The sequence below is a fragment of the Rosa rugosa genome, chromosome 6 (assembly GCF_958449725.1).
Source record: "Rosa rugosa chromosome 6, drRosRugo1.1, whole genome shotgun sequence".
Taxonomy (NCBI): Eukaryota; Viridiplantae; Streptophyta; class Magnoliopsida; order Rosales; family Rosaceae; genus Rosa; species Rosa rugosa.
This window is the reverse complement of record NC_084825.1, coordinates 9,780,946-9,851,573: the sequence shown is the minus strand read 5'-3', so window position 1 is coordinate 9,851,573 and position 70,628 is coordinate 9,780,946. Positions and strand designations below refer to the sequence as shown.

Sequence of the window (70,628 nt, the reverse complement as noted above, 5' to 3'; positions counted from 1 at the left end):
TGGTTTGGTCGAGGCCCGATCCGAAAAGTGACGAGGGGTGTGGTTTTACAGGTTTAGGTTTTTTGTGTTTCCCTGCCGGCAGAGGCGGTGGTAGATCCATGGAGGAGGCTTTCTGTGGTGGTGGCGGAGACTGGCATATCCCGGATTGTTTGGGTAGCTCTTCTGTCTCAGACGGGTGGCCATTTGGCTTCTAACTCGGTTGTTGCTACCGAGGGTGGAGTTGGTGGATCTGGGCTTGACGGCGGTGCGTTCACGCGTTGAAACTCTGTTCCCTCTGGTGGTGAAGGGGTGAATGGCGCTGGCCTGTGCTGGACGTGGTTTTCTGGTTCGACGGTGACCATGGCGGCTACCGGTGGACTTGCTAATGGTGGTGAGGTTGGGTCTCAATATGGGCTCAGTGGAGTTTGGTCCTTGGGGGCTGCTAGGGTTTCCATGTTTAGTTGGGGCCTTTGGGCTCGATCTTGAATGATGGTCTGCATGGGTATCTTATTACGCTGAGTTTGATTGGGGCTTCTCTATTTGGTGGTTCTGATGAATGAAGATGGAGTGGATGGTGACACATCATCCTCTACTCCAAATGATTTTTTATTTTTGATTTTGGTCACAAAGATCAGAAGCTCTGAGAGTCATTTTACTTTACTGCTTCGGAGTTTCTAAGTTTTTGTTGGGAATAATGGGACGTGGACTTTCTAAAAGTAGGTATACTGGGTTCTTGTTCTTATTTAGAATAGGAGTCTTAGAATGCTTTGAGGAACGATTCTTTCTGTCTACCTCATAGGGGTGTTTCGTTTTTGTACTGCTAGCTGAATTTAATGAATGGGCTGACCTCTTTTGATTTCAAAAAAAAAAAGAACAAATTGGCTCTCTATTTTTTTCTGTTACTCTCGCTTGAGAGGCTTGGGTGGAAGGCGGTGGGGGATTTCTCCTCACCTCCAATCAGGACTGCAAAGGCAGCTTGGGTGTGAGATCCTCCCTTTCTTAATCGTGAATGGTGTCAAGGGAGGATCTCACACCCTAGCCGCCTTTGCAGGCCTGATCGGAGGTGAGGAGAAATCCCCCATCGCTACTGACCCAAAGCGAGAGTAAATAAAAAAAAATAGAGAGCCATATGTGTTGCGCAATTTTAATCTCTCGTAGGTAGTGTAGGGTAATGTCTGGATGTGCTACATCAGTAGTTATAAAGGTTAAATTGGTTACGTAGCAACTCTTTCTGACAGCTCTAATGAGCGGGTCGTTATGTGTAATTTTGCTGAACTTCAATTTAGTTGATTATTATTCCTCTATAAAAAATGCAACCAAGGAACATAATGAAAACTTAAAAAAAGAAAAAGAAAAAAGAACATAATTATAAAATGGACTTTGTTGCCAAGAACTCCATTGGCAGAAGAAATGAGGATACATATTACTTGAAGATCGAGGCCAAAACGAAACAATTTATTAAATCGAGAGTCTCCTGCCTAAGATACATTAGCAGAGAAAATTAAAAGGGTATGTAGTGGCCCATTGTACAATTATTTGCCACTCTCATTCAGGACTTGTGTAATACACATTATATGTATTGAATAAACTAGGTAGGCGGCGAGTTCCTTATTTTGTCAGATGGTCGCAGCCTCTTAGTGGTAGAATGAAACTTAGTGTCACCGGATTATATCTCCGGTGGCAACATACTGGGAAAGCTGATAGTATTAGTAACTTATGACTCCGCGTGAGCATTGTCTTTCCAGTTTGTCACCAAAATTGTAAAGCGAATGGAGCCTATAGAGCACTCTTCACTAAATGGTTCATGTTAGAATGCATTTTATTAGGTGAGACACCTAATATTATCTCGGATGCTTCTCTTAATGCCTATTGTAATTTGGGGTTAAGACACTCTATCCCCCCATATAATAGAATATCATTAATGGACAAGACGTAAGGGCAGCCGCACCGGTCTTTTTTAGAAGAGGAAAAAAAAAAATACCCAAGTATACATAGCCGACGATGTACACCTCCCATTTTGAAGTACGTACAAGCCGTTGGCTATGCTAACCAAATCAACCCCTACATCCACATTATCAAAGTCGTGTGCGTTTTCGTGTGCTGTAAAAGGAAACCATGCATTAGATGAAATCATTGATTTAGTAAAAACACTTTGGTTTGAATCATCAATGTGCTGAAAGCATACCCATTTAAGTGGTTGTTGATAGCTGTAAGATCTTTTGAAGGGCTCTGATACGCATGAGTAGTCTCCCCATCACAAGCATATTTCTGTCATTCTCTGTTAATAGACTAGGTTTCATGAAAAACCCTAGAATAAAAATAAAAGTGAAATACAGATTAATAGGGAAAGGGAACTATGAAATAATGAATACTGTTACCATTGTTCAAAACAGTGCATACTTCATAAATATTACAAAGCAGTCATATTACAAAACAAGGAACCCTAAGCAACACGACGTACTGACAACCTCAGAGTAGTACTCGTGTTTTGGTCAGTATTCGTTTTCCTTATTATGTTTACTGTTCTCTTACAGAAACCACGATCATCTTTAGTACTGGTCTTAGCCTGAGGGCAAGCCCTTTTGCAAGTGTTCTTGACATAGGACGCCCTTTGAAATCGCGATGTACTTAACGACTTGTCGTTGGCCTTCTTTTTGGCAGGGTCAGAAAGAAAATCCCATGCCACTTTGACATGGTTGAAAGCGCCTTCGGCAGCAATAGAGCTGTTCTTGTCAGGGTGTACAAAGCGTGCCAACTCTTTGTATTGTTTCTTGATGGTCGCATACTCGGTAACCTCTTGGAAGCCAAGAACATGATACCAATCTTTCTTTTCCGACACGGCTTTATGAATCTGGTAGGCAAGGATGAAATGATCGATACCTCGCAAATCGGGGTCGAATTGTTTGGCTACCATGGCCTGCTTGATCGCCAACTCGTAGTTTTGAAGCTTGAAAAATTCTTCTGCAGTGTCTTTTGCCTTGACGGCAGCCATTATGGTGAGGTTGACGAGGGGATCATGAGGAAAGGAGTACTTGCTGGCCATGATATTATTTTCTTGAAATTTTGAGTTGTGGTCTTGTGGAGGATATGGCAAGGAAAATTAGTAACAGACTAGATAGTAAACAAAATTACAAAAGAATTGGGTCTCCCGAAAAGCAGGAAAGGAAGGAGTAATTCTCTCCAATGAACCAGGTAATCCTCTTGTACCTGAAACTAAAAAGGAGTAATTCCTCCCTTCAAAAAAAAAAGGAGTAATTCCTTTTCCTGCAAGGAATTTAACTCATACCAGATTTGATCTTATCCTTATTTACCGCTGAAGTAATCCATTTCCTAGTTCTTGTCGTACTTGTACTTTATTTCCCTCATTAGGTGCTATGGCCATCTCTATATAATTGAGCAGCATATTTTACGATTCAGTCTTACTAATACACACAAACCCAACCCTAGCTAACCTGTTTGCTAGCTTTTCCCAAAGAACACAGAGACAAGAATGCCAAAGACTGCAAACCCGGGGAGGAGACATGCCACCTTGCTCAAGAAGGCCAATGAGTTATCTATTCTATGTGATGCAGAGGTCGCCGTCATCGCTTTTTCACCTGATGGAGAACTCCATGAATACTCGAGCACAAGCATGGAACACACTCTTGAAAGATACAAGAACAGGACTGGCCTCGTCCTCCCAAGCAGGGTCGAGTCTCCGGCGCCAGAAGAGCACCGCCATGAACCTGCAAAGCAGGAACTGCAGGAAAGACATAAAGCACTACGATTGGAGAAATTGCGGAGAATGGGAAAGGAGTTGGATGGCCTGAGTTCGGAAGCGCTGTCTACGCTTTTGGAACAACAAACTAAAGGGTTATTAGCTGTTCAGAGCAAGAAAGTGGAACTGCTTGAGGAGAAGTTGCAGATATCTAGGTCGAGAGAAGAGCAGGCTATGCATGAGAATGAACTGCTTGAGGAGAAGTTGCTGAGATCTAGATCAAGAGAAGAGCAGACTATGCACGAGAATGAGAGTCTGCGCAGAAGGATCAGGGGGTTCATGATGAGGCAAAACTACAAGCGACACATCCTTCCATGCCATCCAGCCAATTATTTGGATAGAAATTATGGAAATAGGATGGGTTTCTGCACAAGCTCAAGAGCTGCTGTTTCTGTTTCCAACTATCCATCGGAGGGAACCGATGACCATTTAGACATGACCACTTTGCGGTTGTGGCCGTCATAGCAACTAATATGTATCATTGTTATGATGTAGTTTCTGTTACTTCAGTCAGATAAATTATACTATACTGATATCTTTTTTAGTAATGTGAGTAGCTGCATCGTCGTACACATGATCTGGCAAAGACATCCAAATCCACACAACCATATAACCACTAATAAGCTTTTGTTTTGGTGTTTTGCTTTTCCTTTCCAAAAAGTTTACAGCTCAAGGAAAAACCCCATGTTAAGTACAAGATAAAAATTGTGCTGCTTCTACAGTTCTACGCCGCGGTACAACCAATTGAATTTGCTACCCAGTGATGTCAGACCTACGGTATGGATGTATTGTGGTCTTTTGCAGCATTCTTCCTTCGCCTTTGCTCCAAGAGGCTTCAAGCCCTGCCAGATCCCTAATCACATGAAAAGATTGTATTAGTTTCCCAAGCTAAAGTGACCAAGTAGTAGTCCCTAAAAAAAAAATGTTTACTCGTGTTGTTTATACTTTTCAACAAGTTGTTTCTTTCAAGTCTCAGCGGCATCAGTTTTTATTGAATCTACTACTATTTTTTATCCACTGTGCTCACACACTTGGATAGTACTATACCACTAGCACGCTGCCATTACCCAACAACCATCACTTCGCAGTTTGCACTGCCATCAGGTGCAATGCAATCAAAGTCTGACTACTTTCGGAGTAGAATGGTGTTGTTGCAATAGCATTCCTGGGCAATAGGTGATACTGAGTCCAGATTCATCCAAATAGCAATGCTAAAGAACCAGCATTGGGATCCAAATAGTCACAGCTAATAGCTTCCAGTTGTTTTGCAAAGGGTCTACAGTTCCTCATAGATTCATAAACCCAACTCCAAAAAGCTGTTAAAACAAATAGTCAACCCGAAAATGACTTAGCAACATAGATAAATCCTTCTTCAACAGAGTCATGCTATCATGACCACGAACCAAAAGTACTGACCTTAGTTAGCTTTCATTCATCCAACATATCGAAGACATTGAGAAGCAGCTGCTCATACAGCGTAATACTAAAACAATAACCTCTGCCTACATACATTACCAATTAAGTCACCCCAAGCAGGCCTCTCAGTCCACTAAATCTCTCGAAGCGATCTCAAGCATTCTGTTCACTGGAGTTCACAGGTTCAAGGTGGAAGACTGCAATCAAAAGGCCAAATAAAGTGGGTTTATGAAAAACCAAAGTTAATATAGCAAGCAAGCAGAAAGAAACATGCCAAAAAATACAAAAAGAACCATGCTGGAGAGGTGACTAATATTAAGTAGAAGAAAATTGACTGAAATCACCCTTTATCTACCCTCACAACGTGTGAAAAAGAAAACCAACAGAGCATATTGTCTTAAAGTTACGCCCACTTGCCTTGTTTATTCCAGCATTATTGAGTCTCTACTTGCCAATCTATGATATTAGTTGATTGCGAAAATTCTATCACATCCAAGTATAATATATACTTCACATTTTTCTGTGGTTATATTCATTAACAAGTAGAATAGCAGTGGAAAAATGCAAAGTATCCAAAAGTGAGTTCAAATAGGAGAAACATGATACAAGAGTGTAAGATTACCAATAATCCATACAGGAGCAGATGCCATCTTTAAAGTGATGGAATCAAGCATGTTTACCATTGTAAACTCCACAGTAAACATCTTTGAGATCCATTTGGTCAATTTGTGGCGGTCACTGCATTAAGATTCTGGAAAGTACATGTGGAGCACAAAGGCAATGCCTAGTGTCTCGCTGTTTTCCATCACTCTTCTGATCAACCATGGGTGCCTGTGAATACTCAGGTGAGTACCCTATTTGAGTCTTTCCTTCATCGCATCCAAGACCTGATATATTTCTCTACTATGAGGATGAGACGTGTCCCCAGCAAAAAATTCATGCGTAATACCATCTATGTCTATTATACTACAGCCAGGCTCTTTTGCTATACCTTCCTCTGTCATCAATCTCCGAATTGATCCGACGTCGTTCCAGCGGCTAGCTGAAGCATAGACTCTTGACAATAGCACATAAACACCACTAGAAACATCATCTCCTCCAGACTCAAGGATCTGCCTGGCCACTTCTTCACTTAGCTCAATACTGGCATGCTGTTGCCTACTGCAAGCATCAAGAAGACTCCTCCATATTACGGCATCAGGCTTCACGGGCATTGTTGTCACCAAATTCAAAGCTTCGTCAATGAAACCAGCACGTGCAAGAAGATCAACTAGGCACCCATAGTGCTCTAATCGTGGTTCAATCTCGTACTCTTTTACCATCATATCAAAGAACTTACGGCCTTCGCTAACCATGCCTCTGTGATTGCATGCACTCAAAACACCAACGAATGTGATGGAATTCGGCTTACAACTCTCCATATTAACCATACGATCAAACCACTTTAAGGCTGCCTCAGCTTTTCCGTGCATGGCAAATCCCAGAATCATATAATTCCATGTAATCACATCACGTTTCGGCATTCCCTCGAACACTTGGAGAGCCATATCCAAGGACCCACATTTGCAATACATATCAACCAACGAAGAGTTCACCAAAACATTGCTGGCTACAGGATTACCACACTTCCTCAACACATAAGCATGAGCCCACATTCCCAAATCCAAAGCCCCCAAACCAGCACAAGCATTTATAACACTCTGCATTGTATACCCATCAGGCTCAAACAGCCTCTGCATCTGACCAAACACTTTAACCGAACTCTCAAACTCGCCAGCCCCAACCAAAGAATCAATCATAACATTCCACGACACAAGGCTTCTCTCACGCATTTTCTCAAACACCTTCTGTGCGTAATCCAAACACCCACAAGAAGCATACAGATGAATCAGACTATTGCCGATATAAACGTCTGAACCAAACCCAAGCTTGACAACATGAGCATGCGCTTGTTTTCCTTCCGATAGGGCAAACAGGAAAGCACAAGCTCTGAGAACAAAGGGGAAGGTATACTCATCCGGAATAGCAACACCTTGTGATAACATTTGACAGTAGACTAGTATAGCCTGATTTTCGAGCTCGAAGCTTCGAGCGCAACCCCTGATGAGGGTGTTCCACGTGAAAGAGTTGGGATTCTCAATCTGAGTGAAAACCCGAAAGGCGTAGCGGATATCGGTTAAGGATGAGAAGTGGAGGATTCGACTGTGGAGGAAGAGGGTGTGTGGGTTTGTGGTGGATGTGGTGCGGAGGGTGTGAGCGTGTATTTGTTTCAGCTGAGACATGGACGTACATTCATTCAACAAGTGGAGAAGACGGCTGTGGTGGCGGGGGGACAGAGAGTCTCCATTACTGGTGTTGAATGTAACAGGGAGATGACGATGACGATGAGGAGGAGGACGATGATTTGGTGGGATTGCCAGTACCATTTTTTCAGGCTGCCAAGTTCAACGTGAAATCGCATTCACAGGCATTGGATAAAGCCATAAAGGACTAATTTACAGTGAAGAAAGATACCGAGTTACTCGCTCTAGTTATTTGAAAATAATCGACACCGTAGGGTTTTAAAATTCTCTTCATTATATAAATTGTGCATGGGGGATAAAAATAAACGAAAAAGACACCCTAAAGAGTCATTGTTCACAGATATATCTAGGGAATCATTTGGATATGAGTTTCATTACTGGGTGTCAACACACCTTGTTGAGGCCCCAAAAATGGGTTAAAGAAACAAAACTAGCATCATAAGATAGAAATAAACTCACAAAACAAATAAAATTGCATTAGAAACTTTACCAATAAGGACCTTTAGCAAAGGTTTTCCTCATTGTATTTTCTCATATCCCACTACTGAATCCCCATCCTTCAACAACGCGGCTTCTCTCTAGCCGCCGCTCTCTTCTCGTGAAACCCTAGCCGGCTTTTGATTTTTCAATCGCTACTCGGCCGACATCAATACTGATCTTCGTCGCGTTGTTGCTGAGTTTGCTACTGCCGACGGGAGGTTTCCTATTGACTAGTGATAGACTCATAATTTTATACATTTTTATACCCTTAAATGTAGAATTCTAGGCTTAGTTCTTGTCATTTTTGAGTCATTTACTTTGTATTTGTGCTTTGTAGGTTAAATTGGAGAAAAGAAAGATTTGGAGCTTAAAGTCAAACGCAGGATTGAAAGGGTGCTTGCTATCCTGAGCGTCCAGAATTATCTCTAATATGTGTCAACTTTGAGGATTAAACTATACCTTCTTAGAAGGAATTAGCAGGCGAGCCTTACACCATTGGAAAGATACAGATGTTAGCTTTTTGAGGAATTTTACGGAAGTGGATTCACATTCTTCTGGAGAAAGTTATGATGATTTAAGTGAACTAAGTTCGAGAAGGCTGATTCTGACGAGCTTTGCATATCTTTCCGGAATCAAACTTGTGAGGCCCATGTCCGTTGATCTTAGCACTCAAATGGAACAAGACTGAACATGTCTGACACATTTGGAGTAATTTCTTGCATTGACTATAATAACCTTGCGTTTCTTTGGGGAGAAGAAATCTATTCCAAGTTGGACTAGAAGACCTAAGAAGCCCGAGTCAAGTAGAAATTAAAAAAAAGACATACAAGGCAGAAACCTAGGACGTCAAGAGACACAAGAGGCAGCAGATTTCGGAGAGAACAAGGAGAAGAGAAGCTCTCACCATCGTTGGACCCGAGTTCCTCAATTCTTCCATTGTTTGTTTCATGTTTTCTTTGATATATTCTAGTCATGCTTTTCATAGTTATGGATTGCTAAACTTCTAGCTAGAGCTGAGATTGAGCCCCTAGTATGACTATTCTATTTGTTTAGTTGGTTTGCTATTGAATTTCTGGATTTCTATGTTAAACTCTTAATCACCGTTTCAATATAACTTTTATTCAAAATATTTGCTCGGGATCAATAAGACTTAGGTTTTGATTATGAGTTATTTGGCTGGAGAACAGGAGGCTTGATCAAAGAGTAGATGTTTTCTAGGGTGCCAAATGATAATTCAATCTTGTGATTAAAGAGTTGTGAATCAAGAATACGAGTGCTTGATCATAGTCGATATTCATGTTTGCGTGATTTCCTAGTTCTTTTGTGCTTAATGAAGTTGAACATGTTTGCTTAAACCTGATCATTAAGTGGAGTAAATTATAGTTTGGCTACTTGAGTTCTATACAGGATCAATAAGTTGGAATTCATAGGTTACACTACAAGAAAATGACTCTTTTACCGCGCACATTTTACGACGTGCATTAATGCGTGCCGTAATAGACACACATTTACGGCGCATTTTCACGCAGGCCATTAATACCCTTTCTGATATGGTCTTTTATGGCATGCATCTAATGCGTGCCGTAGTAGGCACACATTTACGGCGCATTTTCACGCAAGCCGTTAATACCCTTTCTGATATGGTCTTTTACGGAATGCACGCCGTTAATGTCATTTTTCATTTGGTCTTTTATGGCATGCATAGATACTCGCCGTAATAGTATTATTTTTTACAACGTGCAAGAATAAACCACGTGGTGTGGTGTGTTGGTCGAGCTGCCTAGTCTGGAACCCCCAGGTCTAGAGTTCGAATCCCAGCTCCATCCCGTGGCCAGCAGATTTGAGGGACCTGGGTTAGTTAAAACACCCAATGGTTCGTGCGTCTGCGGTGCAGTGATTAGTCTGGCTATGCTGGGATACACTGCATGGGTGTGTGTGTTGGTTCTATTGACATCTTCCACTCAAAAAAAAAAAAAAAAAAAAAACGTGCAAGAATAGTGCGCCGTTAATGTCTTTTTTTAATATGATCTTTTATGGCATGCATTGATATGTGCCGTAAAAGTAAAAGGCGCAAAAAGTTTCACCAAAGTTTTTATTTCCCTCCATCTCTTTTTTTTTTTTTTTTTTTTTTTTTTTAAAACCCCACCCCACTCCCACCCTTGATGGGGCTCGAACTCCTGACCTCTTATTTCCCTCCATCTCTTCCCTCTACACATTTCATTTTTATTTTTTTCATTTCATAACACAAAAACTTTTCTCTCTCCTCGACACAGACCTCAATTTTCGCCATTTCTTCCTTCCACGTCTCTTCCCACCACCAAGTCGCCGTTCATTGGATTTGCTCCACCACCGAGTCGTCGGCCGCGTACCTCCCACCACCACCACGTTCTCTGCTCCTCTCATCGAGATGTCGTGGATCGATTGAGCTACGAATTAAAGAACATTGAAGTGGTTGCCGCTTTCGGAGATTGGGGCCACCGGTTTCAGGGTCTTGAAGTTTCTGAAACCCTTTTGGAGAAAGTTGAGAACTTTGGCCTTGTCTTGCTCATTGGTTTTTTTCTCTGGCCAAATCAAGGTACAATTTTTTTCACTTATTGTTTCAGTTTTCATCTTCTGCTTGATCTATTTAGGGTTTTTCAATTGTGGGAAGGTTTCTTGTCTGCTTGGTTTGCCTAGTTTGTTGGTTTGACTGCTTGTTTGACCGTATGTACCTACATTTGAGGTTTTATTTTGATCAATCTTGATTGTTCTTAGCTTTAGTGGGACTTCAGTTGGAGTGAGTTTCGATTCGGGGAATCAAATCCCATTCTGGGTCTATTGAGTTGTGTTCAAATTTTGAGTTTTCTGCATTTATGATCAAGCCCAGATAGATAGTTTAGAGAAAAAGTTGAAATTTTTTTGTTAAGTTTGAAGTTGAAAAATATGTGCTTGGGTTTGAATTTTGAAAGGTTGTTGTTTTTGTCTATGATGAAAAGAAATGTTTAAGATTAGAGAGTGAAAAGTTTGAAAACACACACACCGCTCTATTCCTCCTGTCCTGCATATCGAAGGAAATCAAATCCAAAGTCTGAGCAAAGTAAATTCGCTCAACACGAATCGGTAATCCTCCTCTCCTTTTCAATTTCAATTTGTAGGTAATGGGTAAACCTATTGAATTTGGCTTTAATTGAATAGGTGGACAAAAAAAGTTGATAAGCCCGTTGTGAAGGTGGCGTTGGCAAGAAACCTATGTTAATTAGGATATATATATGCATGCCTAGGTTAACTAGGGTATATATATATATATATGCTGTTGCCGCCGGTATTAGAAACAGAGAGAGTTAACTAGATTATTGGTGTATTGGGATTTTGGGTAGAGTTTATTCTCAAGCTCAAATTGTATTCTCTCAAATTGATTATAGTGGAATTTCTCGCCGGCTCCGAAAGTGGACGTAGCTCAATCACATTGATTGAGTGAACCACTATAAATTCTTGTGTTTGCTTTCTTTTTCGTTGTTCGGTTGCTCATCTAGTTCCATATCAATATTGTGTTTGTTACGCTTCCGCACAACAAACTGGCATTAGTGCTCTGGTTCTGAATTGGGAATTGATTCATTGATTGGAAACCATGGTTGACGAGAAAAAGAAAGGGACTGAGTCTTCAGGTTCTTCGCGTTGGTCGACTTCCAGGCTAGCAATTGGTAATGCCAAATTTGAAGTTGAAAAGTTTAATGGCACCAACAATTTTGGCATGTGGCAGTGTGAGATGATGGATGTCTTGTGTCAACAAGAATTGGATATAGCTCTGGAAGATAAACCTGTAGATATAGATGATGTGGAGTGGGCGAGAATTAACAAGTGGGCTTGTGGTTCTATCAAAATGTGCCTTGCTAAAGATCAGAAATTCTCTGTCATGAAAGAAACTTCTGCAAAAGAGTTGTGGAAGAAATTAGAAGACCAATATATGATCAAGAGTGCTGAAAATCGGTTTCACTTGAAGAGGCGGCTTTTCCGATTTAATTATCGACAGGGTGTTTCTGTTTCTGAACACATCAGTGATTTCAATAAGATACTTGCAGATTTGGCTAATTTGGATGTGCAAATTAGTGATGAGGATAAAGCTTTGTGTTTGCTAAATTCTCTTCCTGACGAGTATGAGAATTTGATTACAACTTTGTTGCATGGAAAGAATGTTGTGAAATTTGATGATGTGTGTAATTCATTGATAAATAATGAGTGCCGAAAGAAAGAGAAGCAACTTCAGAATGTGTCAGGTGAAGCACTTGTAGTAAGGGGCAGATCTGATGAGAGAAAACCTACTGGAAAAAGAGGTAAATCTCGTTCCAAGTCAAGAAGTAAATTTCCTGCAAAAGATGAGTGTGCTTTTTGTCGCAACAAAGGTCATTGGAAGAAAGATTGTCCTAAGTTGAAGAACAAAGACAAGAAGGGTTCTGAAGTGAATGTTGTAAGAGATGATGAAAATGATGACTTTGATTTTGCTTTGAGTTGTTCATCAGCTTTTGAAGATTTTGAAGAAGATGAGATTGAGTTTGCTTTGCCTAATTCATCTGCAGTTGGTTATTCTGACAAGTGGATTATGGATTCAGGTTGTTCACATCATATGTGTCCTAATAGGGAATGGTTCTCTACTTTCAAGGAGTTGAATGGTGGAGTAGTTTTGATGGGAGACAACAGTCCTTGCAGAACAAGAGGGATTGGTACAATTCATCTCAAGATGCATGATGGAGTAGTCAGAGGGTTAACTAATGTCAGGTATGTTCCAAATTTGAAGAAAAATCTTATCTCTTTAGGAACTTTAGAATCAAAAAGGCACATAATTACATTGAAAAGTGGAGTTGCTAAAGTTGTCTCTGGTTCACTTGTGATGATGAGAGGTGAAAGGTTCAGAAATTTATATTTTCTACAAGGGAGCACAGTGACAGGTGAAACAGCAATATCTGAGACTACAGATGAAGATGATGCAGACAATACGAAATTATGGCATATGCGTCTTGGACATGCTGGTGAGAAAGCAATGCAGGGATTAGTGAAGCAAGGTCTATTGAAAGGTGCAAAAACAGGAAAATTAAAATTTTGTGAAAATTGTGTCTTGGGAAAGCAGACTAGAGTTAAATTTGGCACCGCAGTTCATCAGACTAAAGGTACTCTAGATTATGTTCACACTGATGTATGGGGACCTACCAAAACTGCATCTTTGGGAGGTAAGCATTATTATGTCTCTTTTGTTGATGACTTCTCTAGAAGAGTATGGGTGTACACCATGAAGCATAAAGATGAAGTCTTAGATATATTTGTGAAGTGGAAGAAGATGATTGAGACTCAGACCGGTCGAAAAATTAAGAGGCTCAGGTCAGATAATGGTGGTGAATACAAATCTGATCCGTTCTTGAAACTATGTCAAGATGAGGGCATTGTGAGACACTTCACAGTTAGAGAGACACCACAACAGAATGGGGTAGCAGAGCGCATGAATCGGACTTTATTGGAAAAAAATTCGGTGTATGTTGTCTAATGCTAGATTGGGCAAAGAATTTTGGGCTGAGGCAGTTGTGTATGCAAGCCATCTCATTAATAGGTTACCTACTGCTGCACTTGAGGGAAAAACTCCCATGGAGATATGGTCTGGTAAACATGCTACTGATTATGATTATTTACATATTTTTGGTTGTCCTGCTTATTTTCATGTCAGGGAAAGCTATCTTGATCCAAGGGCCAAGAAAGCTATATTCTTGGGATTTAATGAGGGTGTTAAGGGATTTAGGCTTTGGTGTCCAGATGTGAAGAAAGTAGTTGTAAGCAGAGATGTGACTTTTGATGAGGCTATTACGGTTGATCAGAACAAGCAGAAAAATTCTGAAGAGCAGAGAATGACCGTAGAGAGTTTGCAGCAGGTGGAGTTAAAGAAAAAAATTGTTGAAACTCCAATTGATCCAATGAGTCCTATTGTTGATTCAGATGATTCAAATATTGAGGACATGAGTATTGAAGTAGAGGCTCCAACCCAAGAGCCTACACAGCAAGATGGACCAATTGCAACTACAAAGGGAAAAAGGAATGCTCAAAAGCCAGCTTGGCTTAATGATATGGTGACTTATGCACTTCCAGTTACTGAAGAAGAAATTCCTACTACTTATGAAGAAGCTGTCATACATGCAGATTGTGTAGAGTGGGAAAAAGCTATGGGTGAGGAGATGAAGTCTCTTCACAAGAATAAAACATGGGAGTTGGTTCAGTTACCGCATGGGAAGAGAGCAATTGGTTGCAAGTGGGTGTTTGCTAAAAAGGAAGGATCACGGTATAAGGCTAGATTGGTAGCTAAAGGCTACGCACAAAAAGAAGGAATTGACTACAATGAGGTATTTTCTCCTGTTGTTAAGCATTCTTCTATTCGTATTTTATTGGCCTTGGTTGCACAGTTTGATCTTGAGTTAGCATAGCTTGATGTAAAAACTGCTTTCTTACATGGTGAATTAAAAGAAGAGATATGTATGACTCAGCCAGAAGGATTTAAAATTGCTGGTAAAGAAAAATGGGTCTGCAAACTACATAAATCATTGTATGGTTTGAAACAATCTCCAAGGCAGTGGTACAAGCGGTTTGATAAATTTATGTTCGGTCAGAAGTACACTCGGAGTCTTTATGATCCATGTGTTTATTTTCGCAAGCTACAAGATGGGACCTTCATTTATTTGCTTTTATATGTTAATTGCATCTAAGAGCAAGGTGGAGATAAATAAATTAAAATCACAATTGAGTGTGAATTTGAGATGAAGGACTTGGGAGAAGCTAAAAAGATTTTGGGCATGGAAATTGAACGAGATAAATCAAGAGGCAAAGTTTGTTTGTCACAGAAGCAATATTTGAAGAAGGTACTGCATCGGTTTGGCATGAATGATAAATCTAAACCTGTAAGTACACCTCTTGCCTCTCACTTTAAGCTTAAATCTACTATGTCTCCTAGCACAGATGATGATATGAAGTATATGGCCAAAGTTCCTTATGCTAGTGCTGTTGGTAGCTTGATGTATTGTATGGTGTGTACCAGACCTGGATATTTCATAGGCCTTAAGTGTGGTGAGCAGATATATGCATAACCCAGGTAAAGGTCATTGGCAAGCAGTGAAGTGGATTCTACGGTATATTCTTAGTACTGTGGATGTTGGATTGGTTTTTCAACAGGATAAGACGAGTCAGTGTGTTGTTGGATATGTGGACTCTGATTTCGCAGGTGATTTGGATAAGTGCCGATCTACTACAGCTTATGTGTTTACTCTTGCTAGTGGACCGGTGAGTTGGAAGTCGAATTTGTAACCTAAAATTGCTTTGTCGACTACAGAAGCTGAATATATGGCGATAACAGAGGGTGCAAAAGAAGCAGTTTGGCTTCGTGCTTTGCTTGAGGACTTGGGAATTATTCAAGAATATGTGGATATTTTTTGTGACAGTCAAAGTGCTATTCATTTAGCAGAGAACCAAGTTACTCATGCTCGTACTAAACATATCAATGTCAAATTTCACAAGATTCGTCAGATGGTGGAGGATGGTGATGTTCAACTCCTCAAAATTGGAACTGCTGATATGTTGACAAAGTCGGTTCCATTGAGCAAGTTCAAGCATTGCTTGAACTTGATTGGTGTTTGTAGAATTTGAAATTCCCTACGGGGATGTCGGAGCGGCGATTGGTTTTGAAGTTCTATTTTAGAGATTTACATCAAGTAAAGCCAAGGTGGAGATTATTGAATTTGGCTTTAATTGAATAGGTGGACAAAAAAAGTTGATAAGCCCATTGTGAAGGTGACGTTGGCAAGAAACCTATGTTAATTAGGATATACATATCCATTCCTAGGTTAACTAGGGTATATATATGCTGTTGCCGCCGGTATTAGAAATAGAGAGAGTTAACTAGATTATTGGTGTATTGGGATTTTGGGTAGAGTTTATTCTCAAACTCAAATTGTATTCTCTCAAATTGATTATAGTGGAATTTCTTGCCGGCTCCGAAAGTGGACGTAGCTCAATCACATTGATTGAGTGAACCACTATAAATTCTTGTGTTTGCTTTCTTTTTCGTTGTTCGGTTGCTCATCTAGTTCCATATCAATATTGTGTTTGTTATGCTTCCGCACAACAAAACCAAATTAGGGTTTCTTTCTGAGCTTGAATTTGGGGTTTCATTTAGATCTGACAATGAACACAAGAGGCGAGCCCGTCAACAGCAGTCGTAGGAGTAGTCATCATAATCGACGGTGGTGGAGGTGTCGGAGTATCAATGAACCCCGACACATGAGAGACGCAGAGCAATAAAGAATGACTCATGAGGCTTGAATTTACAGCAGAAATTGAAGAGCAACTCCTATATCTTCAAGATACAGACGGAAGAACAGACTCAAGAACACAGCCACAAGATACAGAGCAATAAAGAATGACTCGTGAGTTTTTTTTTTTCTTCTGGATATATAGATGACAATGCTGCAAATTTTTCAGTTTCGTTTGTGTAACTGTAATTGACATTGAAAACCATAATTCTGTTGGCTTTCTGCATACAGGAATGTCTTAAGCGTTGCATATATCTTATCAAGAAGGGGTTCTCTGTCTTTTTCTTCCCTGAGGGAACATGCAGTAAAGATGGAAAATTAGGTGCTTTCAAGGTGAGATCTTTTGGGAGTCTTATTTTCCACGGTGGTGGCTGATGAACATATGAATGGAAATGAATGAACTTGGTTTCCTATTATTGTTTCGAAGGAAAGCTCATTTTAAAAGACTTAACTTCATATTGCCACAATTAAAGATGCTATTGATATCATCAGTGGTTTTTTTTTTTTTTTTGAATAAAGGGCTAGTGCGGCTGCCCTCAAGCCTTGATTAATGAAACCGACGAATACAAGGGGGGGACATTGAGCCTAAACCCCTGATTACAATAAGCACCTAGAGTACATCCTGAAATAATATCATGAGTCTCTAATAAACAATTGTATTCAAATACGCACCAACTAGCAAAGAACGCGCTCTAGACGATTCTATTTGCTTCCCAGCGGTGACACAACAGAAAGATAACTCGATCTGCAACTCGAATACAGCATAACATAATATCCATTCTCACAGCTTTCCCATCATGTTGCCACTGGAAAAAACATCCAGTGACACTAAGTTTCACACTGCCACTAGGAGGAAGCGACCATTTGACCAAGCAAAGAACTCGCTGCCTACCGAGGGCAGACAAGGCACTTTGAGTGTATACACAGGCACGTAGCCCGACTAGGCCTACACAACTATTGTAGGAACTTATTTCTCGCAAAAAGCGAAAACATACTAAATAGCATAAATAATAAACAACTTGAAAATAAATAAACCTTAATGGACCTAGGGTGCAGCCCCAGGCCCAAAAACCACTAGGCCTAAGGCAGGCCACAACCGAAGTAGGTCAACGAGGGCCCAGATAGTGGATCCAGTCCAAACACGTTCCTGCACAGGAAGCACCACCGCTGCCTTCCCACCTCCCAGATCGCCGCTCCGTGGTCGCTCTCGGACCTCGACCGCCGTCGAACAAACGCCGCCGACAGAGAGCCAGCAGCTGTCATCCTCCACCACTCCACCCCCAAAACTCGAGTGTCCAGATCCTTGATGACGAGAAGCACCAGAAAGTGGACACCCACTGTCTTCCTTCCTACACCGACTGTCTTCCTCCCCCATCCCTGCTGCAAGATCCGAAAGCCCGACCGACGCCACACAACCGGACACCGCCTTCTGCCACTCACCCCCTCCCAGTGCAGTCACCGCCATAAACCGAAATCCAAATAACTTGGACCCTCACCGCCCCATTCTCCGATCATCAGACCAGGTCCCAGACCCCACATCCCGCCCGACTGCACATGCCGCACGCCGGCGAGGCCAGAGGCCTACGCCAACGCCTCAATGCAGCCGGACGAGAGCTAGAGAAGACAGCGACAAACTTTGGCTGACCTAGCGCGTGGAGCGCGTACTAGTTTACTAACTATGGTCCACTATTCCACTCTCACTTTTGGATATCATCAGTGGTTATCTTGACTACATTTGGATAATTTATTTCCGTAGATAACTGTGATTTGTGAAGATACTGAAATGCATAGTTTTCTCTTGTTGAAATGCAGAAAGGTGCCTTCGTTCTTGCAGCAAAAACGAATGTGCCAGTTGTGCCTGTTACTCTTATAGGAACTGGGAAAATCATACCTGTGGGAAAGGAGGGTATCTTGAACACCGGACCTATTAAAGTTGTTATGCATAAGCCTATAGAAGGAACTGATACAAACTAAGATTGCTTCTGCCACTTGTCTGTTTGGTTCGTATGGTTGTAGACTCAATCCTTTGCTGTGAATGGAAGTAACATAATCCAAAAGGTATGAATCATTTGTCAAATTGCCTCTTTTCTTACTAATTGTTGCAGTGTGTGCTCATGCTATAGTTACAAAGTTCATTTCGGTTATGACTCCACTTTCATCTTTCATCGGTTTGATTGTTACCTGTTTATACTTCTAGACTTGTGACACAGATGTTCTGTTCTTTTTTTTTTTCACGTTGAAACAAATGAATTGCAGTCTATAAGTATTAAATCTATTCTACTTAGGACCTCATTCTTGCTGAAGTACTTAATAAAAGGGTAACCTGTCAAGTTGCTTGTGAGTTGTGAATAATCTTGATCGGAATCTTGGAAAGGCTAGTAGTTCCTATTGCAGCTCAAGTTTGGAGCCCAAAAATAACCATTAAATGAGCTTTGGTAAACCTTAAAAACAAAACAATATTTTGCTCTTGTTAGTATACTTGTGGCACATATTATCCTTGAAACTTAGGCCACACGAGGATGGTTACTCTCGTTCTAGTTTTGAAACCTAATCAACTTGGTTCTCATGTGCTCTACAATCCTAATGCAATGCAGTTTCTTATTTCGTCTCATGTTCTCAACATGCTTGGTCTCTTCTACAAATTTACTGCATTAATTAGGAATACAAATCATGTTGTGAACTTGTTTCTTTGTGTAGACATATTTTGTGCTACCAGTCTTTTCTCTCACATGTTAACATTTTTATTCTTGTTGTCATTTTCTTTATTCTAATGCATGTTTTCATTGCCGAATAGTAAGAGGGAAAAAAAAGGAAATTATTATGAAAGGGATAGTAGATATATATTAAAATGGTGGAATATAATGTGTCTTGTCATGTTTATAATGCATATGAATAATAACAGGTTCAGTGGAATTGATATTGGCAATTACTTTATGTACAATGTTCATGGCACACTTGGATTATATGAATTGATAAGTATTTCAGGTTTAAAGTATAGATATGCATTTTAGTTGGCTTTTAGCCTTTCTGGACATCTCTTGTTTCCTTCCTATTTCAGTCAAATTATTGCAGTTCATCTGATGAATCTTGCCACCTTGCATTGATCTCCATATTAGATACAGTTCTTTCCATAAATTTTTTTCATCATGTAGTTCCAATACTGTGTAGGATGGAGACAGGTTTTGGACGATGCGTGAGTGCTACATCCATGGAAATACTACTAAGTATCTGCGAGTTCCTGATGGGGTAGTTCCTAGTGTCGTTGCCCTTGTATATCAGGTGATTGAGCAGTAAAGAGAACTAGATGATTTGGTATATATTTTCAGATTATGTGGGTTTAAGTTGTAGAGTTGAAGTTTGATGTAATGTGATCTGCTACTTATACATTTTCAAAAATTGTCATGCATTTTGTAAAAGAAATTAATTATAATTTGATTAAATTGTTTCTCATACATTTAATTTGTCATGGATGCATGAGTGATCAGTGGTGATACTAATGTGAAATTGGTACACCTAAAATTTATAAAAAAAAAAATTTTGTTTTTGAAACCTTATTTACGGCGTGCAGAGTACGCCTTAAATAGGATCTCAATAGCTCTTTTATGGCACACATTATACGCCTTAAAAATAAAGTCTTTTACGGCGTGCAGCATGTGCAGTAAATAACGTGAGTGACATTTGTGATATTACTTTGACGGCGTTCTTGGATGCACTTTAACGGCGCATTTTAGTGTGCCGTAAGTGAGGTACGTCTTTTACGGCTCGGGCATTTACAACCTATTTTTTTACGCTGTAAATACCCTTTTACGGCGCACATTGTGCATGGGTCGTAAAAGACCATTTTTGGTGTAGTGTTAGAAGAACTTTGGCATATGTCTGGGATCAATAAGGCTTATGTACGAAAATCTTTAGCATGAAATCTAGGGGATTCAATTGTTATCAACTAGAGAACAGGATAGGAGTATTAGGTGGTGGATTCAATGCTTTAGTATCTTCATAATCTGTTCTTAAACTCTAAAGAATCTCATTGCGCATTCTTGTCTTTAATTTTAGTTTTTCTTTCTTTAATTAATTTTCTGTTTAAAACTCAATCACATCATAAAAATCTGTTTGTTTCACTTAAGTATAGCACATTTGTCATAACAAAACCCTTGAGGGAATGACCTCATGCTTGCACACTTATTCTTCAATTGATTCGTGCAGTTGCGAGTATTATATTAAAATTGACAACAACTGGTTCTCAGGATTGCTTAGTTTCATGGTTCTCTTGTTCGATGCTTCTAAAGCAAGGAAGTTATGTGCTTTGGGTTACTGTTTTGACATTCAGTGGGTAGGAGGGGATGCTCTAAATTCTTGTTTCGAGATTGAGCAACGGCCTGCGGCTCCAGTGGAGACGTCGAGATGGGGGGATGAAGTTTCTCTTCTATGCTGACCGCGGCAATAGTTCGAGTGTACTCTTGACGGATCTACACAAGGGTAGAGTGGGCTGGGCCAGGTTGCTGTTGGGCCTGAGGCTGACTTTCCTTTGGACCTTGGGGCTGCTATTTAGTTAGTTGTTTTTACTATCTAATAATTCCCTACTATATTTAGAGAGCTATGACTTTTGTGTTTTGGTGTGCCTTTACTATGTCATTGTGTTAACATAATTTATAGGCTCGTTTTTTTTTTTTTTTGAAAGGATAGGTTCGTTTTTTTAAGTAAGCATGGAGTGTTCAATTAGTGAACCTAATCGCTGTGATACCACCACAAACTTCTATCTGTCCATAGATGATAGAGGGATGGTATGTAATGGCTCATTTTAACTTGAGATTTATGACATCTCTATGACTTCACTAAAAAAAAAATTTGCTTTCCTCTTTGTTTTTCTAAATTTAATGTTTAATTTATTTTTTGAATAGCATTGTAAAACGAGTTACATTACTGAATGTTCACGAACTTTAATGAGCTCTCTGAACGAGCCATAGGTTACAAGTTAGTCTAATAACTGATTGAAATACTCACCTAAAGAAGTGTATAGAATCTCTCCCCAAGACTAGACATATATGATTCAGTTTCAATTTTTTGATAGCACTATTAGACGAATTTTATTCCTAAACGTTGGCAGATCCACCTGGGCTCCCTTAACAAGCTAGAAGAACAAAATTTGCATAGATAAATAACTCGCATAAGAAATTTGTATGATCTTTCCTAACTTGTCATTGGCAAAGGTGTTCCCCACATTTGTTTCATAGTGTAATTTTTTTGATGCCTTTGTTAAACGATTTATATGCCCAAACACTGGCAGATCCTCTCGAGCTTCCTAAACACGTGATAGCAACCAAAAAGTTAGCAAAAGTAAAAATGGAACTAAACTCACAAAAATAAAAATAGAAATTCTTGGTCACCGATGGCAAAGTGACCATTACCTGTGTGTGTGTCTATATATATACATCCGCGTTCAAAAGAAGATATCCATAAGATTGATATTTTGCGGATTGAATGACGTCAGCCATTGGATGGTGCAACCAAAATCCTATCATTCAGCTTTGGTTGATTCCAAAACAAGTGCAGGTCGATCAAGTGATTATTTACTCATTTTGTTCTTTTGCAAACAATAACTTTGTAAAACTAGATTACAAACAAGCTCACACAATTACATGTTCTTTATTGACTTTAAACATACCATTGACGTCATAAGTAGAAGCCATTGCTGCAGCTGCAAAAACAAGGATGAAGACGAGGTTGAAGTCTTCTGCTATTCACCAACTGTAGCTTCTGAATGGGCAGAACACAATGCTTGTAAAACGGTGGTGATAACAGGGACCCTAACCTCTTATTTATACAAGTACTAGTCCTAAGAATCCTCCCATAAAGGTTTTCCTCAAGGATCAAGTATTGTATCTAAGAATCCTAATGCATCACAGTTTAGGACTTTCTTGTAGTCCAAATAATGGATTCCTAATCCAATGATAAATACACTATCACATTAGATATCTAGGTTGATTCTTTTCCAAATCCATGTTGTATACGATTTAATGTATTTGATGGTTTCCTAGTTACTCTAGGATAACTTGTGATGAGTCCACTTTTGATCTTACAATCTCCCACTTGGACTATCACTGGTTATCAAGGACAACCAAAACTGAATAACACCAACTCGTTTACAACCAACTGAAGTGTGCACCAGAATAAGGAAAAGTCTCAAAATCCATTCAACATGGTCAAGATACAGCAGCTTATGCAGAGCAAGGAAAAGCATACATTTTAACAAAAATGCAGCACTTCCAGACCACTAACACAAGCTCCTGCATTCCACATATGCTATTTCAAACAAAATGATGCAGTATATGAACATCGTGTATTACCAGAAGATCATATACCTAAATGGTCCAACTGAATGTTTCAAAATGAAACTCAAGCATAACTGAAAACACTGATGGTCTTAATGCTTGTACTTTAAACTGAAGGAACATGTTCACTGAAGTTACAAGACCATCTGACATTTAGGTAAATCAAGAACACAAAATAAGAGTTGCAGAGAATTTTAATAAAATTGCAGTAACACAACTTGAATGAAATACCTCGAGAATTTTTATTGATAATCAAAAGTTCAATAATACATAAAATTGTGATAATAACTGAACTGAAAATCACAACTATCAAAAATTACAAGAACTCAGAAAATTACAAACTTATAATTATTTGCTCTTAACTAAATTAGGCTCCCACTGAACTTAAGAACCTAAACTAGGTAAAATACCAATGTTCTCAATATGTTTCTTGAAGGCTGCAACTGACAATGCCTTAGTGAAGGGATCTGCAAGCTGAGAGTCTGTGCTTATACTCAATACTGAAATTTCACCATGCTTGACTCTCTCCCTCACACTGTAATACTTGAGGTCAATATGCTTTGAGTTATTTGATCTTTTACTGTTTTTACTGAAGAATACAGCTGCCTCATTGTCACAATAAATTACAAGAGCATCAGAAACTATATGACTTAAAATTCTAGTCTGCATCAAGAAATTTCTAATCCATAGCCCTTCACACATTCCTTCATATACTGCAATAAATTCTGCCTGCATTGTAGATGTTGTCACTAAGGTTTGTTTCATAGTTTTCCAAGCAACTGCCCCTCCTGCTAGCATAAAAACATATCCACAAGTCGATTTCTTGGAATCAGGATAATTTCCTGCAAAGTCTGAGTCTGTATATCCTACTAGCTTCAATTTTTCAGCTTGTCTATACACAAGCATGTGGTTTTTGGTCCTCTGCAAGTACCTAAGTACTTTCTTTCCAGCTACCCAGTGTTCATGTCCTGGATTAGACTGAAACCTGGAAAGAATACCAACTGCAAAAGACAAATCAGGTCTAGTGCAGACCTGAGCATACATTAGACTGCCAACAAGCCTTGCATAAGGCTTGGACTCCATATCCACCTTTTCTATTTCATTATTTGGACTTTGTTTCTTGGTGAGCTTATCTCCCTTAGACATTGGAACCTCCCCTGATGCACAAGTCTCCATGCCAAATCTTTTCAGAATTTTAGCAATATAGCTTTGCTGGGATAAACCTAGCAGACCCTGTGCTCTATCTCTCTTAATTTCTATTCCTAGTACATATGATGCCTCTCCCAAATCTTTCATGTCAAAATTCTTTGACAGAAAAGCTTTGGTTTCTTTAAGTAGCTTTAAATTGCTACTGGCTAACAAAATGTCATCAACATAAAGTACTAGAAATATAAATTGGTTTCCAGATGTTTTGAGATAAACACACTCATCAACTAAATTTTCAGTGAATCCAAAAGAAGAAATCACAGAGTCAAACTTTTTATACCACTGTCTAGAGGCCTGTTTTAAACCATAAATGGATTTTCTTAACTTGCAGACTAAATCTTCTGAACCTGGTTCTATAAATCCTTCAAGTTGCTTCATGTAAATAACCTCATCGAGTTCTCCATTCAAGAAGGCTGTCTTGACGTCCATCTGGTGTAGCTCCATGTCAAACTGAGCTACAAGTGCCATAATGATCCTAAAGGAATCTTTGGTTGAAACTGGGGAAAAGGTTTCAGTAAAATCAATACCCTCTTTCTGTGTGAAACCCTTGGCAACTAACCTAGCTTTATGTCTCTCAATATTTCCATTTGCATCTCTCTTGGTTTTAAATACCCATTTGCAGCCTATAGCCTTTTGTTTGGGGTCAGGTTTCACTAAATCCCAAACTGCATTGTGGTTCATGGACTCAATCTCAGCTTCCATAGCTTGTTTCCACTCACTTGATTGACTGCTTTCAATAGCTTGATTGAAAGTAACTGGATCATTGTCATCTGCAAGATCAAGTTCAACTTCATGTTCTTGCAAATAAACAATGTAGTCAGAATCTTCCCCCCCATAAGTTGGTTTCCTTGCTCTATTAGACCTTCTTAATTGGGGATTTTGATTTTGTTGTGGTTCTGCAGGCTGATCTTAAGGTTCTACAGGCTGTGGTTGATCAGGTAAGGGTGCAGTGTTAGCGTGATCATCTGCAAACTGCATTTCTTGATCAACAAGTTGATCTTGTGCATTTTGAGTTTCTGGAGCACTAATGGCTGCTAGTGTATCATGAATTATAGGCAATATACTTTCAGTATGCTCATTATCCACAATTTCTTCAAATTCTGAAGATAAATCCTCAAGACTTGTATTGTGAATTTTCTCGTCCAAGAATTTGACTTGATGTGTTTCAAAAATTCTTGGTGAGTGTTGAGCTGCATACAGCTTATAACCCTTAGATTTTTCAGGGTAGCCTATAAAATAGCAGCTTACAGTTTTAGGATCAAGCTTGTTAATGTTTGGATTGTAAATCCTAGCTTCTGCAGGGCATCCCCACACATGACAATGGTGGAGGCTAGGCTTTCTGCCACACCACAACTCAAAAGCAGTTTTCTCTATAGCTTTACTAGGTGTTCTATTGCAAACATAGTTTGCAGTCCTTAAGGCCTCACCCCATAAAAACCTAGGTAGGCCTGTGGTGCACATCATGCTCCTGATCATATTCAAAAGTGTCCTATTCTTTCTCTCAGCCACACCATTTTGCTGAGGATTATATGGTGTGGTGTATTGAGCCTTAATGCCTTGTTCTTGCAGAAACAAGGCAAAGGGACCCTTTTGTTGTCCATTCTCTGTGTATTTTCCATAAAATTCACCACCTCTATCTGATCTAACAGTTTTGATTTTCTTTTCTAGTTGTTTTTCTACTTCAGCCTTAAATATTTGAAAAGCTTTAAGTGCTTGAGATTTTTCTGAAAGTAGATAAACAAAACAATATCTAGAAAAGTCATCGATGAAGGTTATGAAATACACATTTCCACAGATTGTTTGAGTTCTAAATGGACCACAAATGTCAGTATGTATGAGCTCTAAAAGTGCTTGGCTTCTATATGCAGTCTTTTTCCTTAAGTTAGTTATCTTTCCCTTAAAACATTCAACACAATCTTGTAAATCAGAAAAGTCAAGTTCATTCAAGATATTGTTTTTAACCAAAATTTTCAATCTCTCTTTTGATATGTGGCCAAGTCTTCTATGCCACAAATATGCAGACTTTTCATTGCATTTAGTTCTTTTGACACCAGTTAAGGTGTTACTCGATGTGTTATTATTTTCAACAAGAGAAATTTCTTGTTGACTGTGTGAACAATTTAACTGTAGGTAATCATTCAATATAACACCAGAACCAATTTGAACTGAATCTTTAGAAATAATAATTCCATTATTGTCAATAAGAAGTCTACATCCAGATTTAACTAAAAGAGAAACTGAAACTAACTTCCTTCTCATGGAAGGTACATAATAAACATTATCCAAAACTAACAACTTTCCTAAACCAAGATCTAATTTTAAGGTTCCTATAGCTTTGACTGCCACTCTCATGCCATTGCCTACACACAGGTTCACTTCATCACTTCTTGGGACTCTCTTCCTTATGAATCCCTGCAGAGAATTAGTAATATGTAAGGGGCTTCCTGAATCAATCCACCAAGTTGTTGGTTCAACATTAACTAAATTAATTTCTAAAGAGAACAGTGAGTTAGAAAAATTACCCTTTTTGATCAACCAATTCTTAAAGCCTGTGCAGTCTTTCTTCATGTGCCCTATCTTCTTACAGAAATAGCACTTGAACCTAAATGGTTTGTTGGCTTTAGCTGCTCCCGAGGTAGACCCTTTGGTGATAGTTTTGGTAGGCTTGAGTTTAGACTGGTTCTGGTATTTCTTCTTAGGTTTTTCAACAAGGTTCACTGAGGTGTTCGGCTCCCTTTCCTTTCTAATCCTGTCCTCCTCATCTACACAAATGGCAATCAGCTCCTTAAGGCTCCACTTTTCTGTAATACCCGAAAAATTCAAGTTAATTTCCGATGACGTTTTGGAAATGATTTCGTGGTCGTGGACACGAGTACGAAGCTTAGAGGAGTGTGGAATTAGTTCGAACGATTTTATTTTGAAAACTGAACGTTTTAGGGGGGTCAAAGGAGTTGACTTTTTATACATTGGGAAATTGGGAAAACTTCCTTCATGAAAGTTGTAGAGCGCGTCGATACGAGTTCGTGGACATATGGAACGTAATATTCGGAGTTCGTATGAATAAGTTACGAATATTTGAAAATTGGGATTTTCTATAAATATGAAAAAAAAAATCCGAATATTGCAAATGAGGACAGAATTTCTGGAACTCCAGAAATTTCTCCCCATTTCTCTCCCGAGCCCAGCCGCGACCCCCTCCCTTCGTCACCTTCGTTCTTCCTCATCCGGCCACCGATTGATGTGAAACAAAGTGGGTTTTTCTAGTCTCGACCCCCTTTACGAGTTTGTAGAAGAAATCGAAGTGAAATACGAGCTGTATGAGGCTCTACAAGGTCGAGAAGAGAGCCTCGTCGGAGACGAAATCGCTCTTCCCCACTTTTTCTGGGCTCTACTTTGTCTGGCCATATCTTCCTCTACAGGCCTCCGATCGACCTGATTCCAAAAGCAATTTTTCTCACCGTGAAGTTTTCTACAACTTTCCAGAAGACATCGACTTGAGATAACCATCGTGGTGGCCGCTAGAAGACCGAGAAGCCGCACAGCCGAGCTGGAAATCGTCTTCCTTCGCCACCTTGGTTCTCCCAGCTCCGGCCACTATAGCTCGAGTTCTTTGAGGGCTTTTCTAGCCCAGAGGAAGTAGAAGCTATCCCCAAGAAGGCTTGCAGTGATTTGATCCGGGGTGATCGAATTTTGAAGATTGGGAAACTAGGGTTCTTCGGGTTTCAAAACTTGCGAGGTAAAATTCTACTTTTTGGCTTATAATCTGACTTTGGTGTAGTTATGAAAAGTGAAATTGGAGTTGAGTTGAAGGACTTTGATGTTGGGAGTTTTGTCTAATTTTGACTTTGGATGGGTGGCGGTGCCGCCACTGTGATGGTGGTTTCCGGCGACCTCCGGACACCCCAAGGACAGTTTCTGTCCATTTTTGTGTTCTACGTGTCGATACGATCGTTTGCATATATAATTCATAATTTTTGGATATCGTATGATGAAGTTATGAATTTTTTAAGTTTCGATCGATTTCGATCGTTAGATTTGTGATCTGTGAAGTTAGGACCGTCAGATGGACTTGTAGTTTTGATATGATGATCTTATGACTGTCCCAGTGGCTTTGTGTGGTCATGGGCGAAGATCCGACCGTTGGATCTTCGTATAAATGCAAAACAGTGATTAGGGAGGCGATTCGTGAGAATCCGTCCGTCGGATTTTCGTATAAATTTGTGAAGATGTTAGTAAGGACGATTCAGGAAGATCCGACCGTTGGATCTTCGTGATGATTTTTGGAGGGTGATCCTAAGGGCGATCCGTGAGGATCCGACCGTTGGATCATCATTTAATTTCGATCCGACCGTTGGATTGTCGTTTGAATATGTTTTTGAGTTATTGGCTAAGTTAAGGTCATGTGTGATTAGGTGATTAACGGTTTTCCTTGGGTGAGCGATTTCGGTGTGTATTGTGTTGAATTGAAGACGCAGCGGGAATATCGAGGTGAGTAAATCGCACATGGTTCATTCACGAACCGAAATTCGGTGATTTTATTTAATTGAGAAATTGTGGAAATTGTTTTACGAAAATAAATATTTGTTTTAAATTATATGGACTTGATCGACTACGGTCCATAGGTAAGTAAAATGTATTTAAACTATAAAAATGAATTTCTAGATTTTATTGCATGTGAACTATAGTTGGTATTAGTGGTCACTCTTGTGTGGGTGACTACGTATATATATATTTACGTGGAATATATATTGGATGGTGTGATTTACTGAGTTATATTTTGAGCATTACCCTTGGAATATGTGATTTATCTTAGATGTTGTGTTGTCTATGATAATGGGTAATTGAGTAAAGTGCGATAGTTGAGTCGTTGAGATGAATTAAATAAGGAGTCGAGTGAATTGAGAAAAGCAGTCATTCGTAAGGTGAACCTTGGCCCAGGTGACACTTTACGATACAGTTAGAGCTCTAGTCTGTCTGCCGTCATACTGCTTGGGGGATAAACGAGTTATCATATGCCCTTGGGTATGACATGACATACTGAATGGGGTGATTAATATAATTAATCATAAGCCTGTAAGTATGATATACTGAATGGGGTGATTAATATAATTAATCATAAGCCTGTAAGTATAATATACTGCATGGGATGATTTATATAAATAAATCATAAGCCTGTGAGTATATATTGAGTAAGAAGTTGTTTATTATTGAGTAGTTATGATGAGATGTGAGTTGATTGATGCTTGAAGTGATGTTGTACACTTCAATTCTTATGCAAAACAAAATTAAAATGTGCTTGAGTTGATTGTGTTACTTTAAATCGTGCAATCCTTTCATTTACTCATACGAGCTTTGCAAAAAGCTTACCGGGTTTGTATTGTTGCAATCCCGGTACACTATTCAAACGGTGTAGCGGGTAATCCTGCAGGTCAGGAGAATCAGGGCGGTGATCGAGCGGGTTAGAGTATTTGTTATAGTTTTACAGCATTTGTAATAGTGAGGTGAGTTAAGCTCATTGAGCCTTACAATTTGATTTGGTGAGAGTGTGTTGTAATAATTAACTTGAGGATTTGATTTATTGTAATATTGAGAGGTGTGAAGTGTGGTTGTTTGTGAGAAAAAAATTCAGGACGTTTATTCTATTAAGTTGTATAATTCATGTTTCGGATTTTAATTGTATTTAAAATTCGGGGCGTGACAGTTTGGTATCAGAGCGTAAGGTACATATTTGGTGATAATCAGTACTCCCCGAGTGATGGCCCGTCTGCAGCGGATCCCCATCGTATACTCTTCGGTACTGGTATAATCATTGGGTATGTCTTAGTATGGGGTCTAGACAGCGTGTATGTCAGTAGGACGGTAGAGTTGTCTTCTAAGTTCGTATTAGAATAAGTTTAGTTTCCGCAGGTTGTAATCTTCGAGGAATAGAGACCTCTAGATTTAACTCTGATGAGTCGGTGAGATTTGTTTTATGGAAGTGAGGTCCTTTTGGATGTTGAAGTGTTGGTTGAAGGCATAATGTTGACCCATGCACGTACCTAGTGTGGATACGAGTATGAATTGATATAAATTTTGCCTTCTTAAGTTGGACGTACAGATGTTTGGATGGGACGTACGTATCAGGGATTAGACTGGTATAATCATTGGGTATGTCTTAGTATGGGGTCTAGACAGCGTGTATGTCAGTAGGACGGTAGAGTTGTCTTCTAAGTTCGTATTAGAATAAGTTTAGTTTCCGCAGGTTGTAATCTTCGAGGAATAGAGACCTCTAGATTTAACTCTGATGAGTCGGTGAGATTTGTTTTATGGAAGTGAGGTCCTTTTGGATGTTGAAGTGTTGGTTGAAGGCATAATGTTGACCTATGCACGTACCTAGTGTGGATACGAGTATGAATTGATATAAATTTTGCCTTCTTAAGTTGGACGTACAGATGTTTGGATGGGACGTACGTATCAGGGATTAGATATCCTGTTTTGTAATGGGATGTGCTTGTGGAGTTTGTGAGTAAGGTTGAGGTTAGGGAAGAAATTATTGTGGTTAATTCTTCCTTGTGATTGTAAGTTGTTAAGCAGGGTTTAAGGTGCAAGACCAGAGTTTTATTTTGTACTCAATGGTTAGAGATGAACGACCATTGTTTTGGGTTGTCGTTGAGTACTATAATTCCTTCAGAATCAGGATTGTTGGTAGAATTGAAATTAGTAGTAGTTTTGGTGATTCTGAATTTGAATTGAGTTCGCGAGATGTGTCTTATATATGTGGTTGATGTTGCTAGCATCATTTTGGAACGATACTTTACGATTCACAAAAAAAACTGGATTTGAAATTTATTCATTTGAACATCATGGGTTGATGACCTGACCGTGACTTGTGAACCTAGTTTTGTTCAAGTGAAGGGAACTGAATTTTTGTGGCCTTTGTGTGGTGAACTAGTTTTCTTAAGTTTTGGATCGTAATATGGAGATGGACTGAAGTGAATTTGAAGTCGTGTGGTGTTTTAAGTTTACGTAGGCGGGACACTTAATGTTTTGCAATGGAGTTGATTTTGGTCAGTAAATAATTGGGAGAGTTAGAATCAACTCTTTGTAAAATGATATTGGACGATAGTGTGCGCCTTTGGTGGCTGATTTTAGATGAAGTGGTTAAACACAAATTTGAGTATTGATTTTAGTGACTTTGTTAGGTATCCATAGTGGTTCAAGTGAATTACTATGTGATATGGAGTGTGATTCGATTTCTGAATCGCTAAATGTTAAGGATTGAATTGTGGTGAGTTTTTGTTGAAGCAATTGATAGATGGAATTATCGAGATTCTATAAGAGTTGTAAGAGTAACTCTAAAGATGTGGGTTTTTCCTAGCTAACTCAGGATGTGTTTAGCTTTATAAATCCCTAATCCTATCGATGAAATTGTTGTGTTTGGTTTGACTCAGAGGTTACTAGCTAGACCTCGATGCGACTTAATTGATTGTTGGATTCTTTTTGAGTGATTGTTTTTATTGCATCATTATGAAAGATGTGTGCAGTAGAGTTGTTTATGGTTTTGAAAATAGTATTGGGTGACCAAGGTTCGATCCTTGGTGTTGTTGTTGGTTAAACAAAAAGAAAAAGAAAACATGCACACAATCTTATTGATTTTATATTACAAAAAAAAAAAAAAAAAAAAAAAAAAAAAAAAAAAACGAGGACTATGCTATACTAAGCCTAGTCAGCAGCTCCGGATGGATTTAGGCTGAGCTCAAGAGAAATGTTTGAGCCACTGTGGTAACCGCCTGAGCCACCAGAATAGTAACCAAAAGCGCTACCTTCCTCGGAAGTAGCCTTCAGGTTACCAAAGACGTCCTCGCCGTGCACGGGGAACAGAGGAAGAGTTTGAACCTCCTGGTGATCTCCTCCTCGTTGTTGCAGGGATGTTTGTCCTCCTGTTGTGCCAAAAGAGTTGTACTGGTATTAGTGTTGAAGTGTGAGGAAGAATATGAAACAAAATTTAAATCAAGAAATCCTTCATTACCAGTAGAATAGGTGGAACCAAAGTTGAGATCAATGGATCTACCATCATCAGTAGAACTAGTGGACCCAAAATTGATGTCAATGGATCCACCAGCTGGCCCAAAATTGATGTCGATGGATCCACCAGCACCAGTAGAACCAGTGGACCCAAAATTGAGATCAATGGATCTACCAGTACCAAGAGAACTAGTTCTCATGGGCACTGGAGCAGCCTGATTACACCTATTCATCTGCTTCTCTCGAGCCCTGACGTTCTGGAACCAAAAGTAAATGTTCTTACCCTCAACATACCCATACTGGTTCAGCTGGAGGCAGATCTCGTGAATGTGCTCTGAAGTTGGGCACTTAAATCCCTTGACGTAGTAAAGATCCTTGAGGATTCTTATTTGTTCTGGAGTAGGAATCCATCTGGTACGGCTTCGCCAGAAATCCATGTTGGCACTACTTCCAGCTGCTTGGGTGTTTCCTCCCTCCTCTGTTGGTTGCTGTTGTTGTGGTTCCATTTGTTGCGGGGTTTGGAGCTCCATTAGTTGCAGAGTTCGTGGCTCTTGGGTCATGGAGTGAGAGGATGTGAAAATCGAGGAATACATGGTTTAGTGTTTGAGGGAGATTTTGTTAGAAGGATTGGAGTTGTTGAACTGGTGATTGGAGATCTGAGATTCTCAGAGGAAAGATGAGATCGAATCTTCAAATGGAAGAAAAGATCTGAGAAAGAAGGATTGAAGATTTGGAGGAAAAGATTGAAGATCTGAGAGTGAAAAACTGGGGATTTGAGAAGAGAAAGGCTGAAGAGTTGAGAGAGAAAGGCTTGAGCTCGGAAGAAAATTTCTTTTCCTTTGGAGTGAACAGTCGCGTCTCCAGAATGCACCTATTTATAGAACAAGGTGAGCAGATCTCCACCGTTGGATGAACGATCTCAGAATTTGAATCCACGCGTTGGATTAAAGTCGCCCCGAAACCCGGAAAAGCTGTTGGCGCGTGGAGAGCGTGTAAGGGGACCGAGGGAATCTCGAGGCGCTGTGGCAGACAGCTGTAGCCGAAAGCAGATTTGACTGCCGTAAATCACGGAAGGGATAAGCCGTGACACAGGTGGGCTGTACTTGGGCCTGTCTCGGATCAAGGCATCACTGTAGCTGTGGGTGGAGGCCTGATGGGCCGAGTTTCAGAAACAGTTTTGGACATGATGGGCCGAGTTTCTGAAACAGTTTTGGATGAGTTGGGCCGGATTTCTGTAACAGTTTTGGATACGTTGGGCTGGGTTTCTGCAACAGTCTTGGATGTTTTGGGCCGAATTGTTGAAACAGTTGAAACAGTTGGTTTAAATAAAAGGATTGGTATGGATAATAACGTGAGCAGCCGTGCTCGAGTGGTTGAGTGTAAAGTTCGTGTACAAGAGGTCTGAGGTTCGAACCTCGCCTCTCGTTTATTTTTATTATGTTCGTTTATGACATAATAAGTATAAAATTTGTACACATTATATTAAGCACAGCTTGTGCTCCAGTGGTTGGGGACAAAGGTTTCGTGCAGCAGGTTGAGGTTTCGAACCTTACCTCTTACAAATATTTTTGGATCTCGTATATGCTTGATATACGGACGTATATACGGTATGTACGGTATACATAAGTATATACGGTCTGTACGGTATGCATAAGTATATACAGTTGTATGGTATGCATACGTATATACGGTCTGTACGGTATGTATACGTATATACGGTATGTACAATTTCATACCGTAGCCGAGCTAAAAAGTTGTGGGCCGAATAGTAGGCCCGAATAGTAAGCCCAAATTTGGTTGGGCCTATTCAAAATGCATTTGGTTCGGCCGATTGGTAGGCCCAAATAGTAAGCCCAATTGTTCGGCCGATTTGTAGGCCCAAATAGTAAGCCCAATTGTTCGGCCGATTGGTAGGCACAAATAGTAAGCCCAATTGTTCGGCCCGAATGGTAGGCCCAAATGTTAAGCCCAATTGTTCGGCCCAAATGGTAGGCCCAAATGTTAAACCCAAATTGGTTCGGGCCGGTTCGAAATGTGGATGGTTCGGTTTCTTCGGCCCAATTGGCCAGCCCTAATGCTTAGCCCAAGGATTGAGCAAGCCCAAGTCATCATCACTGGGTGTCAGATTTTATTGGCATGCTTTTGGGGATGATTTGTTTTGAGTGATGCATCTCTATTGTTGTGTAGAATAGTGCATGCTTAAGTTTTACTATAGAGATTTACCGTGATGCTAATTGAGTAGCGAAACGCTTTGTGAGAATGTTTACTGTGCTTGTATGCCAGTACAGGATGATGATCTATGTGAAGATCTATGTGATGATCTATGAGATGATCTATGTGAAGATCTATGTGAGGATCCATGTGGTGATTTTGTGTGAGTTTACTTTTGTGATGAAAGAATTTGTGGCCTTAGGAATGTATTTTTATACAAAGGGCTGTGGCTTTGTAGATTACTACAGCTTTGGAAAGGATGGAGATTCGATGGTTAGGTTAACCGTAATCGAGAGCAATTAACTTGCGCTTAAATTTCGGGACGAAATTTCTTTAAGGAGGGTGGATTGTAATACCCGAAAAATTCAAGTTAATTTCCGATGACGTTTTGGAAATGATTTCGTGGTCGTGGACACGAGTACGAAGCTTAGAGGAGTGTGGAATTAGTTCGAACGATTTTATTTTGAAAACTGAACGTTTTAGGGGGGTCAAAGGAGTTGACTTTTTATACATTGGGAAATTGGGAAAACTTCCTTCATGAAAGTTGTAGAGCGCGTCGATACGAGTTCGTGGACATATGGAACGTAATATTCGGAGTTCGTATGAATAAGTTACGAATATTTGAAAATTGGGATTTTCTATAAATATGAAAAAAAAAATCCGAATATTGCAAATGAGGACAGAATTTCTGGAACTCCAGAAATTTCTCCCCATTTCTCTCCCGAGCCCAGCCGCGACCCCCTCCCTTCGTCACCTTCGTTCTTCCTCATCCGGCCACCGATTGATGTGAAACAAAGTGGGTTTTTCTAGTCTCGACCCCCTTTACGAGTTTGTAGAAGAAATCGAAGTGAAATACGAGCTGTATGAGGCTCTACAAGGTCGAGAAGAGAGCCTCGTCGGAGACGAAATCGCTCTTCCCCACTTTTTCTGGGCTCTACTTTGTCTGGCCATATCTTCCTCTACAGGCCTCCGATCGACCTGATTCCAAAAGCAATTTTTCTCACCGTGAAGTTTTCTACAACTTTCCAGAAGACATCGACTTGAGATAACCATCGTGGTGGCCGCTAGAAGACCGAGAAGCCGCACAGCCGAGCTGGAAATCGTCTTCCTTCGCCACCTTGGTTCTCCCAGCTCCGGCCACTATAGCTCGAGTTCTTTGAGGGCTTTTCTAGCCCAGAGGAAGTAGAAGCTATCCCCAAGAAGGCTTGCAGTGATTTGATCCGGGGTGATCGAATTTTGAAGATTGGGAAACTAGGGTTCTTCGGGTTTCAAAACTTGCGAGGTAAAATTCTACTTTTTGGCTTATAATCTGACTTTGGTGTAGTTATGAAAAGTGAAATTGGAGTTGAGTTGAAGGACTTTGATGTTGGGAGTTTTGTCTAATTTTGACTTTGGATGGGTGGCGGTGCCGCCACTGTGATGGTGGTTTCCGGCGACCTCCGGACACCCCAAGGACAGTTTCTGTCCATTTTTGTGTTCTACGTGTCGATACGATCGTTTGCATATATAATTCATAATTTTTGGATATCGTATGATGAAGTTATGAATTTTTTAAGTTTCGATCGATTTCGATCGTTAGATTTGTGATCTGTGAAGTTAGGACCGTCAGATGGACTTGTAGTTTTGATATGATGATCTTATGACTGTCCCAGTGGCTTTGTGTGGTCATGGGCGAAGATCCGACCGTTGGATCTTCGTATAAATGCAAAACAGTGATTAGGGAGGCGATTCGTGAGAATCCGTCCGTCGGATTTTCGTATAAATTTGTGAAGATGTTAGTAAGGACGATTCAGGAAGATCCGACCGTTGGATCTTCGTGATGATTTTTGGAGGGTGATCCTAAGGGCGATCCGTGAGGATCCGACCGTTGGATCATCATTTAATTTCGATCCGACCGTTGGATTGTCGTTTGAATATGTTTTTGAGTTATTGGCTAAGTTAAGGTCATGTGTGATTAGGTGATTAACGGTCTTCCTTGGGTGAGCGATTTCGGTGTGTATTGTGTTGAATTGAAGACGCAGCGGGAATATCGAGGTGAGTAAATCGCACATGGTTCATTCACGAACCGAAATTCGGTGATTTTATTTAATTGAGAAATTGTGGAAATTGTTTTACAAAAATAAATATTTGTTTTAAATTATATGGACTTGATCGACTACGGTCCATAGGTAAGTAAAATGTATTTAAACTATAAAAATGAATTTCTAGATTTTATTGCATGTGAACTATAGTTGGTATTAGTGGTCACTCTTGTGTGGGTGACTACGTATATATATATTTACGTGGAATATATATTGGATGGTGTGATTTACTGAGTTATATTTTGAGCATTACCCTTGGAATATGTGATTTATCTTAGATGTTGTGTTGTCTATGATAATGGGTAATTGAGTAAAGTGCGATAGTTGAGTCGTTGAGATGAATTAAATAAGGAGTCGAGTGAATTGAGAAAAGCAGTCATTCGTAAGGTGAACCTTGGCCCAGGTGACACTTTACGATACAGTTAGAGCTCTAGTCTGTCTGCCGTCATACTGCTTGGGGGATAAACGAGTTATCATATGCCCTTGGGTATGACATGACATACTGAATGGGGTGATTAATATAATTAATCATAAGCCTGTAAGTATGATATACTGAATGGGGTGATTAATATAATTAATCATAAGCCTGTAAGTATAATATACTGCATGGGATGATTTATATAAATAAATCATAAGCCTGTGAGTATATATTGAGTAAGAAGTTGTTTATTATTGAGTAGTTATGATGAGATGTGAGTTGATTGATGCTTGAAGTGATGTTGTACACTTCAATTCTTATGCAAAACAAAATTAAAATGTGCTTGAGTTGATTGTGTTACTTTAAATCGTGCAATCCTTTCATTTACTCATACGAGCTTTGCAAAAAGCTTACCGGGTTTGTATTGTTGCAATCCCGGTACACTATTCAAACGGTGTAGCGGGTAATCCTGCAGGTCAGGAGAATCAGGGCGGTGATCGAGCGGGTTAGAGTATTTGTTATAGTTTTACAGCATTTGTAATAGTGAGGTGAGTTAAGCTCATTGAGCCTTACAATTTGATTTGGTGAGAGTGTGTTGTAATAATTAACTTGAGGATTTGATTTATTGTAATATTGAGAGGTGTGAAGTGTGGTTGTTTGTGAGAAAAAAATTCAGGACGTTTATTCTATTAAGTTGTATAATTCATGTTTCGGATTTTAATTGTATTTAAAATTCGGGGCGTGACATTTTCCTTCTGAGCATTGTAGCTGGTCCTGAGTTGGCTGAAACTATTAGGCAAGGAATGCAGTGCAGTATGCACTACATAATCATCAGTGACCCCCATGTTGAGGTCCCTTAGCTGAGCATTAATCTCAATAAGCTTCATGATATGCTCTCTCACTTTTCCAGTTCCAGTGTACTTAAGGTCATTAAACTCTTTTGCCAGCCTAGCTGCCTCGGCCTTGTCACTCTCCCTATACATGTCATGAATGGCATACAGAAAATCCTTGGCAAGATCAGGTTCCTCTATGCTACCTCTAACTGTGTCTGACATGGTAGTCCTTATAACATTCTTTGCCATCTTATTAGCCTTATGCCACTCCTTATAATGTTTCTTCTCTTCATCAGTGCTCTCACTAGTAAGTATCTCAGGTTCATCCTCGGTTAAGCAAAGGTCCATGTTCTGGTTCATGGCTAGGTAAAAATCTACTTGGTTTCTCCACTTTTTGTAGTTATAGCCAGTTAGGAGCTGAATGGTGTTCAAGGTCACAGTAGGGATTCCTAAAGAGCAAAAACAAAATAAAGTTTTGTGAGTTTTCCATCTGTAAAGTTCTTAAAAAATTATGTTTTATGTTTTCTGTAACTTCAAGCAATATCAAAACCAAAACAATGCAACCAGAAAACAAAAACACAAGCAATACCATATTTCAACCAATAGCCCTTTTATCTAAAATTAATATCATGCCACACTTTTAAGCAGAAGACATAATATTCTGAAGGTTCCAAATCAATAAGCCATATCTGTTGAAAACAAGTTATCCAAAGAAAACAAATCACATCTTTAGACAGAAATTTGTATTCTAAGTATCCATATTTGAAAACAACAGTTATGCATATTGCTATTTGCATTCTAAAATCATACTGTACTACTTCTTTGGAAGCAAAATTATATGCATAATTTTAAAACACAAGATACAATTTTCAGGTTTGTGAACTCAAGGCCTTCTGCAAGAATTAATGAAGAGTGCTTTATGCAATATGTTCATTCAAACCTACAGAAAACACAAACCAAAACGAGCTTGAAAACTTGTTTTCTATCCGGATCAATGATCTTTATAAGAACCTAAGCTCATTGTACCTGTAAAATTTTAACAATGCCAAAAAAGTTTGGGAGATTTCTGCATACATTGTTATACCAAAAATACAGATACAAAACACAAGAATTTATCTGAAACATGCATATCAATCACAAACACAAACAACACAGATATGCAAGCACAATGTCGATTTCATAGGAACACAAAAACATCCAAGAATTTAAATTTCATCCGGTCACCATTTACTCTAGCCTATGCGCACGCCGGGAATGCTTCTAGGGTTCTTGTGCTCATCAATTAACAAAACAAAAATTGAATCGAAACTGAATTTTTCTGTAAAAACCTGATCTTTGCAATTTTCCCAATTTTGCTGCAAAAACTTTCGCGGAAGCATGAATTCAGTAATCAGAAGGCAGCAAGGAATCCTCATTGGCATCTTAATCGAGCAACACAGGGGTCTTGAATCCCTACAAGATGAGTTCATCTTGTGCGTCTCCGTTTCTGAATACCCAGAACCATCCCCTGCTTCATGTGACCGTTGTAATAACGGTCACTTTCTTTTAGTTTCTGAAGAAAGTTTTGGGGTCGGGTCTGGGCCTCGGATCAGCATATGTTGCTTTTGAGCCAAAAAGGGTTTTCTGAAGATGGCCAAAACGTGGCCGTTTTATTGCAAAGCAAAATTTTTTTTTTTTTTTTTTTTGTTTGAAAACCTAAAACGTTTTTGTTTCAAAATATTTTGAAGAACAATGTGAGCCTAAGCTCTGATACCAATTGTGAAACTAATTTACAATCAAGCTCACACAATTACATGTTCTTTATTGACTTTAAACATACCATTGACGTCATAAGTAGAAGCCATTGCTGCAGCTGCAAAAACAAGGATGAAGACGAGGTTGAAGTCTTCTGCTATTCACCAACTGTAGCTTCTGAATGGGCAGAACACAATGCTTGTAAAACGGTGGTGATAACAGGGACCCTAACCTCTTATTTATACAAGTACTAGTCCTAAGAATCCTCCCATAAAGGTTTTCCTCAAGGATCAAGTATTGTATCTAAGAATCCTAATGCATCACAGTTTAGGACTTTCTTGTAGTCCAAATAATGGATTCCTAATCCAATGATAAATACACTATCACATTAGATATCTAGGTTGATTCTTTTCCAAATCCATGTTGTATACGATTTAATGTATTTGATGGTTTCCTAGTTACTCTAGGATAACTTGTGATGAGTCCACTTTTGATCTTACAAACTTCATCCACACGGCCACACTGAAGTCATCATCTTCGTTCTCACTCTGGAAGTATCGATCTTAGAGCCACGAGAAAGCCACCGATTCATCTCAAATGGGTGATCTTGCTAGCCATTTGAGGGGTCTTTTATTTTCCTCTTTTGTTTCTTTTTCTCTGAGTTAGTACTGATCTCCTCTAGATCTTTCCCACAACTTTTCCGATTATGGAAGCATTTGCTAGCTATAAGGATCCTCTATCATAGAGTTGTGATTTCCTATGTCACAATCTAGGAGTTTCATGGTAGGCATCAGATTATGAATTTTTCCTTTTTGCCTTAATTTCTTTATGCTCTACTCACTACAAGAAAAATGACCTTTTGCAAGGAATTTTTTCCTTGTAAAAAACTAGAAATTCCTTGCATTTGAGTCCTTCCAAAGAGACCCTTGCAAAAGAGCAAATACAACGACTTGAAAATTCCTTGCATTTTAATTCACAAATGCAAGGAATTGTTCATCTCGAATGCAAGGAATTTAACACCTGAGGCTAACTATGGTTAACTGATATACAACCATAACTGATATACAAGGACATGCAATTCCTTGCATTTCGTATTAAAAAAATTTTAAAAAAAATTTAAAACTAAATAAAAAAAATTACCACAAATGTCATTCTGGAATTTTTTTATTCCTTGAATTAAAAATAATTAGTTCAACTGTACATACAGACCAAAAAAAAAAGTGTGTACATAAAAAATTGATGCTACTAAGCTATAACAAGATTAGCAAATGATAAAAAAAAACTGGCAACGTCCTCTGCTTTCACTACCTTGAGGGAAATTGCTTCACTCCATTTTGCAAAATTATTTGTTGCAGCCAATATATATTAATGCAAACGTGAGGATTTAGGGTTTATAGAGCTAATAACATCCAATCCCCAAGTTTCGAAAGGGGATGAGAGAATTGCAGGATGAACAGGTAATGGAGGCATGTGTATAAAATCTCCATGCAGTTGGCACACCTTGCAAGCTCGGGCATAATTTATTGAATCTTGTATCATCGTTGGCCAGCAGTAACCTATTCTCTTCAATTGGGCCGTTAGTTTTGAACTACCTTGATGGGTTCCACAAATACTGGAATAAGTATCTTTAAAAGCTTGAACTGCCTCCTCTTTTGATAAACATCTCAAGAGTATTTCATTAAAAGATCTTCTATATAGAGTGTTATTAATGTATGTGAATCGAGGAGCTGTTCACCTTACATAAACCATTTTCTTTGGATCTTTAGGCATTCTTCTGGTTTGATAATACTTGATCATATCCCTTCGTCAATCAGACTCTTCTTCAACTTCGAATACTAAGACTACATTTGCCTCGTGGGAATCTTCCAATCGCTTAAGTGTCATTGGTAATAATCGACGTTCCCCAACTATTATTTGGACATCTCTTTCATTAGGGAAGGTCAAGGAAGCTGTCAAATTAGCCAATGGCTTTGTCATTTTCTGATCAAGGGATGTGGCTAATACTTATGTCTTGAAATTGCGCCATGAGATATTTGACCCCTTAGTGATATGGGATAAGATTCTCGTTCTTGACCGCATACTTATCATTTATTTGTCTAGCAATCAAGTGAGAATCATTGAATACTTTGAAGGAGTCGATCTGCATTTTCACCGCTATTTAAAGGCCAATGATAAGTGCTTCATATTCTGCAATATTATTTGAACACAAAGCCATATATAAGAGAAAATGAATATGAGATTAAACCCCTATAGGGTTTGATAAACACAATGCTAGCTCTTGCTCCTTGTCTCCTTGTTATCCTATCAAAGTATAGTTGCCAATGGGTGATTTCTGTTGAGAAGACTTCTTCATTTGGCAAATCTTCAGGTAACTCGAAATTATCTGGCATGGGATGTGCTACCAAGAAATCAGCAAGTGCCTGTCCTTTATTGCCTTTTGGGACACATATTTGATATCAAATTCTGACAAGAATATAGAGCACTTTTCTAGTCATCTTGATAGGACCGGCTTTGACATTAGATAGCTTAAGGGATCAGCCCTAGGGATTAAAGTGGCACTATGGGCCAGTAAGTAATGCCTTAGTTTTTGGACAGCAAAAACCAAGACAAGATAAACCTTCTCTATAGGCATGTAATTATGTTCAACTTAAGTAGTAGAGAGCATTTTCCTTTCCCTCTTCATTATTTTGTGCGAACAATGCCCCCAAAGAGCTGCAATATAGAGGATTAGGGTTTCCATTTGGTAAGCGCCATTAAGACTGGTGGTTTGAGCAAGTACTCCTTGATACTTTCAACGACATTTTGGCATGCTTGGTTCCACATGAAAGGCACATCTTTCTCCATTAGTGTTGTAAAGGGTTGGCACATTCCAGAAATATTTGAAATGAGGCGAGTCTCCCCTACAATCCTCTCAACATTCAAAGATTCTTAGGTGGCGGCATTTCTCTGATTGCTTTAATTTTGGTAGGAACAATTTCAATTCCTTAGTACCTGACAATAAAACCTAGAAACTTACAAGATGTTACTCTAAATGCGCACTTAAGGGATTCATTTTCAGCTGATGTTTACAAATTCTTTCAAATACTGCTTTTGTCACGTAGGTGGCGCTGTCTTTTCTTGCTTTTGACCACCAAGTCATCTACGGAGTACTCGACTATATTGTGTAACTGTTGAGTAAAAATTGCACACAGTGAGCGAAAATATCACCTAACATAATTTCACTCGTATTCATTAAAAGAATAGAGTTTTAATTACTTCGGGTTCGACCCATTCAAGACAGAATATGTCTTTTAATTACAATCCCCATTACAGGGAAACACCCTTTGATTCCTATTATGAAGAAATCAATTGTAGGGATGTGTGTGTTTGTTTGTTTTTGTGGCTGCACCCGGATATCTGAATGAGTTGTCTACGTACCCTTGGAGAGGGATTAAGCCATTCGTAGTTCAAGAATTCCAATGGGTAAATGACCCATTATAGGGTATTGCTTTTTTGAATAGGAATAGTGTTTGGACGAATTTGGTGTAAGTGAACCAGAGATTCGATTTGTTTTGGATTTGTTTGGAAAGGCTACGACGTTTCCTGGTGTTTGGTGGAATTTGACTGACGAGGTTAGGGATTCAGATTGGATGAACTAGGGAGTCATGGATTTTGTTTGGACTTGCGGTTGCATCTAGTGGGTTGCTAGATTGCCTACATACCCCCAAGGAGGGATCAAACTGCGCGTTGTAGTTCTTGGATTTGTATTTCTGGTGTTTAGAGAATTTTTGTGTCGACGGATGTACATATATTTATTTTTGAATCCGTCGAATGTATTCTTCTACACACACCAGAATTTAATTTGAGCACCCGATGTGTCAAAACTTATATTGGGTCGTGAGAATGGACTTTTGTGTTGTTTCACAAACGAATTTGGCCGGGCCCGAACATCGAGATAAACTGTTTGAAAATGGACTTCAGAATTCGTGGATGAGTGATTCAGCAGGCCCATGTATTGGACACCCATCTTTCTTTCCAGGCCCTTTAGCTTTAATTTGCGTCAGGCCCAATTGAAAGGCCTGCTCCATCCATGAGACCAAACAGATGACTCCATCTTCACCTGATCAGCTGGAGTTCTTCTAGGCGTAATTATCCCAAGCGGATAGATACCAAATCAGAGTGGGGGTCGATCTCAATTCGAATTGGAGAAGGAGACACCTTCTTGTATTCCCAATAAAAGGGAGGGCTCCGTCGCTTGGCTCTGTACCCCTTCTCCAACATGCAGAATCTAAAATTGCTCCATTGTGCGGAGAAATTAGGTAATGATCCCATCTTTGTCATCTCTCTCAGCTGGGGTTTTGTTGATCTGAATATTGACAAGATTTCTAATGTCTTTCGCTGCTGCAGATTGAGCTTTAATCTGCAGCACGTTTTGACAAGCTCTCACATGTTTAAAGCTATTTGTCCTTTGGCAAAGCAATTGTTTAATTGAACCTTGTTGCTGCACTTGTGTTTGTTGTTGTCGTCAGTACTTCAAAAGATCAATTAATTAACATGCCATCTTTTTTGTTTGCTAGCTATTGAATCAATTAATTGAATTATAGTTGCCACCGTTTGAATTTTGCAAGTTCCAGATTGAACATCTAAGCCATGTTTCTTGTCTTTTTGTGTGGTAATGCTCCTAGAAACAATTAAGCTTTGTTTCTATCTTGTTGCTTCCCAGCTTGTATTGGCCTCTCACTGATCACGATCACGGCCTCAAAGGCTTAATTAACATAGCCATTATTTGTTATTAACCATGTCTGGCACTGCTGCAGCACATCACCACTTCAAAATGGTTAAACAAATTAATTAACCCTGTCATTTCCTTTGATTGTCTACACCGCTTCACCACCGGACACAGCACTTGCTAATTGTTCTCTTTCTTTATTCATGAACATTAATTTAGCCTTTTCATTTCAGGAGTCATTGTGTCTCCACCGCCGAGCCTTGTTGCCAATCTTTCAGAAAGGTAGGCACTGCAAAGATCGGCAGTCCTGCTAACTCTCTTCTTTTATATTTCTTTTTCTCTTGTCTGGAGCTCTGCCTTCTGAGTCTTTTATTTCTTTTTGTTTGCAGGTTACAGAGAAAGATTAACGATAGTTTTTTAGAGGGTGAGGCTTTGATCATTTCTCTTGGTTGTTTGGCTTTGTATGGCTTGTTTCTGGGAAGTAGTGGTGCAAGGCTTTCGCTATGGTGGAAGAAGGAAAACAAGGCAGAGTGGGAAGCTTCCTGTGTGATGTGTATTGCTGAAATTGAAGGAAGAAAATGTGGCATCTTGTGTAGATTTCTAGCGCTGGAACTCGGCCGCTAATGAATTGGTTGAGATATTAACCAACACTTGAATAGTCAAAGGCTCAAAGCTAGCAGAACTTATCCTTGACGTTATTCAAAGCCAAAAGACTTTGAAAAATATTTGAATAGCCCCCCTTGCTTGCTGTTTGAACTTGGTCAAAGATAAAACAAGCTTATCTCATGTGTGAATGAGTTTCTTTTTTTTTTCTTTCTGTACGGCAACCATAATTTTTTTTTATATCTCAACAGTTGTCCCCCAAGCATCGTGCGTGAAAAGACTTTACATGTGCGAGGCTTGATATTTCCCACTTACTAATCTGTATTTCTGTGTATAGGTAAATGGATGCTCAAGGATTTCTTTGCTCCAAGCGAGCCCCAAAGAAGGAAGGGAAGGATCTTGACTACGGTCCCGAATACCGAAGATCGTTACCTTTGAACTCAATTAGTCTCATGGCGTCCCTTGAGAGTAGGCCTACCTGGGTTACCACTGCCAACTTGAATTCTGGCCACCTTAGATTCGATCCTCATGTAGAAGATGGTGTTATAAAGAATGTTCGCTATTTCGGTGCTCGTTTTGATGCTCACAAGTTGATGAAGGCGAACAATGAAGAGGACGGTGACAGCAAGTTTCCAGTTGGAGAAGATTTTTACCCTGCCCTTCATAAAATGCTGAAATGTAAGAAAGACTAGGGTGAAGACTTCTGTTTTCGAGGTCGGGCCGTATTTGAGCATGGCATTTTAGAATGGACGGAAACCATCTTAACTGACTTTGAAGACACATTAGACAAAGCTGGTATCTTTGGTGCAGTTGCTGTTTCTCGTTATCCATATGAGTATTGCAGTAATGTGTGGAGGGCATTCTGTGAGCTGTGGGGGCCTTTGACAAATACTTTTCATCATGCAAATGGGAAAATGAGCATCTCTTTGCATGATTTGACTGTTATTGGAGGATTGTCGGTTTCGGGAGAACCATACGAAGAATTCGTTCCTCCAAACAAAGATCTTGTGAAGGTTGAATTATATCCTCCTACGGTTGCAGAGCTTTTGAGGATTTACACCTATCTGTGCGCTGCTTATAAGAGCAGGTAGGTCTACTGGCCATGGTGGATCGAACATTTCTCTCGTGGGGAGATAATTTACGGAGCCTATGGTGAATGTAAGAATTTTGGGGTTCCAAAACTGAAAGAACCGAAGCTTGAGTTGAAGATTTCAAAACAAGGAAAATTGGCTGCATTCCTCGCGTTCTGGCTTAGCAGGTTTGTTTTCCCTTCCAAGAATAAGAAGATAAGGCCTGAGACTTTCTATATGGCCTCTTTGATGGCACAGGGCATCAGGGTATCTCTTACACCCACAGTATTGGGTTATGTGTACCATGGTCTTGGTGAGATGGCTACTCACCCTGTCGGTCCCGGCTCTTCCAACTCTTGTTTGCCTATCCACTACGTCATTGGTTGGCTTGGAGAATATTTTCCTTATCTGTACTCATCACGCTCTGATAAAGAGTTCCCAGCAGGGTATCCTCGTTTGGCCAGGTATGCAGGTGTTCAATGCAGGAGTCTAAGCATTACAGAGGCTCGTATGGTTTTCAAGACCAATAAATCTGTCATGCATCGCCCTATCTCTGTAGCCTGTGAAAAATACCGTTTTTTGCTTGATGACGACAAATTGCCTGATGTGTTATTTGAGGTCCTCGTCTGTATGCGTTCTGCAGTGCTGCCTGTGCGAGTTGGCGAGAGTCTTTTCCTTGAGCCCTATTATCCGAACACGTTTGTTCGTCAGTTTGGTCTTGATCAGAGTGTTCCTCCAACAAACTATCCTTTAGTGTTTCCAAAAGGCAGCAATGTGGTGTTGAGGATTTGTTGAGGGCACAGATTATCCTATATAGGAAGAACACTACCTCTCACTTCTTTATCCCACGTTCTTCTCGTTCTTGACAGTGTACATGGTGGTACTACAGATGGTGGTCGAGAGCTTGTACTCCTTACTTGGGTCTATTGGTGTCCAAAACTTTCACGACTTTGAACGAGCGCCCTCCTGAAAAGCCACAACGTGTTTTTGTCGTACAGAACTTGAGAGAAATTTCTACTAGTCTGAAACAAGAGGTTAAAATCTCAGAGGTGGAAAAGTCTCTTGGGAAATCTTCTAGAAAGGCTCCTCGAAAGTCTTGTGATGGAGCTTCTTGCTCTAAGGCCAGCAGGGCCCATCCCACAGATGAACGTGGTGGACACAAAAGAGTTAGGCTTGAAAAGGTGGTTGAAGAGACTGTTGTTATCCCAGTGAAGTCTTATTCAAATGGTGAGCGTGGTTTAAATGTTCACAGTCCTTTGAGAATGGAAGCTCCAGATCAAGTCATTGAGAATGAAGCGGTTATGCCAACCATTTGTTTGAGTGACGCTTCTTCAAACCAGGCTCTGTCACCATTGTCGAATCTAGAGAATTCCATATCTAATTTGCTTGGTTCAGAACTGCCGTCCTCCAAGAAATATTACCTCATTGCTCAGGTTGTGGACATTACGCTAAAATTTCTTCATCTTCGATGCCAATGGAACTATTAGTCCATGTTTCGGACATCAGATCAAGCCTTGACATGCTTCGCCCTGCAATTAAGCCTCTGAAAGATGGAAAGTCACAGCTTGAAGCGTTCGTAACTGCTATTGAGAAGATGCTAGAGGTGGCGGACCAGTCATTAGCTACTACTGGGGTCCTTGAGCAGAAAACTACCATGGATGTTGAACTTGAGGAGTGTAAGAAATCCAAGGGAAGTTTAGAGTCTCAGCTTGTGGGATCTTCCAAAGAGCTTGAAGCCTTGAAAGCTACGGAATCTGACATTATAGCATACGAGCAGCGAGTTCAGAAAAGGTGATCAGAATATGATGCTAAGAGACAATCTCTTGAAGACAAACAATATCTTAAAGACACATTGCAGGGACTGAAGGATTCCTTGAAAGAGCATGATGAAAGAGGCCAAAAGCTTCAAGAAGACAAAGCTGCTTATATGGCGGAGAAACTCTCGGAGATTGAGCAGGCTACGGCTTTGTATAAGTTGGAAACAAAGGCGTATCAGAGCCTGTTCGATTCTTTGCTCCCGTTATTCCATGTGTGCACCACCCCAGTACAGACTTGAGGTAGTTTAGGATTCAATTTTGGGAGCCTGTTCCCACCGTTTGCTCTTTCTGTAGGACTTTTGTTTCCATTTTCCATAGCTAGTGATTGATTTTGTCCTTTTCTGGATTCTGGACTTTGATGAGATGTACTTCAGCTTTAAAGTAGTTTCCAAATGTATCTTCTTAACCTGGAATAAAACTGAAGTAATTGTTCATTCATTTCTTTCCTTTATTTGTTGTAAACCTCGTTAAGGGATCAAGCCAAACGTAGTTCCCCTGGTTGAATCAGGAAAGGGATTTGTTTATAAAAAAATTTGCAGCTGCACCTAGTTAAAGCTAGGTTGCCTACGTACCCTGTGAAGGGATCAAGCTATACGTAGTTCACCTGATTGATTCAGGAATGTTTAAAATGGGTGGCTGCATCTAGGTTTAAGACTAGACAGCCTACGTACCCCTTTTGAGGGATCAAGTTGTCGTAGTTGTGAAGGGATTGTATTTCTATGCTCTATCTTTGCCTGGATTATCCCTTCCGGTTGTCAATCCAGCGAGCATCTTAAGTGAAGAACTTTTTGACGAACTTCTTGTTGACACAGGGGTAGATACAGTCTCCATCTGCATTTGAAAGCTCATATGCTCCTTTGGTGAAGACTTTAGTAATGACATAGGGTCCCTCCCATTTTGGCTCAAATTTTCCCTTTGACTTTCTGGTAACAATTATGGGCCTTAGTCTATAATTTGCAAGATCATAAGGTTAAGTTCAGATCAAAAAGTTAACTTAACCTTTGTTAACAATTTTGTCGCAGATCATAATTGGTCGCAGATCATAATTTGACTTTCTGCGACCTGTGCTTGGTAGATCTCGAGCCTTTGTTGGACCGCAAGTCTTTTTTCGTCAAGAGCTTCAAGTTTTGCAAGCCTGATCTTCGTATTTTCGTCTAGACTTGCAAGTTGAGTAGCAATCCTTAGTGATGGAAACTGGATCTCTAGTGGTAACACTGCTTCAGACCAGTATACCAAATTGTATGGCGTGCACCCTGTAGTTGTACGAATAGTAGTTCTATAGGCCCACAATGCCTCAAGTAGGCGTTCATGCCAGTCTCTTTTATTTCCTGAGACCATCTTCTTTTAAGATGTTGCAAAGAACCTTGTTGAAAGCCTCGGCTTGCCCATTAGCTGTAGGGTTGTAGCTTGCAGAGAATGCATGCTGAATATGGTATTTCTCACACAGCTGGACCATGGCCTTGCACTTGAAGTATGAGGCGTTATCAGATACTATCTTTGCAGGTACACCGAAAGGGTAAATAATGTTGTTCCGGATAAAGCTTGCAACATCTTCTGCCTTGACTACTTTGAGGGGAATTACTTCAGACCACTTAGAGAAATTATCAGTTGCAGCTAGTATGTACTAATGTAGTCATGAGGATTTAGGGTTTATGGCACCCATGACATCTAATCCCCATGTCTCAAAGGGGTATGAAAGGACAGAAGGATGTAGAGGTAATGGGGGTTGATGTATGAAATCCCCATGTACCTGGCATGCCTTGCAGGCTCGAGCATAATTCACTGAATCTTGTATCATTGTCGGCCAGTAGTAGCCTATTCGTTTCAGTTGGGCTGCCAGTTTTGGACCGGCCTGATGAGCTCCACAAATGCCTGCATGGGTGTCCCTAAGAGCTTGAGCTGCCTCTTCTTTTGACAGATACCTAAAGAGTATCCCATCAAGGGACCTTCTATACAAAGTGTCATTTAGATAAGCGAACCGAAGGGTTGTTCGCCTCACATACACCCTTTTTCTCAGATCGCTAGGCAACTTTCTGGTTTGGCAGTATTCGATCATGTCTTTTAGCCTCGACTTCGAGCACTGAGACTGCATGTATTTCTTGAGATTCTTCCACTCGTTCAAATACTGGAGCAATAGGCGACGTTCTCCAATAGTAATCTGAATATCTCTTTCATCTGGGAGTGTTAAAGATGCCGCCAAGTTAGCTAGTGCGTCAGCTTTGTCATTCTCTGATATGGGAATGTGGCTAACATATACTTCTTGGAACTATGCCATAAGGTATTTAACTCTTCCATGGTACGGAATGAGGTTCTCATTTTTGAATGCGTACTTGTCATTTACTTGCCTGACAATCAGCTGAGAATCTCCATAGACTTGCAAAGAGCCAATCTTCATTTCCAGTGCTATCTCAAGGCCAATGATCAAGGCTTCGTATTCTACAACGTTATTCGAACATATAGCCATGAGAGAGAATGAGTATGGGATTAAACCCCCAGAGGGTGTAATAAGTACAATGTCTGCTCTTGCTCCTCTTTTCCTAGCCGCCCCATCAAAATAAAGCTGCCATGTAGTTGCTTCCGTTGAGAAAACCTCTTCATCTGGCAGGTCTTCTGGCAGTTCCATACAATCAGGCACAAGGTGTGCTGCTAAGAAATCAGTAAGTGCTTGCCCTTTGATGGCTTTTTGGGACACGTATTTGATATCGAACTCTAATAGGAACAAAGACCATTTTGCTAAACGCCCGGATAGCATGGGCTTTGACATTAAGTACCTGAGTGGATCGGCTTTGGCGATCAGAGTAATGTTGTGAGCGAGCATGTAGTGTCGCAATTTTTGAGCGGCAAAGATCAAGGCTAGGCAAACCTTTTCGATGGGGGTGTAGTTGTGTTCTGCCCCCACAAGTGTCCTGCTAAGATAATACAGAGCATTTTCTTTCCCCTCGTCATTGTTTTGTGCAAGCAATGCACCCAGAGATCGCTCGAGTGCCGCAATATAGAGGATGAGAGGTTTTCCTTTGACAGGTGCCATTAACACCGGAGGCTTGAGGAGGTACTCCTTGATGCTATCAAAGGCATTTTGGCAAGCTTGATCCCATACAAATGGGATGTCCTTCTTCATCAGTCTTGTGAAGGGTTGGCATCTTCCAGAAAGATTTGAAATGAACCTCCTTATGTAAGCCAGTCTGCCCTGTTATTCTTGAAAAACAGCCCTTTCGTGATCGGTAAGTATGTCTGCTTCAGGAACTTTTGCTTTAAGCATGCCATTCACATGTTGAACTGTGATCTTGAGTGCATTGTTCCCTGGCCTGTTCCTTAAGCATGTCTTCTTGATTTGACCCTTAGTGGAGCAAGTGTTGTATTTCTGAATGAGACAATGCGCTTGTTCTGGCTTTGCTTTTTCCCAAATACTGTGGAAGTAACCATATTGCCCCTGGGATAGACTGATCAATCTTGAGGAGAGGCTTGGTGTAGCTCGTCATGATTGCCTCAATTGTATCTCTGACTGGTATTAACACATTTTGTCCAGGTTCTCGCTGGTCTTTCTTTGAGTATTTGAAGATCACTTTAGGCCGTATTGTTGTTGAGATTGAATGCTTCTCATCTTTTGGGGTCATCACCTTGACTCGGATGGGCTTTGGTGGCTTAGCAACCTCAGGTTTTTCAGACTGTCGTTCAACTATGCTATCCTTCAATATTCCAGTCTTTAGCTGCTCTGTCAGACTAAAGGTTAGAGGCTTGTAGAATTTGGCATCAAAGTAGTTTACTTCTTCAGCTTTAAAGGGATCCACATCTACCACTACTTTCTTGGCCTCACCATCTGCCAAAAACTTGAAACACTGATGTAGTGTCGAAGGAACAACGCCATATGTGTGGAGCCATGGTCGTCCAAATAGTACGTTAAAAGATGTCGGAGCATCAATCACATGAAATAATGCGTCCGAGCATAGCCCCCCCAATCTCCATCTGGAGTGTAACTGTGCCCATGGCCTTTTGCCCGGATTGGTTATATCCCTGGATTGTCAACATGGATGGGGTCAATTGTTTCACACTTATCCCTATCGTGCGGAGTGTCTTGAGCGGTAGAAGATTCACTGCTGAACCACCATCTAAGAGGATCTGATTAAGCATCGTGTTTCCCACAAGTCCTGTAACATAATGGGGTCTATTGTGGTACTCTGATCCTAGCAAGAGGTCCTCTTCACCAAATATGATGCATTCCATACAACTTGCACAAACTTTTGGTGTGGTTATAGCAACCTCTGCAATTTGTTCCTTGTACATGTCAGGGCTCATTAAGGCTTCAATGAGTGCTTCCCTTAGTTCCCTCGACATTTGCAGTGCGTCATAGACACTCAATGTAGCCGGGACACGTTTCAGGTGAGCCAGCACATTATATCTATATTTCTGTGATGACTCCTTTACTTGGCCCTCGTTCTGTTCCAGTTTAGAGTTCTTCGACGTCGAATCTTTTGCAGTTTTGTCCGCCGTGTTCTCTAGAACGATTTTTGACTTTGACTTTTTCGGGCTATCAGATGGCACATTCACTTGTTTATGCTTGTCAGCTCCTAGAATGCTCAGACCAGAGCGTAGAGTGATCTTATTAACCTCGGGTTCTGACTTATCAGAGCTTTCATAGTTCGCCTCGATGTCTGATCCCTTAGGGCCCTCGATGGTGACCATGCAACACTCAAGCACTTCCTCACCATCCTCTTGCTGTTCAGCTTCGAGAAGTTCCTTAGGTTAAAATTCCCGTAGGGTGATTGGCAGCCTTGGTGGTTGTTCATACTCTTCTTCATCAAGGATCTGAAACTTCTTGGGTGCTTTCTTCTTCTTTTTCTTGTTTCTAAAGTACGGCCTTCCCCTGATCTTGACTCTGGATTGAGTGGAGGACCCAGTGTTGACAGGACGGTGCGTGAACACTTTGGCCAATGTCTTCCACTCGTCTGCTGACCCATCTGACTCTTCTGAATCTTCCTAAACGTCAAAACTTGGTGCAGTCATTAGCTCATACAAACTCGGAATTTTTGGATTATAAGGGCGAGGCATATCTGGGTACACGCATGAACAATCTTGACTTCATTGTCCACCTAGAAAGCGACGCGTATAGTACCCTCTGTTAATGAGACTGTTGCAGCCTTTGTTGGTGAGGCAGTTTGCCTAGGACCTTCCTCAACCACATTTGCAGATGCAGTTTTGTTTGGAGATGAATCAATCTCTATTTCATGATTATTAATCATCTCTTGAATTAAATCTTTAAGGATGTAGCAGCCGTTTAGTGTGTGACCGACCAAGCGATGGTACCTGCAATACCTGGGGTCGTTGGTCTTGTTCATTTCAGCAGGGCGTTTCAGTTCTGGGAGCTTTATGGCTTTTGCTGCAAGAAGTTCATCAAAGATCGAGTCTACATCATTGTCATCAAATGAATACTTGACCTGTCTTCTTTCTTTCCATGTGAGCCCCCGCGGTCGCTCATCCCTTCCTCGATTATTGTTGCTCACACTGTTCTTTTCTGTTTTGATGAAGGTGGCCATTGACTCTCCCTTCTTCACTGCAGGTTTCTTGGGGTCATTTTTCTTTTCCCCAGTCTGAACCTTTGGAGTTAGCGTCTTTTGGCGAGCTATATGTCTTTCCACATTGCTTGCCTTTGAAACCAATGTGTCAAAAGCTTGAGGCTCTACGGTGCCAACAAATGTCACAATATCCGGAAGCAAGTTGTTGGCGCACATTTGAATGGCAGACTGTTTAGTCAACTTCTCAGGGAATTGGAGGTTCAAGCTTCTCTACCTTGTGATAAAGTCATTAGCGTTTTCCCCCACCTTTTGTCTTGCATCAGCCAAGTCAATGATTGAGACCTTTTTCTTGGAACTAACAAACTGCGCCAAGAATGCTCTCTGCATGTCGTCCCATGTTGTAATGGACCCTGGCTGAAGCTGGATGTACCATGTGAATGCGGACCCTTTGAGGGACTGAACAAATTGCCTAACCAAAAAGGCATCCAGTTGAGAAGTCTCTCCGCAAGCTGAGTGGAAGTGGGCCAGATGTTCGTGAGGAGAGCCATTTATCCTATCAAACTTATCGAAAGTGGGTCTCTGATACCCTTTGGGGAAAGGTATGGCGTCATAGTGGAGAGGGTATGGCTTCTTGTATCTAATTACAGGCGGATTCAGAGATAACTGAAATTCTTTAACCCCCTCGGCTAAAATTGTCTTGATGTCGTCCGGAGAGAATGTGTTTGAGCTGCCTGAAGAACCACCACGTTCCTCATGTTTCCGTTCTGAATACTGGAACATTTATTTGCCCCTGTCCTTATTATTGGCCATTAAGGCTAGTTGTGCTACCAATGCAGCTACTTCAGCCTCCTTATCTTCCAATTTTTTGGCTGCTGCTGCTTCTATTTCAGCGTGCCTCTTGGCCTCCTCTTCCTGCCTTCGGATTGCCTCAAACTCAAGCTGAGCTAACCTTCTCTGCAACTCTTGCATCTGCTCTTTCGGGCTTTACAGGTTAGCTACCAGCGCTTGTGCACTTCTGAATAACAGCCCTATCTTTATCACTTGTTTTTTTTTTTTTTTTGAATGTTTGAATTGGTTGAGATATTAACCAACACTTGAATAGTCAAAGGCTCAAAGCTAGCAGAACTTATCCTTGACATTATTCAAAGCCAAAAGACTTTGAAAAATATTTGAATAGCCCCCCTTGCTTGCTATTTGAACTTGGTCAAAGATAAAACAAGCTTATCTCATGTGTGAATGAGTTTCTTTTTTCTTTTCTTTTTCTATACGGCAGCCATAATTTTTTTTTTATATCTCAACAATAACACATCACTGAAAATAGTTGTCACCGCTCTTTGGTATGTTGCTTCAGCTTTCTTTAAACCAAATGGCATTACAGTGTAACAATATACCCTTTTTGGAATACGAAATGCCACGAACTCCTCATCCTCAGATGCCATTTTTATTTGGTTATAACCTGAGAATCCATCCATAAAGACTAAGGAACCAAAATTTGTCATAACATCCACCAACAGTTCTGTAATCAATAATAGGAATTCATCTTTTGGCCAAGGTTCGTTGAGATCTCTGTAGTCTACACGAATGAGGATTTGACCATTCTTTTTCTTGACGATAACCATACTAGCCAATCATGTAGGGCACTTAATCTCTCGGATAAAGCCAACATCAATAAGTTTGTCCACTTGAGTAGCCAATTCCGAGGCGAGAACATCCTGGTGCTTGTTTTACCCACTGCTTATTATCTAAAACTGCTAATTTGTGAATAACAACTTTTGAATCTAACCCATTCATGTCATGATATCCCCAAGCAAACACGTCTTTATATTCTTCCACAAGCTCTTTATAGTCTTGCAATTCTTCTGGAAACAAAAGAGCATTTACGAATATAGGCATCTGATCTTCAGCTGTGCCAAGGTTTACCTCTTCAAACTTAATGATTGTCGCTTATCCTCCATCTTCTATTTGTGGCAGAGCAAGTGGAGCATTGCTGATGAATTCATGCTTCTCTTCACTTAGAGATGTGCCCCTTTGCTTTTGGGTGGAATCTTCTTCGATAGAGACATAATTTGTTGAAGATGATTCCCCCATATTTCATCTACTTGTTTAGCGATTACCATTTTCTGTTGTTTAACCTTGAGCTTCCATTTCTTGCTCTTTTGTGATTTGGATTGCGTTGTGCCCAAACGTTGGAACATTAAGACTCGAGGCTGAACCTCAATTGCTAAATGCTGAAAGACTAACACACCAGGTGACCTGTTGCAAAGCCGAGATTTGAGGCAAGCTTTCTACCATCTCTTCCTTTCAAAACATAGCATTCTCGAGATTTGTAAGGACGCTAGACTCTGAGGAATTTAACTCGAGAATTGTTACCCTAAGCATGCCATTCACCTGCTGGATCATGATCTTGATGGGGTTGATTTTTTAGGTTGCTTTCCTCCTTTGAAGACGCTGATGGCGGGCATGTATTCTTGAAAGAGACAATACGCTTGTTTCGACTTTGCTCATTTTAGTGCGTTGTAGAGATCACGATACTACCTTTCGAAATAGAGTATCAATTTTGCAAATAGGTCGTGCATAGCTTGTCATGATTGTCTTTACTGTGTCCTTGATCAGTGTTATAGATTTTTGCCCAGGTTCTCGTTGGTCTTTTCTTATATATTTGAAAGTTACCTTTGGCTTCGACACTTCTAACCTTGAAGGCTTCTCATTTTCCAAGGACAAAGCTTAAAAGAGTTATCTTGATTCGGAGGTGCTTGGGAGCATCTGACCTCTCTACCTCTAGTACCTGTATAAGTGTCTCATTTGTGGCTAATTTAGGAGTGTTAGATGGTTGTGCGATAATGAGCTCCGGTGATATATAGAACTTAGCATCTAAATAACCCACCTCTTCACATTTGAAGGGATATGTGTTTGCAACAACCCTCTTGAGCTCTCCATCTTCCATCCACTTGAAACATTGATGTAATGTTGATGAGACAACACCATAATTATGAAGCCATGAGCATTCCAATAAGACATTATAAGACGACGGAGAGTCAATTATATGAAACAGGGCGTTTGAGAAAAGTTCCTCAATCTCCATTTGCAATGCAATAGTGCCAATTGCCTTTTATCCAGCTTGATTGAAGTCTTGAATGTTAATCATGGATCGAGAAAGCTGTTTGGCACTCATTCCCATAATGTGGAGCATTTTGATAGGTAATAGGTTTATAGCTGAACCTCAATAGAGCAAAATCCGGTTGACTGTTTTATTGCCCACAAGTTTGGTGACGCAGAGAGGTCTATTATGATATTCATGTCCCAATAACAAATCTTCCTTTTAAATGTGATGCAATTTTTTCAATTTGCACAAACTGTTGGTGTAGTTATATTAACTTCTACGATGTCCTCTTTATACAAGTCTGGACTTAGTAAGGCTTCGATCAATGCTTCTCTTAACTTCCTTGACATATGCAAAGCATTGTAGACACATAAAAGAGCGGGAATACATTGCAAGTTTGCTAGGATGTCATACTTGCACTTTTGTAGAGGCTCTTTTGGCTTTTGTGAAGTTCTTTCACAACTTTTTCCTGTTCAAATGTGGATTGTTTTACTGTGGTCAAAGTCTTGTCAGGCACACTTTTAAGATCATCTTTACATTGAGCTTTTTGGATAATACTTTTCCATCCTTTTAGTTAGCTAATGGTATGGTTAAACTGGAGCGTAGTTGGATGTAATCAACTTCGGAATTCAACTTGCATGTGCCCACGTCATCTGCCTCGGTGTCTGATGTGGTAGGTGTATTAATAGTCACCATGTAGCACTGGAGCACTTCTTCATCATCATCTTCTCTTTTTAAGTCATGCTCAAGAAGCACTTTTGGTAGGAACTCCCTAAGGTAAATTAGAACCCTTGGAAGTTTCTTGTACTCGTTGGTCTTACAGATTTGAGCCTTGTTTGTTGCATTCTTTCCTTTCTTCCTAATTTTTGAGAATGACCTGCCACGATATTTGGTATTTAAAGAATTAGATTCTATGGTAGGAAGACGATGGTGCCTGACCTTCTTCTCTAAAGTCTTCCCCTTGTCACCTGACTCTTCCCAACCATTTGAACCCTCCTAGACGTCAAAACTTGGTGCTATCATGAGTTCATATAGAGTTGGGATAGTAGGGTTTCTAGGACAAGGCATGTTTGGATATGCTTCGGCAATTGTGACTTCATTGTCAACCTCAAGTGCAACAGATAAGGCGCCTTTTGGTTCTGATACATCAGTCGTAGTCACATTTGTCGCTGCTATTTTTTGGGATGGTGACTCACTCTCGATTTCATTATTGTTAATCATTTCTTGGACTATATCCTTGAGGATGTAGCAATACCTCAATGTATGACTAATTAGGCCGTGATACAGACAATATTTAGGATCATTGGTCTTGTTCATTTCAGCTGGACGCTTTGATTCAGGGAGCTTAATGGTTTTGGCCGTAAGGAGCTCATCAAAAATTGAATCAACATCATCGTCGTCAAATGAACATTTGACACTCTTCCGCTCTTTAAGCGAGAGTCTTCGAGGTCGATCATCCCTTCCTTTATTGTTGTTGTTGTTGTTGTTACTGTTGCTTTTGTTGCTGTCATTTTTCCTTTCACCTTTGATGAAAGTGGCCATCCTTTCTCCCTTCTTTATAACTAGCTTCTAAGGGTCATTTTTCTTGTCCGCAATTTGAACTTTCGAAGTTGACTTTTAGCGGGAGATTTGTCTTTCAACATTGCTTGCTTTGGAAACCAATGCTTCAATCGTTTGGGGCTCTGCTGTGCTAACATATATTGCAACTTCTAGGAAAAGGTTATCGACACACATTTGTACACCAGACTACTCAGATAGCTTCTCAAGGCATTGGAGATTAAGGCTTCTCCACCTTGTAATAAAGTCAGGGTGCTTTCCCTAGCCTTCTACCTGCCTCTAGAGGGCCTCTTTCTCAAGCTAAGCTGACCTTTTTTATTCTTGTATTTACTCCTTTAGGGTTGATGGAGTTGCCATGAATACATGAGCATTGCCAGAATCACTAATTTCATTAGACATTACATCCTGCAACTGAGACATTAAGACTGGTAGGGATCCTTCCTTTGGCATTGACGCCTCATATAAAAGATTATCCTTCCAAGACGAATATCTCCATCCTCATACTTGATATATGCTCCTTGATGTACCAAGTGTTATCTTCTGAGTCATATTGCGAGTAATTGGTCCTGGATAATAGTCATCTCCATAAGCTGGATATTCCTTGTTTTTAACTAATTTCTTTGGGTTAAGCTCTTGACTCTCTTGTGATGTTGCCCGTTGTGAGGACATGGTGGACCTTTGTGAGGTTTCTCCTGAAGCCTGAGCTTCATGTTCATCCTTTGAAGTTTTGTCATCGTCATCATTTCCCTTGGCGGAAGTTACCATCACGGTCTCTATGCTGGGTAAGTAGACCGGTATCGTGCTAACCATGAAATGAGCGAGCTCGGAACCCTCGAAGCTTTGGAGGCTTTTTAGGTTTTGGCTAGTTTCCACCACAGTAGGTGTTAGCTGGGCAATCTCTGCCAAGATGGCTTCAATTGTCTTAGTTTAAGCCTCCATCTTCCTTTTAGCTCTAGCGATTCTTTTCCTTTGATTCCTCAAAGCATTCTTGGAGGAGGCTTTAACAATCTGAGTCTTGATAGCCTTCACAGCTACCTTGTCTTGCTTTCCAGCAAGCTTTGGTTCTGTGGCGGTATGAGTAACAAGAGCATGGCCGATCACGAATGACGTGCAGTGACCGAGTTCACTTTGGGTAGTCAGCAGTTGCTGGAAGCTTGTGGAAGAAAACTGTAACTTGTGGTGCCCTTGATTCATTTCCGAAAAGCACACACAACAAATTAGTAGCTTCATAAAAGGAGATGAAAGGGAAAATGGGTCCCACTAAGCGTGCCAAAAATTATGTTGAGCAAAATTATAAATAAATATACCCAACGTAATTTTGGTCTATTTTATTGATGAAAATAGAGCTTTTATTATGTCAAATTCGACCCATTCAGAAAAACATAATCTCTTAATTACAATCCCCCATTTCAAGGAAAATCTTTTGATTACAAATACAAAGTCGATAGATGGAGATGTGCATGTTTGTGAAAAGTTGTGGCTGCACCTGGGTGGTTTTACAGGCTGCCTATGTACCCCAGGAGGGATTAAGCCATTCGTAGTTCAAGTTTTTGTGACTTTGGGGTTTCAACATATATATAACCTGTCGAAAAATTTTGGTTAGGTATTAGGGTGAATTTGGTTTAAAAAGAACCAGGGATTCGGTTTAAGTTGTGGTTGCATCCATGTTTAAATTCAGATTGCCTACATACCCTGTGAAGTGATCAAACCATTGTGATTCAGAAATTTGAGTATTTTTCTTGGTTTTAAACCAAAAGGATTTTTTTTTAGGTTCCTAAGTAAATTTTAACGAAACCGAACTTTGGGCGTTTTGATTTGGACATCCGGGGAATCAATAGAACTTCGTGAGAGCATTTCACAGTTTTCAAGCCTCTTTTTCCAAATTTACTATGGGCACCCAATAGAGTCTTCTTAGTACCCAAATTTGATTTGGGGAACCTCAATGTGTCGAGTGAACTCTGAGGTCATAATTCGTCAAATTTTTTCTAACACCCAAAGACATGCATTGATCTTTTACTTTCGAGCACTAGATTTTGATATGAACACCCATTGAAAAACCTCTCAAAAGCCCAAAGCTTCCCAGAGGTCCAGCTGCCATTTTTTTGTTTACTTATTATTCTTTTTATTTTTCTTTTTTCACAACTGCTCTACTTCACTTTTTACTGCCTTCACTCTGCCTTATCCAAAACGTAGTAGGACACGAATTTGGTGTTGAGCTTCTGCAAATTGAATTTTTAGATGGATTTGAAGGTGGAAACTAACTTGGAGATGGAATTGCAACTGTCTTCAACAAAATAGAGTTTCCCAACATCTGAAGCTTGCAATTAGCTTTATCCCCTCATTCCGTGAAAAAAAATTGGGTGAGAAAAGTCTTGATTTCATGCGATAAATATTGAGCTTTCATTTAATATATACAAGAAATTTCTACACGTGCGATGGGTGTGGGAGTCAAGGTAGTTATCTAAATAAGGTAGATGGTTATGCATGTCTTTTTTTTTAAGACTAAATACTGTTTACTCCCTATACTTATAGGGCCTCGACGTTTCAGTCCCTGACTTTTCAATTTCACCCAAATAGTCCTCGAACTCCCAAAATTCATGCAATAGGTCCTTGCTATTAGCTTTCCGTCAAAATCTCAGTTAAATCGTTGACGTGGCATCTCTTTCACGCGAAAATATCCATTATACCCTCACTTACCCTTTTTAATTTTTTTTTCTCTTTTTATTTTTCTTTTTTCTTTTTCCTCTTCCTCTTCCTGCTCTCTCTCCTCCTCTGTTTATCTCCGTCTGTTATAAGACCCACTATTATCCAGAAACACCCTCCAGCATCTTCTCGCTGGATCGAGAATGCATACCCATGACCAGAATCAAAAGTAAAAAACCTACATATCACTCAATCTCAGATCCCCAAATTCGCAGATCTAACTACACTCATCAAAGCCTATCTAATTAACCCCAAAAAAATACACTAACCCAAACAATCATCCATAACCAGCAGTACTGAATCTAAAGAATCGCAAAAAACCGATTGATGTTGCAAAGTATTCGGCTCAATTTGAACTCCGACAGACCCATAAAACCCAAACCAATAAGAAAATCACAACCCCAAATCAGTGCCAAATAACGCTAGATCTAAACAGCAACAAACAAACAAACAAAAACCACCAAAACCTAAATTGAAAGAAACAACCACATTTAGCAAATTGTTTGAAATGTTGAATAGCTGGAGCTTGGGGAGGTGCAACGCCAGAACAGACCCCGAAAGCTTATTGTTTTCGAGATACAGTGTCCTTATCCGAGTGAGATTTTTTGAACGACGGTGAGATCGAGCCTGAAAAGTTACTGGAGGCCAAGTTAAGCCGGATCAAATCATGCAAGCTGTATAGAAACTTAGGGATTTCGCCGGAGAACAAGTTCCTCTGCAAGTAACCCCAAATCGAAGAGTAACGCGGGACTTGATTCCGGCACAAGAACATGGGCTGGGGCGGGTTATGTTCCAGAGGAAGGTCCGGCCACCGATGGTGGAGCAGAGAGCGCTGCGCGATCGGAGCTTAGATCTGATGTTGCTACGGGAAGCAAAACCAATAAACTTCCGGGGTTTGTACTACCATTCGTTTTTGATCGAAACATTGTCGGGGGCGTTGAATTCTTTGACAAATTACTTGGAAACGTCGCCGTTTTGGCTGGCGTTAGCGATGGCGTCGTCAAAGGTCTGGAGATGGAAAGAGAGCTGGGTTTGTTTTTGGAAGAAGAAGAAATAGATAAATGAAGGAAGAGATGGATGCGGAAGAAGAAGAGGTAAAAAGAAAAAATAAAAAAAGAGAGAAAAAAAAAATTAAAAAAAAAGTGAGGGCATAATGGATATTTTAATGTAGAATGAATGCTACGTTAGCGATTTGATGGATTTTTTGACGGAAAGCTAACGGCAATGACCTACTGCATGAAATTTGAGAGTTCGAAGACTATTTGGGTGAAATTGAAAAGTTAGGGACTGAAACGTCGAGACCCTATAAGTATATGGAGTAAACAGTATTTAGTCCTTTTTTTTATAATTTTTTTTTTCTGTTATTTGTGGTTTTACTTTTTTTTTAGAAAATAGATAACTTCATTACTTATACATGGCCAGAAGGCACGTACATCAGATGTTATCTCATACCAAAAAAAACTAAATGGCACAAGCCACCAAGCAAAAGACAGGTGACCCTCACTGTTAACACATACGCTCACTTATTGAGCCTAAACAACATGAAATCAAGTCCTCACTACTAACCCCTCTTTGAAAAGTAAACCTAGTCGCCTAGAGACCTCAATTGGTGTACACTAGAGTAAACTAAGAAGAAAGTACTAGAAGACCCAATTTCAAGTGGTAGGCAAGAGACCAGGAAAGGCTTTCCTTTGCCCTTATCTCTAGGGTTAGAAACTGAACCTCCAATTGCAGTTACTGGGACGTTGGCTCTTGTTCTTACTTCTGGCGGTCTACCCGTCTTCTTCTTCAGAGCGACAAGAGGCACATCATTGTCATCCTCGATCAAAGGTTTGCCAAGTAGAAAAGATTGGGAGGACCTGCACACAGGACCACCGCCAATCTTTACCAGATCTGGGGCGCTACCACCCGCTGCGAGAGCAAGAGGAGTAGCAAATCTTGTTGTGACGGCATCTATTGAGGCCATGGAGAGGAGGAAGCGATAGCAAGAGGCTAGAGGCTAGAGGCTAGGGTGCCGTAGAAGACTAGGTTGAGAGAAATATTTATGGTTTTACTTGTTTACACTTTCTAATGTAAAACCATTTTACTTGTTTACCCTTTCTAATTAATATGGTTTTCATAGTATTTTAATATGTAAAGGGTATCTACGTACAAAAAAATATGTTATGGTTGACAAACACTGTTCTCTTAAATATAACTAGTCTCACACCGTGCAATACATGTACGTGTTATATTGATGAACCTAAAAGTTTCCTTGTCACCCACGACTTTAATTTTTTTTTCATATTTTTGTTCTTTTATTTTTTATTTTACGATAGTAATTATTTTATATAATTTTATTATGAGAATTTTTAAGTTAAAGGGTATTATGATCACTTTAAAATTTGGTGAAATCCTGTGACACCAAAAGAGCTAGCGCCTCCATTTATAGTAATGGAGATATAATATCCTAGCAAGCTGTTAAAAAAAAGAAAGAAAAAAAATCGGGCTTGAGACAGTCCGAGCATGAGGATGAGGATAAAAGAATATAAATAAAAACAAGTTAACAACAAAAGTCAAAGTGCACAACACAATGGTGAGACCAGAACAATACAATAGAACGGAGCTATGTGATTAAAAAAATATACACACATCGAGAAATCTTAATTCCTATTCAAAAAAGTTAAATATCATTGGCACCGGATCGTGAGAAGGGGATAAAAAAAACAAAACCAAAAAACCTAAGAACAACGGTAAAAGTGCAAAATACAATTGTGACTTGGTGAGACTATAGACATCGAAGCTGCTATGAGATTACTAAGGGCAACCAAGCCTAGAAAACACATTAAGAAACCTGCTGCATGACAGCATTATGAGACGCAGAGTTAGTAAAAAACGGGACGTGTATAATATGTGAAAAATACGTACGTGTGTTATTCAGACATTTTATTAAATAGTTCATTGAAAAATTCAGCAAAATATTTTTAATTAATTAAATAATTAAAATTTTTAATTTTAAGATATTAATTTATATTCATTTTTGTTCAATAATATGGGTAAAATACAGAAAAAAAAAACGTAAAAATCGTGTATAGTACGTGTATAATATTTTTGACTTCAAAAATATGAGAAATTTAATGAGTCTCTTTCAAAAGTACGAAGTACGGAAGTATTTTAAAAAAAAAAACGTAAGTACGTGTTTTATTCGCGTATAATACGAAAAATTACTAACTACTATGATTGAGACGTAAAACATTGTATCAAAAAGAAGAGCCAAAATATTCTGTGTATAAGAATTGAAAGAAACCACAAAAGGAGTATACTAAAGGTAAGCTTGCAGCAAGCATAGTAGTTAAAATATAGACTGATAACTTCATTCTTCATATATAGCAAATAGGAAGCGAGACATACCAGAATTATCAAATTAGATAGTGAGATCAAACCGTTCCCTTACTTGCTTTGCAATCTTGCAGATGAACCACAGACATTTTGGTCTCCTCCTAGTACATTTAACATTATTTATGAACAGAAATCCTAGTTAATTAGAAGCCGGCACAAAATAAACTAACAAGAAGAAAGAAGAAAAGGAACGTACCCAAAAAGTAGGAGTTAAATTGCAATTGTAGGATCTGCAATGGATCGATGCCAAATATTACAGCCTATCTAACAAAATTGGCGATATTTGGTAATATTTTTGGCTCATGGGCATTCGCTGGTCTTCTTCTTGTGAAATAATCCCAATCTCTCACTCTACCAGTCTTGGCCCTTTTGGCTTTGCCCCTAGTCTTCCAATCTGTCCTATCCCGTTTGTTCTTGCACCCAGCTTTCTGAAAATAATCATCATCATCATTAAACCTATGAAACTGTGTACGATTCCTGTCGGAAAAAGACTTACCAGAACCACCACGACTCAATGATTTGTCGTAATCCTCCTTTTGCTGGGGGTCGGAGAGAATGTCCAAGGCGGTTTTGACATGCCTGAAAGCACCGTCGGCGGTGAGAGAGCTGTTCTTGTCGGGGTGCACAACTAGTGCCAATTCCTTGTATTGTTTCTTAATGGTTTGAGAGTCGGCTGTTTCGGGGATGCCGAGAACCTCGTACCAGCTTTTCTTCTCTGACACGGCTTTGTGAATCCTGTAAGCTGTGATGAAATTGTCGATATAGAGCAAATCCGGGTCGTGGGTTTTAGCTTCCATGGCTTCATTGATTGCAGAGTCCAAGTTTCCGAGCTTGAAATAGGCTTCTGCTGCGTCTCGTCCCTTGGTAGCAGCCTCATGATTATTCTGGGACGATGTAGAGGCCATGTCAGATTAAAAAAAACTATAGGATTGTTTAAGGATATATAGAATATGTGTCTGACCCAAACTCATTCTTGTCTCAGTTATAATAGAGTAAATATCTACAAGATATTTCATTCAATGTAAGAATATGTTTTCTTGTAGAATACATATTCTGTATCTTGTAATCTTCTATATAAAGAGACCTCTTAAATAAGAATGTATTATATATATATATATATATATATATTTACAGTTGTTCGCGATCGATAAATACTCATATAGGTTTGCTTTCCTTGTAGCTTGAGGAACGCTTTGAAAAACCAGAAGCAACAAGGAAGCTAAGGCCCCGCTTGGAATTGCTTCGTTTTTTTAAAAAAATCAACTTTTGTTCAAAATTAATCTAAAGTTTGGTAAATAAAAAACAGCTTTAATTGAAAGTTATAGGTTACTGGCAGCCGATTTTAAAAGCAGCCTAGAGGTTGCTTTTAGAAGCTGTTGTGGATCAAAACACACTCTGCAGTTCTTGTATGTACTGACAACACTTTTAAAAATATTATTTACCAAACACGAAACTGTTTTAATTCACAGCTGATTATTCTCACAACACAGCAGTAGTTTTTTTTTAAAAGTCACAGCAATTCCAAACTAGCCCTAAGTAGAAGTGGTATTTGATCTCTTGCTCCATAACGAGTTTCATCTTACCATTGAAGGAGCTTATCAAAGATAAAAATGTATCAAACATGTATTAGAAGCCAGTAGCCTCAACATTTTCGCATTAAGATTGAGAAAGAACCTCTATCATGGATTATCCTTCCCACCCTCACACTGATACAACTTCTCATCATGGAATTCAAAGTCAGTAAAGCCAAAAACCACTAACTTTGGGAGTTTTGGGACATTACCGAGTCCATGCATGATTCATCATTCGGCCTGCAATATTGCTGCCACGTACTATGCAGTTGGAATCTCTTGAATCTGAAGAGGTCACTGTCTTAACAACTGGTTTTTCATCTTGATCATAATCGTTCTCAAACTTGACAAAGAAAGATGGGTTTGTTTGGCTCCAAAACCAGTTGGCTTGCAAACTGTCTCTTTTGAGCGTGTGCGCAGGCGTGCCAGCACCATGGGGTGCAGTCGTCGGGGTAGTCCCTTGACCTGACTTCTTCTTCAAGCGTTTGTGGACGAGGAGAGCACCAACCTCGCCACAGGGTTCTTCTCTAGCCTTACGGATAAGGACTTTCTGCCTTACGGATAAGGACTTTGGGTGTGATCTCTTCGCGTCACCGAATCGATACTTAGTATTGCAGACTAAGCAGAGCAATCACTGGGAAGTTTGGAGAAAGGGGTTGCGCTAAAGCGTGACTTTAGCTTCGCTGGGTTGCGAGGGCGTTACCCTTGCTTCGCTGGTAGTAACGGTGGCGGTTGCGCTCGCAGTCGGCTCGCTGGGAGACTGGGACTGGAAGTACGGTTGCCGGGTTGGTCTGGTGATGCTGACAGTCGGCTCTTGGAGAGACTAGGACTGGCGCACGGTCACCGGGTTTCAACAAGGTTGAAGGTTTGCTCCGGGGAGGCTTTGTAATCGCTAGGATTGATTGATATGAGAGAGGTCTTTAATTCGTCCTTGAAACCTGGTATATATACCTAGGGTTTTGACTGCTCCTTGTTGTAGAAGGATTATTGATTGAAGTTTCCTAGTCAATCTCTGCTACTTGACTCCAATAAGGTTTCGTTTTCCTCATGGATTCCGGAATGGGCGAAGCTGTAACCCAAACCCCAGTAGGCTTATTTTTGGGCCGCAGGTATCGGCCCGCTGTGCTAGATCCACTAAAGGATATTGCCAAAATTACTTTTGGGCTCAAACATTGCCCCCCAGGCCTCGAAATCAGGCTCATGAAAATGTAACTGATTGAAGGGGACTAAAACGACGCGTTCAATGCTTGAAACGATGTCATTAATGAGGGTTGCGTCCTTTCGCTCGCGAAAACGCCTTTCTGTCGTATCGTTTCCCTCACAAAATCTCTTATTTAAATCCGCAGCCACTTCAGACTTGTCACATCAGAAACTCTTTTAGTCTCCTAAACCCAGAAACCCTCTTTTGCACACATCTTCCTCTAGTTTCTGAGATTTGATAACCACGTCATCAATGTAAACCTCCAAAATCTTTCCAAGGATGTCATGGAAGATTAGGTTCATGGCTCTTTGATAAGTCGCACCAGCGTTCTTCAGTCCAAAAGGCATAACCACATATTCAAAAACGCCCGCGAACCCAGGGCAACGGAACGCGGTTTTGTGTCTGTCTTCTTCTGCGACCGGAATCTGGTGATATCCTGCAGTGCCGTCCATGAAGGACAATAATTCATGTCGCGCAACGGCGTCTACCAACATATCCGCGACCGGCATGGGGTAGACATCCTTAGGTGTAGCAGTATTAAGGTCTCTATAGTCTACGCAGACCCTCATCTTGCCATTCTTCTTGCGGACAGGCACTATGTTAGATAGCCATTGATTGTATTTGGCCACCCTGATAATGTCTGATTTATGCATTTTTTCAACCTCCTCTTTGACGAGGATTTGAGTTTCTGAATTCATTCTTCGCTGTTCTTGTTTCACAGGCCTCTTGTCAGGGAGTGTTGGTAGCTGGTGGCAAACCAAGTCTGGTGACAGGCCGGGCATATCCTCATACTTTTCCGCAAAGCAGTCTTTGAATTCTAGCAATAAGTCGATAAGCCTCTGTTTCTGGCTAGGCTCTAGGTAAGCGCTGATAGCCACTTCCATGGGCTCATCTGCTGTCCCGAGATTGACTTTCTCGGTAGGGTCTCTGACTTTGGGAGGTGTGTCGTCCAACGCTGCCGGAGCGAGCTGAATCTCCACCTCATCCTCTTGTTCCTGATCAGAGAGTTCTTCTTCAACGATTTCCAAAGTCGCGATTGGCTCATAGGCCTCTTTTTCCACTAGATATGATGATAATCTTTCGTACAGCGAGTGGAGGGCCTCTATCCCTTCCTCTGGAAGGTCGTAATCCATTAATCGTTTAAGGGTTTAGGCACAGCGTGGCCAGGCCTTTCCAAGCCTTCTTTTGCGAGCGTAAGCCCCCACTGTGCCAGTTCAGAGGCCGTCACCCCTGTAGGGCGGCCTTTGTTATCGAGGCCACTGACTTGCAATGGAGCGATAGGCTCCAAATAGTACCTGGCATCTACATAGTTTGCGGATACTGGGAATGGACGAGGATCCGCTTTGATCACCTCAGCTTTATCTGTCTCCCTGTTCCACATAATAAGTTCCTGATGGAGGGTTGACGGAACACAGTAGCTCCGGTGAATCCAGTCCCTTCCCAAGATAGCGCTGTAGGCCGCATAGCAATCTGTCACAAAGAAAGCATAAACTCCCTCTGCTGGACCTACCTTGATATGCAAGAAAAGTAATCCCAAGGTCTTTGTTACAGTCCCCGCGAAGTTCTTGAGAGTGAGAGACGTTGACTGGATCTTCTCCTTCTTGATTCCAAGCAAGTGCATGGTCCTAGTAGTAATGACATTAACAGCAGCTCCAGTATCAACCATGATCTTGCTAACTTTGGTACCGCCAACGTCCGCCGTGATGTATAAAGGTCTCATGTGCTGGACCATAGCAGGCGTTGGCCTAGTGAAGCTCATGAAGAATTCTTTACTGTTGGCGTCCTCTGTTTCCAGACAGACAGTCTCTTCTACCGGTGTTGTGACCGCTGACGTGATCTGCAGGGGCTGTGTATTACATTCCTCAGCTTCTACGCATTCCTGAACCGCGACCGGTATTGCATACCGCACTGGGAGCACATAAACCATATTGCAGGACGTATCTAATTCACCTATGTCGTCCTCCAGGTTGAGCTTGGGTTCGTTGACAGGGATAACCGTGTTGAACTGTTTAGCCAACCTGTCTACTAAGGATTCCTCAGTGAGGCCTTTTACCTCACACTGCTCATGCTCCTGAACCACGGGAGCTTTTTCAGGGGAAACTGATTTTGGTTCCCTAGCAAAATCCGCCTCTAGGGGAGCAACTACTACATTCTGGACTTTTTTAGGTCTCCACTGTAAAGTGTCGGTAGTCCTATCCTTGCCCCCCAGTCTCTCGAAAACTGAGGATTTGGCTTCTGGTTCATCACGAAACACACGGCGCTTGACGTGCGGTCGCCTGGACGGCGAGCTCTCCTTTCTGGCTGGCGGAAGTGTTCTCTCCTTGGTAATTCTGCAAAAAAAAACTGGGCTCAGAAGCCCTTATTGCTGAGCTCGCTTGCTTTCGCAAACTACGAGGGGCCACTAATGGCTTGGCAGCAAGTGCTTCCATCTCCTTCTGATACTGCTCAGGCGATTTGACCAATTGTGAAGGTTTGATCAGGCCCTGGTCTAAAGCCTCGAGCGCGCGCTTGGCTTCCCTAAACCTGCGCTGCAGTTTTCGCTTTTTGGAAGGACTTATCTCCACTGCCTTCCCCTTCTCCCTGGTGTACCACTTCCCTTCCTTGATGGTAGCGGTTGAAGCAGGTGGTATGTAGGGTTTTGTCAGAATGTCTTTGTGCTTGTTTGCAGCCTTCTCCTCTGTCTGCTGATCAACCGTAGCTGCCCTCAGCTTCTTAAACAGATTGGAGTCCTTTGTAGGTGACCCCAATTCCTCCCTTTCTCTCGGGCTGGAAGGTTGATAGTTTCGCGATGGCGAGGCCCACTTGATGGGCGGGAGAGAGCCAAAACGAAATGTCTGCTCGACCTCTTCGTGCGACACTTGGATGCCACACTCTTCCTTGCACCGCGAGCATAACACTACGGGTGAGGCTTGACCAAATGGTTTAGCCTTCTTCTGGGCAGGGGCCTCGTTAAGCTCTCCTTCTCGCCCCTTTGTGTTCAAATCCAGGGTTGGTTTCCTCTGGTTCTGCTTGGTCCAGTTCACATCGACCATGTTGATCCCAGTATCAGGAAAAGGGTTTAGGTCAACAAGCGCTGCTGCAGTTACTGGAGCCTCCACTTGAAGACTACCGTTATTGAGCCATACCTGAATCTGGTCCTTGAGCTTCACACAGTCAGCTGTATTATGGTTCCACAAGTTATGGAATTTACAATACTTCTTTCCTTTCAGCTGATCTGGTCGAGGGAAAGGTCCAAAGTCGGTCTTCACCATCTTCGCGGCGATCATCTCATCTAGAATCTCGTGTGCCTTGTTGGCATCATATGTATACGCCGCGAACTCAGGTTTAGTGAAGGCCATCGATTTGAGCTTGACAGGTTCCTTGGAGATTTTCAGTTGCTTCAAGGCTGGGTTCTTTCTCCCTATCAGTTCATAAGCGGCGATGTCGCTCTCATCTTCCTCATCGTCCTCCTGAACCAAATCCTCACTATGATAGTGATAGTAAGGATCATACGTAGCCGGCTGGTAGCTCAGGGCCGCTATGGTACGATTTTTCCCTGGTACATATGTCCCTCTGGACGCATTCTTCCTGGCATCAGTTTCTCTGAGGAGATGTTCGAAGCTTCCCACCTCTGTGATGAGCTCTCCCATTGACTGAATCATGCTTCCATGCTGCTTCTTTCGCTGGCGCGGCTCTAAGCCTTTGATCGCCAACTTGATCAACTCTTTCTCCGGCAGGATCACATTCAGTTTGGCCTTCTGAATCTGGAAGCGCTGAAGGTAGGCCACAGCGGACTCCGTGGGCTGTTGGGCCATCTGGGTGAGAGAAGCCAAGTCTACCTCAGGTTCTGTGGCCCCAAAAGTCTCTCGGAAGAGCTTTTCCATTGCAGGCCAATCTGCCACAGTTCCTGGTCGCAGTTTGGAGAACCACCTAAAGGCAGCCCCTGATAGAGAAGTGCCAAAGATCCGGCACTTGAGGATGTCATCATTCTGGTACTGGCCGCATTATACCCTGAACCTGGCCAGATGAGTTGCCGCATTCTCGGTATCCTCCCCTGAAAAAGTAGCAAATATGATGTTTTTATAACCCCTGGGGAAGGGCGCGAGCATTATGTGCGGTGGGAAAGGTCCCTCATAGACCCCATCCATCTGGGCCCTAGGGTTAGCCAGTCTGATCATCTCCTCTACCTCATCTCGTCTCACATATTCTGGACCCGGAGGAGGAGGAGGTGGTATTGCCACTGTATGGCGAACAGCCTGCACAGGTATTGCTTGGTTTACAGCCGCTGTCCCTTCTCCTATCTGCACAACGCAGGTTGTAGCTGGTTGTTGAAGAGTCACTGCTGGCATAGGCATCTCTTTTGCC

The 70,628-nt window shown here is 40.5% G+C and overlaps 5 protein-coding genes and 2 long non-coding RNA genes across 12 annotated transcripts; 4 read left to right on the top strand and 3 right to left on the bottom strand.

Annotated features, from left to right (window-relative positions):
* Window positions 1–3,258: 3,258 nt before the first annotated feature.
* Window positions 3,259–4,238, top strand: LOC133718338 (agamous-like MADS-box protein AGL19). The gene has a single exon (XM_062145166.1). The coding sequence runs from the start codon at window positions 3,470–3,472 to the stop codon at window positions 4,199–4,201; it is 732 nt and encodes a 243-aa protein (XP_062001150.1). The 5' UTR covers window positions 3,259–3,469; the 3' UTR covers window positions 4,202–4,238.
* Window positions 4,239–4,322: 84 nt separating this feature from the next.
* On the bottom strand, window positions 4,323–7,713 carry LOC133718337 (pentatricopeptide repeat-containing protein At1g59720, chloroplastic/mitochondrial-like). 5 transcript variants are annotated; one of them, XM_062145161.1, is made up of 5 exons: window positions 6,144–7,712; window positions 5,775–6,039; window positions 5,153–5,349; window positions 4,682–5,052; window positions 4,323–4,589 (listed from the first exon to the last, which is right to left on the bottom strand). In XM_062145161.1, exons 1-2 carry the CDS (start codon window positions 7,576–7,578, stop codon window positions 5,888–5,890), a joined length of 1,587 nt encoding a protein of 528 aa, XP_062001145.1. In that variant the 5' UTR covers window positions 7,579–7,712; the 3' UTR covers window positions 4,323–4,589; window positions 4,682–5,052; window positions 5,153–5,349; window positions 5,775–5,887. The 5 variants fall into 5 exon arrangements, with proteins under 5 accessions (XP_062001145.1, XP_062001146.1, XP_062001147.1 ...); XM_062145162.1 differs by having other exon boundaries at window positions 4,784–5,052; XM_062145163.1 differs by having other exon boundaries at window positions 4,804–5,052.
* A 20,510-nt stretch (window positions 7,714–28,223) lies between these two features.
* LOC133713336 (uncharacterized) lies at window positions 28,224–29,427 on the top strand. Its single transcript, XR_009847935.1, has 2 exons — window positions 28,224–28,273; window positions 29,199–29,427. It is a non-coding gene; the product is annotated as an uncharacterized LOC133713336 (long non-coding RNA).
* A 6,557-nt stretch (window positions 29,428–35,984) lies between these two features.
* On the top strand, window positions 35,985–37,188 carry LOC133718532 (uncharacterized). Its single transcript, XR_009850353.1, has 2 exons — window positions 35,985–36,034; window positions 36,960–37,188. It is a non-coding gene; the product is annotated as an uncharacterized LOC133718532 (long non-coding RNA).
* Window positions 37,189–43,148: 5,960 nt separating this feature from the next.
* Window positions 43,149–47,702, top strand: LOC133717567 (uncharacterized). Of its 2 annotated transcripts, XM_062144291.1 has the most exons (4): window positions 43,149–43,364; window positions 44,008–44,056; window positions 44,164–44,198; window positions 44,715–47,702. In XM_062144291.1, exons 1-4 carry the CDS (start codon window positions 43,325–43,327, stop codon window positions 44,813–44,815), a joined length of 225 nt encoding a protein of 74 aa, XP_062000275.1. In that variant the 5' UTR covers window positions 43,149–43,324; the 3' UTR covers window positions 44,816–47,702. The 2 variants fall into 2 exon arrangements, with proteins under 2 accessions (XP_062000275.1, XP_062000274.1); XM_062144290.1 differs by lacking the exon at window positions 44,715–47,702 and having other exon boundaries at window positions 44,164–44,583.
* An 883-nt stretch (window positions 47,703–48,585) lies between these two features.
* LOC133716190 (uncharacterized) lies at window positions 48,586–50,382 on the bottom strand. Its single transcript, XM_062142912.1, has 3 exons — window positions 49,610–50,382; window positions 49,015–49,510; window positions 48,586–48,855 (listed from the first exon to the last, which is right to left on the bottom strand). The coding sequence occupies exons 1-3, from the start codon at window positions 50,380–50,382 to the stop codon at window positions 48,586–48,588; spliced, it is 1,539 nt and encodes a 512-aa protein (XP_061998896.1).
* A 13,363-nt stretch (window positions 50,383–63,745) lies between these two features.
* LOC133716189 (uncharacterized) lies at window positions 63,746–64,417 on the bottom strand. The gene has a single exon (XM_062142911.1). It carries the CDS (start codon window positions 64,415–64,417, stop codon window positions 63,773–63,775), a length of 645 nt encoding a protein of 214 aa, XP_061998895.1. The 3' UTR covers window positions 63,746–63,772.
* Between the last annotated feature and the right edge of the window lie 6,211 nt (window positions 64,418–70,628).

Bases quoted from the DNA above. Each gene is read 5' to 3' on its own strand.
- LOC133718338 (XM_062145166.1), top strand. From the start codon at position 3,470: ATGCCAAAGACTGCAAACCCGGGGAGGAGACATGCCACCTTGCTCAAG.
- LOC133718337 (XM_062145165.1), bottom strand. From the start codon at position 7,578: ATGGTACTGGCAATCCCACCAAATCATCGTCCTCCTCCTCATCGTCAT. The intron at 6,040-6,143 runs GTATAGCAAAAG...GAAATATATCAG, and splicing joins GAGATTGATGACAGAGGAAG to GTCTTGGATGCGATGAAGGA.
- LOC133716189 (XM_062142911.1), bottom strand. From the start codon at position 64,417: ATGGCCTCTACATCGTCCCAGAATAATCATGAGGCTGCTACCAAGGGA.
- LOC133716190 (XM_062142912.1), bottom strand. From the start codon at position 50,382: ATGAAGAAGGACATCCCATTTGTATGGGATCAAGCTTGCCAAAATGCC. The intron at 49,511-49,609 runs GCAAGTAAATGA...AGTATATGTTAG, and splicing joins GATTCTCAGCTGATTGTCAG to CCACATTCCCATATCAGAGA. The intron at 48,856-49,014 runs GTACATGGGGAT...AATTTCTCTAAG, and splicing joins GAGCCTGCAAGGCATGCCAG to TGGTCTGAAGTAATTCCCCT.
- LOC133717567 (XM_062144290.1), top strand. From the start codon at position 43,325: ATGCAGAATCTAAAATTGCTCCATTGTGCGGAGAAATTAG. The intron at 43,365-44,007 runs GTAATGATCCCA...TTTTCATTTCAG, and splicing joins CCATTGTGCGGAGAAATTAG to GAGTCATTGTGTCTCCACCG. The intron at 44,057-44,163 runs GTAGGCACTGCA...TTTTGTTTGCAG, and splicing joins GTTGCCAATCTTTCAGAAAG to GTTACAGAGAAAGATTAACG.